Genomic DNA, 72,089 nt, shown 5'->3' with positions numbered 1-72,089 from the left:
TTTTGCACCATATTTAATCAACTTGTTAATTCTTGGCAAAGCATTCCAATTTAAATTGACACAAGCAGTAGGATGTACACCATCCACCAGAATGTTCCACAGTGTAACACTCATTTATGTCAACATTATCTGTTTGGACATTTGCCCAAGGCTATAATCCGGCATACCGGTATTTACATGTTAAAATATTATAAATATGCACTATTTCTCCCTTTTCCTTGAATACATAAAATAATTGAGACAGCTCGGTCTACTTTATTTGAAAAGAACAGCTTTAATATATCCAAATCCTCATTCAAACCCACACTGGTCCCAAAACAATAATAAGTCTTTTGAACCTTTAGGTTATCATGTCTTCAGATCATGATCCTGTCCCGTACCTACGACACAATATTGGACTCCAGTGAACCTTTCGCGGTCTCATTTGCATTCCCCGGCTGCTTGAAGGGCCCATTCCAAATGCATCTCGGCGCAAAGTGTCAGCGCGGGCCCCGGGATAACTCCCCAGTTCCTTTGGGCAAGCGTTCTCCCTCTTGTGTCCCTTTGCTGCCCAAACATTTTAGCTTCATCCTGACACAGAGCGAGCAGGAGCCCTTTGGAATACATTCGGTGGAAGTAACAAATGCGATTACTCTATTTATCCGGCGGGCCCTTTACCTGCGCTCTGGACCCAGCAGGGGTCCACAGCTGTCTTCTTTGTGACTTCCCATTTTCGAAGAATGTGTCCACGGTCGTTAGAATCAGCGCTGTTCAAAGTCGATGCGGGAATTGCTCTGAGAAGGAGAATTAGAGAATGATTGTGAGAGAGAACGGATGACAATAACGCACCTTCTAAATGTATTTTGTGAAGTTCCTGATCACGTATTCTGCTTTAAATGTAAGGAGTTATGTGTTGTCTCATTGGTACGTTACATCCATCAAGTCTGTCGCTCGCTCTGGACAAGAGTATAATGTCAAGGTTATTTGGTTGATCGATGAGCATGATTGGTCAGGTCACAGTTTAATGACAAGACATTTTAAAATGAATAACTGTGGCAATTTTAGAAGCTTAATTGGCTCATTTTGTAATTATAAATGTATCATCTTAACTAAACAGTGAGATTAGATTTCATAAAACTGGACTCATAGAGGAATGGGGATGTAGGCATGTGAACTTTATTCAGGTCACACAAAAATCATAAATACAGAAATGTCAAAAATAGTAATAGTGGCATTAAAAAAAAAAATGCATAGTTTAAACATTTGATAAATGTAAAATGCTTTTACTCTGGCTGTTTTTATCACATTGACATTGAATTGACATTGTTTAATTCAGAAAGTATGATATTTTTTAATTGATTTGATTTATATATATATAAGGGAAAAGGGGGACAATACATATTAATGAACATTTAAACAAATGTAATTATGCCAGATTATAGCCTTGGGCTCGTTTCCATCTGCAGAGCCCCTGGCAGGTTTACAGGAAGCTACACACACTATTTACACACATAATATGTACTGCTGGAACGAAACAGGCAAAAAGGATTGATCATGTCATTCATTACCTTCTCCAAAGCTCAAAATGCCCATCACCAAACCTGTTATCATTTCAAAATAAGACTAAATGTCCTTTGCACCATGAAGTGACGTAAAATCATTTGTAAAGAAAAAGACTGTATGATGATACCAATAACAAGGCATTTTACTGGAGGAGAACTATAACATAACGACTAGCGTGGGGCACTATTTAGTCCACATAAGAATGTTGTTGGACTCTTTGTTTCTGTGTAATGAAGCAATATTAGAGTGTTGTAGCTTTTCATCTGGATGATTATTCAAACATGCGTGAAACTACTTTCTGCTTGAGGATTTTGAATTGTCACTTGGTTTGCTTGTCTGTTACCCATTTTCTTGTCTCACAAATAATACATCTTTGGATAAAATTGAAAAACGAATGTCAGATTTTGATTCAAAAATGCTAAATGTGTGTAATAATTACCTGTCAATTCCAGTATATAATGTTATCTTAAACGCATTTGTTAATGTCCTACCAGTCTCTGTCATCAGTCACACGAGTCTGATATTCTGTTGATCCCATTTCCCACTCACTTTTAGAACTATGTACTTGGGCCGCAGAACTCTTGCCATGGACACAATACACGGATACACAGATACCTTTGGAATGTACGATAATGTTTAAGGCATGAAGAAATGGATGACACAAACCTCACCAAGGATCAATGACTGGACTGACATCGTGACAGACGGCAGACAAATGGGGGGGAAAATTACATTGAGACATTATTTGGAAATAGAAAAAATTGACCGACTTTGGACACATTCATTTTAATTTAAATGTGCCATGATTTTATTTATTTTGATGCTTAATTTATGTATATTTGTGTATTTTTTTGCTCCCTGTTCCATTCCCTGTTTATTCTTTTTTTTGTGATAAAATATATATGAAAATATATATATATATATATATATATATATATATATATAATTAATACATGCATTATGTTCCAGTTCACTTTTGTCGCCATTACGGAATTCAGAATATATTTGTCTACAAAAGTATTTTCTGTCTAGCTACAACAGGTCCTTCTCAGATGGCATCATACTTCCATTTATATATATACCGGTATGTTTATTTCTTTATTTAGCACTCGATAAAATTAAATAGTACAATTTATTCTAGCAAGTGTCAATCAAACAATAAACAACAACAACAACAACAACAACCGTATGCATATTTGCCAGTGAGGAACAGCACATTCCTTGCTCCACCACAAGCCTCCAAAGAGACATCCATTGAAATACATTCTGTGGAAGCAGCAAACGCGATTACTCCCATTTATCCGCTGGGCTCTTTACCTGCGTCCGGCCCCGGCAGGAGTCCACAGCTTCCTCCTTTTAGAGCAAAGTGTCCCGGCCCATCACCCTCACCGCAGCTCAAAGACGACCCAGACACGGGGATTAGCATTCAGCGGACGCTTCATGAATATATTCAACTTACGGCGAAAGGAGCGCGACCCAGCTGTTGGAGGAGACGCATCCATCCTCCCCGTGCCACGCAATAATTGTGCGTATGAAAGCTCGGCATTATTATATTTCATACCTTCTTTCAAGTCAGCGCCAGACAGCATCATAATGGCGTTTTGCCCGCGCGGAGGTAATGTCCCGAGCATTGTCGATATTCGTTCATGCACCGTCGCCGTAATGTACAATGAGTGAGGAGCAGGTGTGTCCGTCAATGGAAGACGGGCCACGTTGAGCGCAATTGCTTTTGAAGTCTCTGACACAGATGCATCGTAAAGTAGATTAACAGGAGTTCGGTGGGTTTTTTCTGACGCTAACCTTACCACTTATGTTATTTTTAATGGTATAAAGCAGAATAATATCTTATAAATGAGGTTTTGCTGCGGCGGAGTGAAGTATTCTGACATCTTTGTATCAGGTTGAGTACATTTAGCTACAAAAAAGCCTGAATTAAAAGGTACAGAATGTGACATATTGGAGTTGAAAAATCATCTGCATAATTCTGTGAAAGTTAAAACGGAACATTCTCCGTGAAGATAAGTTTATGCCGTATTGTGGAATATTTTAGCTTAACAAACAGCGGTTATATAGAAACAAGCAGGTTGAAGCTCTGGAAAAAAGTCAATTTTGTGGAGATGCAAAACGTTCTTATACATTTTTTAGTGCATTACAACCATCCAAAAAGAGAAGAAAAAAAAACATGCTTTGGCTTTAGTGTCTTTTTTTGGCTAAAAGGTTATGTGCCTGTAAAGGTCCATTGGTTAGTTCCATACAGGACAGCCTTCACTCCCCCGAATCCCCACAGAATAGAAACTAATAGCTGTTTTTGTGGTCCCAGGTTCCATTTCCAGGCCGTGTAGGGACTTGCCAGGTTCAGTCTGGGCACAATTTCCTCCGTGTATCGACCTAAAACTTGCAACATGGGCTAATGCTAAAAATTCAGGCGCTACATCTGAACATTGGTCATCGGGCATTGCACTTGACCCAGTGTTTGTTCGCAGTGCTTAATCTAATTGTATCCCACAACAATGAATAATCAGTTAAAGGTGCTGTACCTGATTGTTACTCTCTTAAAGTGTGAAAAACAGAACTAATTAATTTTGAAACAGCACTTCCTGTTTCTCAGAGAATAAACCGCTCTGTAATTAGACGTAGAGAAAACACTGTGGTCTCATTTTCACCTAAATAGATACTTTTACAATATATATGTACTGAGGCAAAACAGATTTGACTTTATTACAGGCTGGTTACCTGATTTGCCAACTTTTGATGGGCGATACCGCTGATGTTATATTCTATCCAATAGCAAGTGATAAAAAATCTACCCAATGACAAGTTTTGTACTAAATACATTGAAACTCTTTTACCTGGTTCATCCTTATTTTCTTTTAACCTCTGCTTATACTAGTGTAAAACGTGAATAAATATGTGCAAAAAACATAATGTACAAACAATTCATTACAAACATTTTAGTATCCAGTATCAATACCTCTGTCAGTATCAATACAGTATTTGCAACATGCAATTTTGTAAGTTCCCCCACTTGGAAATGTGGATGGGTCTGACATTTCCACTGTGGGAGACAGAATCTAAAAAAATATCCAGAACTCACATGATTTTTAAAGAATTAATATATGTTATTGCAGCGAATAAGTATTTCTCCTGTCTCTCAAAGACCTGTTAGTCTGCCTTTAAAAAGTCCACCTCTTCTACACTTATTCATGTAAATAATAGAACATGTTTGAGCTCACTAGCTGCATAAAGACACCAGAGACTAAATTGTAGACCTCCACAAGGCTGGAAAGGGCTACGGGGCAATTGGTAAGCAGCGTGGTGAAAAAAGATCAACTGTTGGAGAAACTGTTCGAACATGGAAAGGCTAAAGATGACTGTCAATCTCCCTCGGACTGGGGCTCCATGCGAGATCTCACCTTGTGGGTCTCAATGAAGATAATAAAGGTGAAGGATCAGCCCAGAACTAAGGGAGGAGCTGGTCAATGTCCCTAAGTGAGATGGTGATTTCCCTGTGAACAGTGCACTCTTTGACACGGTGTTTGAAAATAGCGTCTTGTATCTTTCCAACAGACGTCTTTTCAAACATGGGATTTGTGCTCTTCCATTGAGATGTATGAATTATATTCTCATTCTTCGTTCGATCCTTCTTGTTCCCTTTTTTCATTCCGATTTCAAACAACTTTATATGATATTATATATATATATATATATATATATAGTCAATACCTCAGTGTAAATAGCCTTCCAATGACTGCACTGCACCCTCAAAACCGTACATATATATTGTGGCAGCAAAACGGATGATTACTCCTCATGCTGTGAATAGAACAAGAGCGCACGTGGAGTGGAAGCGATTGAGTCATGGCAACTATCTCTCCTCCACAGTCATTACCTCCCCCAGGCCATGGAAAAACATGGTCATATTCAAGTAAACAAGTGACTTCAAAGCCACAAAGGTGTCGCATTGAATTCCAATTAATTAATTTCCTTATCTGTTAATTGCACTGTGCACCATTAAAGATGGTTGTAGTGAATAATTGCTGGTTCTGTCATTGTTCTCGGGTGCATTACGGGTGGCATTTTGATTCAATGGGGGGGGGAAAGGGCCACCAGGCTTGGATGGAGAAAAGGTCTGTGTTTTGTTGAGCATTGTCTGCATGCACTTTTTGTGTTTATGAGGTTGCCTGGATATTATTGTTTCTGTTATGAATACGAGGCTTCATTAGTGGTCGTGGGGTAAGGAATGGACCAACTAATATAGGTGGAAAAAGCAGTGTTTGTTCACCAACCCAACCTCCTCTTTGGGCAAGACACTTCATCCACCCGTCAAAAATGGCTTGCCACTACTATAGTACATGGAATTGTAAAGCAACTTTGATCTTCTGGTAAGAGCTATATATGTACTGTACAAATGTATAAAAATGTATTATTGTTTAAAATGTAAATGGAAAATATAGTTATAAAGGCATAGGTCAATTGATCATCATCAGACTCGTTCTGAGCATTTCTGTCAAATCACGTTCATTACAACTGCGCACTTATAGCTTGTCGGAGGGAAGCTATCTTTTGTTTATTTTCCAAAGGTAATTCCCTCAGCTGCTGCCAGTAAATGGGAGTACACAGACAAATTCTCACTTATATGCATTAAGTCCAAGATTAGGGCCTATTTTTCCTAAAACGACTGACTAAAACGAGCCCCATTCAACGCTGTTCTGAACCCTCTTTATAAAAATATCTATTAAAAATACTCATCCTGATTTAATCCCAGATTTTTTGACTTAACTGGAAATAAGAGTGTTACAGCTGCTTATTTTTATGTTTAACATGCCTGGCAGCTTAATAGTTTTATTCAGATATTGATACGCATTACAAGTGTCCTTTAAACTAATCCATCATTCATTTATTCATTCATTTTAAGTTTTTTATTGTTAATCAACTTTTTTTTATGCATTCTTCACATCACCTTTCCACAGATTTGACCTGTGACCCGTTTCCAAGGAGATAGTCATAGTTTAATACCAAACGCTGGAACATTTCAGGCGTATGAAATCCCCATCTCTCTGGGGAAGAAAATAAACAGATAGCCACTCTCCTCGGTTGCCCTGACTACGCACAGGTATCTAATATGACAATCAGGGAAAAAAGTGCTATTATTATTCCTGGTCGGTAACATCTTACAGACATATCATCTCTGCTGCCCCCCTTTCCCGACACCAACCCCCCCCCCCAACAGCTGCTTTAACACTACAGATACGCTCTTATCTCATATTATACGCCTCGACAACTTGTACAAGAGGTTATCACTGTTATTGTATGTATGCCTTCAACAATACCACAAATATTAGTACATATACCTCTTTACATGGTATTCAGATCAGCAGAGAGGCAGAGGCTGATTCTGGTGATGTTGACCTAATTTGATTTTCTTTTCAATTACTTTCAAGTAGAAAGTGACTATTAGGTGGAGGGGCCATGGAAGTATAAATCAGCAGAGCGTGGTTCAGCAGACAGGCTCCCCGCTGTGTGATGTAGAGGCCGGGACAAGCCGGACCCTGCCTGGGGCCGCTCCGCCCGATGTGTGATTAAAGATGAGCACAGTTAAGTTAAGGGAGGATTAAAAAGGTTTACATTAAAGGGGACAAATCATACCAAGTAGACTCTTTTTAGCTATAACTTTGTTCTGTCAAGAAAGACGTTCATTTTTGTACATTTTTATACAATCTAAACATTTATCGTGGACGTATGCCAAGTATTTCTGATGTGATTGAAGAAAGGAGCACAGAGTATGCTATCCTCAAACATGACACAAACATGAGAGGTCTTGATACAGGTCTGTGCGCCCCTGTGCATGTAGACCAGGGGCGCATTGACAAGCAAACTCTGGTGGCACTAACAGGGGGACCTGTTGGAAACTTACTATATTTTCTGTAGTATTTAAACTTTTACTAATTCAGATTTGAAATCATCTCAATTAAAATAACAACCCTAACAGTATTTTTTAAAGATTTAATAATATTAAAGTAAGAATAACCTTTTCCGTCAAATTACTGCTTTTGTTTTGAAACTGGATAAAAATCTCTCAGAACCATTTCCTCTCCCTACACAAAAGCTAAGTGCTGTCTGTGCCCGTCTGTGCCCTGCTGTGCCCGTCTTTGCTTGGATTTGCCTGTTGCAGTTTAAAGCAAAAATCATGTCCAAAGGACTTTAGGGAGGCATCAGCTCCATCACCGCGGACGCACAGTCCCATCTCAGCTGGATCACACTCACAGATCCTGCTTCTGCTCGGATAGACGCACACGTTTCACAGTTTGGCTGATAAGATCATCTTAGTATCAACTTGAACTCTAACACACAACTAGATCAATCTAGAACAATCGTATCATTTGCATATTTCATATTCAATTCAATTCCATTTCAATTCAATTTACTTTTGTAACGCCCAAAATCACAACAACAGTTGCCTCTGAGGACGACGTTAAAAAACAGATTAAACAATGTCCGTTGGGACGAGGGACGATGTTCCAGAGTCCTCTGTCCTTAGACCCTCCTTCTCGGCCAGGCAAAAATACAATATATAATAGATTAATATTCATATTTAGCTATTTAATTAAGTTTTCATTCATTTCAAGAAAAGGGGTCAATGTCACGGTTACGTTCTCTCAAACCTTCAGATTAAAAAAAATATTGATACAAAAATATTATAACAAGGCTGAGCAAAATAATACATGTGTTTGCTGTAACCCGACCGACCCGGTGTGAAACTAGCCGACGGATTTTTTTTTATCAGCATTTTGTTTGAAAAACGTCATTTTCTTTTATTTTTCAATTATTTCGCCGACTCACCGACCGGACTTCCCTAAACCACCGTGTCGAATATTTTTCTCACACTTGTTATCCTATCTATCATCCTCATAGCAAAGATAACGCACTGCGTAACACATGTGCGTCTGCATAATCAGTCCCCCACATGTGTCTGTGACAAAACAGACCGCGAGTTCATGACGACAGATTGCATTGAACAAGTTGCAGTGCCTCTGTCGGCGCCACTCAAGTGTCCATAGGACATGCCAGGCTCTGTCAGGGTGTTTTACGCAATGCATTCTGGGATTGACACACGCCCAGTAGCGTCATCACAGCCCAGCAGCGCCATCACAACAAACATGGCGGTGCCCGTGTCCCCCGCATGTTCCCCCCGCTCGCCTTCGCTACCAAAATAAAGGATAGCGGCGTACAAAAGGTCGATTGAAATGTCTTAAAATCGTGAGATTTAGTCTCCCGATCGGGTTGATAGAGACGTTTTCTGTCATTGGCTGTTGAAGCCTGACCCCTGGTGGTCACTCAGAGTCAAAAAATGACAAAATTTGGATCTTTTTTTTTGCCTTCAAAGTAAAAAAAATAAGAATTTGCCTACCGACCGAGCCAGATGAAAAATGTTGGGTCGGGTTACAGCAAACAGACAATTTATTTGGGGTAGCCTAATTTAGATCTTTTATTTGAGAATTGTAAATTGCATAAATAGGCTGGTGCCCATATAACTCTTAAAATATGATAAATAAACACTCACTCACTCTCATGCTGGGTGGCATGTTTGAAGTCATACTACAATAGCATTAAACACATTCATCTCCATGGAGACAAGCAGGAAAAATCTATGTTCCATGTTTTTTGTTATATATTGTTCTTTTTTCCATATAAAACACCATGTTTTATAAATGCAAGTCGTACAATTAATGACATCCTATAGAACATTCCAGGCACAGCAATAACATCCTCATGGAACTTAAATAAATGATGATTTGTAGTCAAATCAGAATGTTAACCCAATGGAAGGGTCTGTTTGAGCTTCTAGTTTTTATTGTGGTCACATTTTGTATGTTATTTTCTTATACTCAAAAAGGTCCTCAATAATGGAATCTCAACTATTTTTACAAAAACACTTGAGTTGAACTTGTAGCGTGACAGCATGTGTGATATTTGGTGTTGAGGGAGGCAGGAGGAAATGCCAATAGTCCTCTTCCTCAGACACCTCCCCCACTGAGCTCCACCCCCGAGGCACTTCATTTAGCATGTGCTCAGCCTTTAGCACGGCGCGGCGGGACCATCAAACGTCTCATCATTCCCTTTTCATGCACAGTGGCTAAAGCGCTCCTATCGATTAGTGGGTGTTTTGGAAGCTCCCCCATGTGTAAGTCAAAGCTCTCACCTCAGCAGGAGGGGCACCAGCCAATGGACCAAAGCAACTACACACAAAAAACACAAAAACACTACAACTATGCTGCAGATACAAACACCTTACAATCTACAAACACACAAGGTCTTCAAAAAGTCACATTTCAAGGAATAACTAACTTATTCTAACCTATCCTACCCAGGAAATCGGCCCTGGACTGTTTGTTGTATCGCGGCCCCCACCGTGACGGCAATCGCAGCTATCTGTGATTTAGTTCACAAAAAATAACAAAAAATACATTTTATATAAAAGATGTTTGTTTTAAACTACCAGTTCACATTATCATTGAGCCAAGCTAAACACATTATTTGAGTACATTATTTCAAATGTAACTGTGGGACTTTTAGTAGTAAAATGTTGCACAAATTATTGTTATACAGACCGTATTGCTTCAAAAGAGTAATTAATACATTAATTATAAGTTCAAAGAGACATCATACAGCTTCCCGAAGGTAAGGTGGGGGGGTTGCCATAGTAAAAGCCTCATGTCCAACATTCCTCTCACCATGGCAACTCTCGGAAGTCATCTGCAGGTAATTACAATAATAATGAATTTTTTCCTCATATTGATCGATCTTAATTTCATTCCGTAGTAAACATCGGTTTTGGTAATGATTTCATGACCATAAACTATACAGACTTTTAATCTATGCCATTTACAAATAATACAAAATTATCTTCCTCCAAAGTCTGACCTTTGCTCAAAACCACATGTTTTTACTGACAGAGGATAGACTGTGAACATCCAGATTTAAAAAAAAAACTCCCATATAATTGAATAGCTATTAGTATCTTTAAAATAATGGTTAGAGTAGAAATAAGTAACTTTAGCAATCAAGCTCCCCCTGCAGTTCCCTTGTGAGAATACACTGTCAGAGAACAGACCCAAACGTTTTTTTGTTTCTCCCCCCTGCATTTTTTAGAAAAGAGCCAGGGTTTCAGAGGGAGTTGTCTTTTGGTAACCGGGCCTTTCAGATGGCTGTTTCACAAACTATTGAGAATTCATCTTCCCTGTTTCCCCCTGTTAGATTTGAGCCCGGCTGCTGAGCGGCTGACCAATCACAGCGCAGCCTTGTCGTCAAAAGGATAAACCTAAATAAACATGGCGGTGCTGACAGACGTATTTTTATTTTATTTTTTAAACGTGAACATAGATGCGCTTTAAACTTTACTAAAAAAATAAAAGTGAAAAATGACCTACTAAAATTCCCCAGAATACAGGAAATCACTTTTTTTTCACAAGTTTCCTGGGGGAGATCAGTACTTTCAACGTGCACATTTCACTACACAGCTAACTATCTTATTAAAACTGTTTCACGCTTCAGTAGGCCTATGTTTTCCTCAAACATAAAGCCCCAGATACATTGAATATCTGAGGCATTTTCAGGTGTAAAACATAATCTATCAAATCATAAAACGAGGTGGCAGGGAAAGTGCAGCAAACTCTCTCAAGCTCCTAATGAGGTTGATCAACGTGTTCCTTTTTAATTAAACCCTATTTTTCTCTGACAACCTATAAATGAAGCTGTAGCGGGGGTAGCTTTGTGGAAATTGCTTGTCAAGTCCTTAAAACCCTTTTGTTTAGAAGGTTTCGCACCAGAAGGAGAAGAGCACTGAGCGTGTCATATATTATTGTGACGAGAGGCGACGCTTATTGAAGAGATAATGACCAAGAAAGCGTACGGCATTGTAAAATATACATTGTTAATCCTAGCATAGCAGTCTTGTTATTATTTACAATGCAACAAAATGGTGGTTTATCGACGGTGAAATTAACAATTTAATATTTGTTTACTGAAAAGAAATGGCAATAAGCTGTCTAACATCTGCTTCAGCTCAAGTACAACATTAACCGTGCCAGCAGGATGTTGTCTTGAGTTCACAAACTCCTGAGAATCCATCTTGTTAGGCTCCTGCTGATTCGTTTGCAGTGCACTCCTATGGTAAACAGGCCAATCACATGGCATTTAGGGCCCGCAGGCAGGGCTGGAACCAATCACAGCGCAGCATTGTGGTTTGGGCGGAAGTACAAACAACCGGATCGATACAAACATGGCGGCCCACACAGAAAAATGTGCTCTCAATGGAACTGCACTACATATGTAAATTCAACTGTAAATTTAAGATAAGATAAGATATTCCTTTATTGTCCAGACATGGGGAAATTTAATTGTTGCAACGCAGGAAGATACAGAGGAAAAGGACAGATAACTTATAGGATGTTTATTAGAATAACTCAAGAAGAAGAAGAAACAAAACACTTAAAAACAAAAACTCCTATAGACAAAACCTTTCATTTCCTAATAAGGAATGGAGGGGAAAAATAAATAAAGATAAAAAATAAATTAAATGAAAACAAGATAATACTAATAATAATGGTAAAATAAACACTATTTTCATCAGTTATATACACATGAATGTGACATTATTGCATGTGAGTACGACAGTAATTGCACATGACATTTGAGTACATAATATTAAGCCTATTTATTTCTATTTTTTTATTTCTTTTTTATAGCTTATGTTTGTTTGTTTTTAATCCCATAGCAGATTTAAATGTTTCTCTTTTGTTCATTGTTTTTATGTTGCACCGAATCACCAATACAAGTTGCTATGTTTGTGAATTCAGTTGATTGACCATGGCAATAAATCCGTTCTGATTCTGAGTCTGACTTTGTACATTTGTGGATGAAAAAGAAGACTGGATTCAACATAATTTAGATTTGTCTCCTTCTTCTGCTGTTGTGACGCTTTGACCAATGTGCGGGAAGTATTTTGTTAACAAATTCCCAGATTGAATCATGTGAAGAACTCAGAGTGAGATCAGTCTGGAGTGAGCAGGTTAATACAAACTGACACTGAATGTTGAATCCTGTGGTTCCAGGTTAACTCCTTGTTGATGTTTGGAAAATCAATAAAATATCTTAAACTGTAGATTTTGTCTCATACAAAATCTGGATGTGTATTCCTACTTTCTACTTTGACTTTACAGAAAAAGACTTTATCCTTAGTGCATGAGCGTAATTCGCGTGGCGTTAGCATGATGTTCTTTGCACCTCAAAAACATACACGGAGAAGTGTTTTGTTTTATTCACACATGTTTAAAGTGTTTATTTCAACATTTTGCTCGTTCTTATTGGACAGAAATGTTCTGTTTAAAACCAGGAAGTGATAAATACACTCTAACTTACTACACATAATGCTAAAATCTTTCCTTTGCTCACCATCTGTGTTGATAACATGTTGAGATTAGCCATGCTTCTAAACTCTTTTCAACAAGCAGCACTCCTCACTGTTACCAGCAGAGGACATCAAGCTATACATCAAGCTTTCTCCGCCAAAGAAAAGTCAACTAAAACGTGACATATTCAAAACCGTTGGACCCAAAACAACCAGACCAAAACTTGAACAAGCTTCTTCTGTGTTAAAAGTACCATTATGTGACCTGCATTTCCCATTAGTTTCCCAACTCATTAACATTATAGATCATTTTCATTTAGTTTCCACAGCTTTTTTGGGGGGAAAACGCCATTTCCTTCCACCTTTGATTTCCACACAGATGGAGAGTGAATAATTAAACTGCACGTTCTAATGTTTGGATCAATAACTTTTACACAAAGCCATGATAGGGATTTTCAGATTTTTTTTCATGTATGGCAAGTTAAGTTTTAGCACAATTCGTACACAAGGCAATTCAAAGTGAAAAAAATGCCTTAATGTACCGTATTTGAAATGGAAAAAAAGTTTTAGATTGAATGTTTGCAAAATGCCATTAGAGGACACAAGGACACGCTGCTTGTTGTACTAAAGAGTGATCCAGTTTTTAATCCGGAGAAGAATGTTAACGGAAAAGTTGGTGAGTTGTATTGAAATGATAAGAGCGAGTCTTGTAAGGTTGTATGGACTGGAAAAAATAGATAAAACTTGCAAAACAACTCAAGCACCACTCTAAAGTATATTTTTATCTGAAGAAAATGAAAAATAATGTAATGTATTGAGGGGAGACACTGCAAGTAAATAGGAATATAGATGTGTATATATACATACATACATACATACATATATATATATAAAAACAGAAACTGAACTTTTCTTTAGTTCACTTTTCATCGTGTAATGTTTTCACGTAAAAATAACGCATTTTAAAAGTTCTCCTAATTTTATACATGGAGGACATACAAATCTTGCATTATTTTGTTGACATATTAGATGGAGAAAAATGTACAGAAGCAATTTCGGAAGAATTATAATTTTATGTTTGAGTTTTCATATTTCATCTTACATAAAATTGGCACAAAAAATATTTTAAAACTTTAAATTAATTCAACAAAAATGATTTAGATCTGTCATACAGGAATATTGTCAAATCCAAGATTATACATTTTGGTGTGATTTGATGCTAGTTTAAGAACTGCCATTTATGTCTCTGTGGGAGAAAATGCACTTTGTAAAACCAACTATTAAAGTTACAATGTGGAGGCAAGTTGAATAAAACATGTTTAGAAGAAGAATGAACAATTGCTGTTTCCACATGTCACAAGCTTATACACTGAAAAACTCACCAAAAAAAACTATATTCCACTGTCTAAACTATTTGCACAAAAATGACTTAAACTCGTAGAATTTATTGGAGTGCTGAAGGGTAAAGTTAAGTTCATAAAAGGACAGGGCTCGAGGGAGGAGCGAGGAGGCATTGAGCAGTCTTTATTTGCATTAGCTGAATTGGACTTGAGCTTGTGTAAATATTTCTCTCATTACAGGAATAATCTTATTAGTTCAGTTTAGCCTGCCAGAGCTAAATGTCTAGCCATTGTCAAAACGCGAGGCTTGAAGGTAGTTCAGTTCACGTGTCTAAACTAACGCATATATGAACTGGGATCATGTGCAAAACAAGACTCTTATTGGGAAAATGTAAAGGAGAACGATGAACCTACTTGTCTCCATGGAGATGTTTCACTTAGCCTAAAAAATATGACCGTGCGCCTTTAAAGGTCCCATAACATGCAAAATCGACTTTTCAGAGCTTTTAACCTTCTTACATTGCTATTTGTGCTTCATATATGTACCCAGAGTGTTTTTTGATTGATTCCGGCAGTTTTTAGCTACATTACAGACTATCTCCTTTCCTCGGATCTGCAAACTGACGGGCGGTGGCTGCAAGACCGCGTCATAACCCCAGGCATCATCCCCCCTCCCCCCTCTCCATCCCTCTCCACCCCCCGCCACATATAGTACAAAAATATATCGTAAACCTGCATATTTTGTCTGTCTCTCTCATCAGAGTTCACATTTTTTTATCCAATCCGTATCTTATTCACACACTAATAATGACATTAATCCACTTAAAATATTTTCCTCTGCGATATCCGTGCTGCTGTCCTCTGACTCTGACTCCCCGCCGCAACGGGCACTTAAAATATTTAACATTGATTAAACGAATGAAAGGGAAATGAAACTCACATGAAAAGCTTTGAAGGGATCATTTGACTTGCTGGATCAGGACTTTTATCAGTATTTACATTTTATCTGGAGGAATAACCACAGAAATAAACAAAGTAATGATCACTACAGCCCTCTAATTTCTTTTTTTATTTGGGGATATAAATCAAAAATGTTATTAATGCATTAATAATCTGAGCTACCGGAAGATTTGACGGATGATGAATGGGAAGACCACCTGTTGCTCAGAAATATTTTGCGGAGCTGTTTTTGACATCGCCGTCCCATTTGATTTCAGAACTATGTACTTAGGCCTCAAAACTCCAACCATGGACTCATAAACCATAAAAGGATATCTTTGGAGCATACTTTTGGAAGGAAAGCCATTACAAGAAAATGTATGATTCAAACTGAACCAATAACTACGGACTGGACTGACATCATTAATGACATACATTAAATGGAAAATATGACATTAAGTTAAAAGAAAAAATACATATATTATTTTTGTCATAATTGTAATTACGATTATTCAAAAGTTTTTCGTTTTTTTCTAAATCAAACAACCAAGTGACACTATTGGCTGTAAAGTATGTGCGTTTGTTAAAAATAAATAAAGATTTCCTCTAACTTTCTGCTAATCTACAAATCTAAATGAGCATTTAATTTATTAATTTGGCCCATTTTGAGTTTGCCATTTCCATTACTGTAACTTAACCTGTTGACGTCTGGTTAAAGATATTTGATTTGTCTAGTTATCTGTGTTTTTTTGCGTGGACACAGTGTGGAGTTAGTTTTTACACCATTTTGCACTAAATCCACTTTTAAAATTAGTAACTTGTAACGTTTTTGCCTGACGAAGGCCTAGACGCCGAAACGTTGCCTCTTCACCATTAAACTTTTATTTTGCAAGTTTGACAGTGTGCGGGATTTCTTTCCCTTTACAGTTCAGCCCTTATCCTACGCACCTGGCACAGAACCTGATGTGCGGAGCATCGTCTTGATTTCCAAAATTAGTAACTTAAAGGCGGTATGGACGATTTTTCGGCGATTTGAGAACGCAGGCGGAAGTGCGCATGCGCACTCCTCCGTGCGGACTGATACAACACACACGTGCGTTTGTTTATTAGCGCAACGGAGCGCATCGCATCTCTCGTCTCCCGTAGATTTCTGTCCACTTCTGCGTCAGCTCGAACTGTCTTTCTCCGTCTTCATTTTGGCCCGTACACTGAGGGAACTATATTATGATAGATCCATGCACTTAGGCACGCGGAAACGTGGGGACAAACCGCACGTGGCTGCAGGTGAGCAATAGGTGCGTTTTATGATTGATACGTGGCAGGACAAATGATTTATCCACGCCACGAGGAAATATGATGAAAAATTTGCTGAAAAAAATCGTCCATTCCACCTTTAAAAGCACTCTGCAGAGAACTCCAAAAGGTTTTGAAAGAAGCTAAAGCAGTTATGGAGCTATTCTGATTCTGAGTCCTTAAGTAATATTATACCGTATTTTGCACACGAAAAAGCGCACCGGATTATTAAGCGCACCATCAGCTCTCTGTGTACCATGTGTACTGGTCCATACATAAAGCACACCGGACGATAAAGCGCATAAGATAAACAAAAGAGACGGATAAGTCAGAGTCAGTTGAGCTTTATGAAACGCGTTCAACTCATTCAGATCAACATTGTTCAACATCAGAACACACTCTGCTATCGCTAACAGACACGTTAGCATATCCAAATCAATTCTCAGTCAAGATCACTTGTAAACACGTAAAATACAAACACAGAACACACTCTGCTACCGCTAAAAGACACGTTAGCGTATTCACAACAACTCCCAATACACTCACTTTTTCAGTTCATTCCTCGTCATCAAATCCTTCTAATGCGCCGAAGTACATCCTGCACAGCTATGACCAGACATCCTGATTTACCTGGGACAGCCCCGATTGTTTACGTCCCGTGTTCCGGTTTAATGTCTGCTGAGGCTCATAATGGTAAAAGCAGCCAAAGCGCAGATAGTGCTCCGTGCTAAAATCTCTTGTGATCCCGCATGTCGGACCCACTCGGCAGTTCAGTGATGATTTCGGCCTTTTGATTCACACAGTTGACTGATAGTTTAGCCCGTAAGCGCATAATATAAGAGTTCCAATGGTCTCTAGGCAGCAGCCATCTGGGGCCATCACCGGTAGGCGTCTGTGTTGTGCCTGACTGAAAATGTTGTTTACGTTTTGACAAAGTATCGCGTGTGCTGCGTGCAGGTAGACTACTATTCCCAGAATGCTTTGCAGATATGTTGTTGGGACTTCCGGTTCCGGAGTACTGTAAATATAGTCGCGCATCGGCGTCTCGTGTCCCAAATCTTCTTTATACACCATGTACCACACAAAATATCTTCGCGGTCAGTAAGCACAACCAGAAATAAACCATATATTATGCACACCGGACTATTAAGCGCACGGACGGCTTTTGAGGACGTTAAAGACTTTTACGTGCGCTTTATAGTGCGGGAAATACGGTAAGTGCTTTTCCTGAAAACTAAAATGTGAACAGAATAAAGATAAAATCATTCTTTATTCATCGTCAGCTCTCAATTCCATATTTTTTGTAATCGTCGTGTATAATAATAATCTTAATCGAAATTTGATTAATAGCACAGCCCTAATTTAAACTCAATTTAAAAATATTGACTTATTTAACAGACTTTGGATACATGTTGGACAATTATATGCAGTGAGTTTTTTTCCCGTTACACCCGTTTAGTCTCACTCTCTGTGTCATGTTCTGTGTTCTATGTTTAATAGCTGAGTGCTAATCAATGTCGCGGATTGTAGCGGAAAAATATCGATACATGCGATAAACAGGTGAATCATTACACCATTAGTATTAACTATCTTCAGTTCTTCTCACATGGCTTTGGCATTTCCGGTCACGTTCGCGGTTTTATATCTGCTATTTCTTATACGGAAATGTGAAACAGGGACAGACCACGGAAACACAAACCAAGCACCTCACGATTTTTACTTCCAGGTTTGTGATAGATAAAACACTTAAGATGAAGACAGTGTGCAGCAGTTTGTTACAATAATAACGTTATATTACAGTTTTTTACATCTGTTTCCGTATCTAAACTTGCCCCTGTTGACAAAAGCAGTCTTAGCCCTTTGATGTTTTGCTAATGCGAGCTGGCGTTTGATGGAAAAACAAGCCGGTGTTGATTTGTCGCCGTGAGGAAACCAAGCAAAGTGCATTGTATCAATATTTAATAGGAACGACTCTGAATGTGTTTATCCTTCTGGAAGTCTCGGGGTCAGTGCTGTTGTGCCGTGGTTTACTGCGGAAAAATCCCAAACCAGACAAACACCCATTATCAGTCTATTCCAAACATATTTAATGCTATGAGATGTTAACCTTAAGCCTACACATTTTGACTCCAAACATTGTCAATTTCCATTAGTGTCCAATTTGAAATAATTGGAAAAGTGGATTCATTTGCGCTTGTTCAGCTGGTCTTTGAAAAATTTGAAATGAGCAAAAATATCAAATTCAAAATGCCCTTTAATTAAACTGAATCCCTCATTAATACAGGAGGTGTCCCTTTGGCTCTAAAGCACGTGCCTTTTTGATTCCCATTCAAGAGCATTTCAGACATTTTAGTTTGAATTTCACTAGATTTATTATTAGATATAATTAAATACTTCCAACACACTTATTATCTTTGGAAATATAATGTAAAGTCCCTGTACTCAACTTTTAACCATAGCTGCATCTGAATGTCCTCACTATTCCCTGTAGGGCACTATTTAGGGCTCATGACATTTTAGTGTTGTCCAAATATCCAGCAGCTGTAAAGTAGTGTCTAGCGCTGGTCACTAGACTGGTCAATATAGACTATAAAGGCCACAATGTTTTGCATGTCACTGGTACGGTGAGAACCCAAAAGCAGCACAGACAGACAGAATATCAGTCGGTAATGACCTTTATTTTTCACAGCAGACTTGAATAGTTTATACAGAGTCAGGGTGAAACGTCTTGGCTCACGGTGATCTTCTAACTGGCCACAGAGCAGTGGGTGGGAAGTCCTTGCCCCAAGTGGAGGAGTATCTCAGGGTCTTGTTCACGAGTGAGGGAAAGATGGAATGTGAGATTGACAGGTGGATGGCTGCATCGGACTGTTGTGGTAAAGAGGGAGCTGAGTCGAAAGACAAAGCTCTCGATTTACCGGTCAATCTACGTTCCTGCCCTCACCTATGGTCATGAGCTTTGGGTAGTGACCGAAAGGACAAGATCGCGGATACAAGCGGTCGAAATGAGTTTCCTCCGCCGGGTGGCTGGGCGCTCCCTTAGAGATAGGAGGAGGAGCTCAGTCACACGGGAGGAGCTTGGAGTAGAGTTGCTGCTCCTCCACGTCGAGAGGAGCCAGCTGAGGTGGCTTGGGCAGTTGCTAGCATTAGCCCCTTACCTAGCTTAAGCTGTTAGCAAAAAAGGGGAACATTTAAGAATAGCCTATTACATATTTAATGTGAGATCCATCTTGAGTAATAGTCTATAAATACATGTGAGTCAGACACAGTTTATCACAGAAATGAATTTATCAGAACTTTATCAGAACAGAGCTGATTTTGTTACCCTGACACGACCAGCAAGAGGAAAGACGTTACATTTGTTTGTTTTCTCACAAATATGAAGTGCAATAGCAAAATGTGGCTTCCTGAACTATGAAAAAGTAATCAGTTACACACTCCTTAGATTTGATTTCATTTTGCTTGAAATAAAACTAAAATATATCAAACCAGATCATTATGACAGATTTTTACAATGTTCCAATTTTTACTTAATTTAGTGTATTTATACCAGCTGAATATATAAATTATAGTTTTGTACCAATCGAGTAGACATTTGTGAAGAAAACGTTGCAAAATCTGTAGAAAATGACAGAAAGTGACGTCACACTATGGACACTTATTCTAATGTAAGCCTAATTTTACACAAAGAAACAACTTTTTTGACTCTCTAAACATGAATTCAACAAAATAAAGGTGCTCTCATGTAATATATTGGTAAAAAATAAAAAATAAAGTGCTGTTAGATGTGTGATGTCATCAATTATAAACCTAAAAAAAATTGCAATTCTGTGATAACATTTTAATAATCTTTCGCAAACGTCAAAATATATTCTAAATATATTCCCTTCAATCCAACCTGTCATAGACACTTTAAATACTGCAAATTAAGATAATAAAAAAAAAAAAGTCAATAATAAAATAAAGTCAACACTACTCAAATCAAGATAACAATTTCAATTTTGCACCATTAAAATGTAAATATATTTACAATGTAATCTTCCTATATGAGCTGGTGTTGCCATTCATCAGCCCTGGGATCGCTCTGGCAGGTACACAGTCGAAACCCTTGCGTCAACTCCTCTCCTTTCCTCGGCTCCCTCCTGAACAAATACCATCAGAGTCCAAATGAAAACCCGTTCTAACCCTGACGTCTTTATCTGCTCATCCTTATTTAATAACCGCCTCCTCACCGGCGCTCCTGGAGGGCCTTTTCCTCTGGGCGAGCTGCTTAGTTATGTACACGCCGTTGCCAAAGGGAGAACCATGCTTCATAGCTGTTAGCTTTACAGTCGCGCGCCGTCTACTGTTATGCCCCGGCCTCCATCATGTTTGTTTGAATAAGACCCCGGGGAAGAGCTTTAATGTGCGGGTGAGGGTCTGGGGGGAGTGAGGAGCTGCTTTTAGGATAGTTTAACAGCTTTGAATATCAATGGAGGTGCTCTGTGCAGCGTTGTGAGTTTGATTCCCGGTTCTGACTATTTTCTGCATGTCCTACCTTCTCTCTCATCCCCATTTCATGCCAACACTGTCTCTGATAAGGGACTGATATGCCAGATATTGAAGACGCATGTATATTTAGAAGAAAAAAGAGTGACTGACCAGGAAATAGTACATTTTGTCTCCCCTCTTTGCTTTGCTAAATTATTAGATATCACATTATTGGATGATTACTGACATCATAAGATAAGAAAAGAGAACCTTTAAAAACTAATCTGGGAAAAAAAAAAATCTACATTCAAACAATTTTACACATTTTGTACAACATTTCTTGGGAGGGGAACCCCAAACTCCCTTAAAAATGACCATTTTTGAGCTTACATGCTAGACATGACTGTTGCGTCATACATGTTATATTTAACTTGAATGTGTCAGTTTAAAATTTACATCATACAATTCATTTTTCATCCCAGACAAAAGACTTGCTCGGTCTGCATTTTCCACTGTTATAAGTGCAAGAAAATATGTGTAATTGTCATGTCTAAATATACAATGCAATCAAATCACGACGCATAGATAAATTATAATATATGAATATATATTATAATTCATCTCTGGTGACTTTAACCACGCTTCTCCCTCTTCTGTTCTACCAACATACACCCAGTATGTTACCTGCCCCACCAGAGAGAATAGAACATTGGACTTGTTTTTTGCCAACACCAAGGAGGCTTATTCTTCTTCCCCCCTCCCTCCCCTGGGCAGCTCGGACCACAACCTTGTACATCTGAGGCCTGTGTATGAACCCATCGTGCGCAGGCAGCCTGTGGTGTCCCGTGAGGTGAGGATGTGGTCTGCTGAGAGCGAGGAGGCTCTGAGGGACTGCTTCAGCACCACTGTCTGGACTGAGCTTTATGACCCACATGGGGAGGACATCAACACCATCACAGAGTGCATCACGGACTACATCAACTTCTGTTTTGAGAACATTGTTCCCTCCCGGACGGTGCGGTGTTTTCCAAACAACAAGCCATGGATTAACCGTGAACTGAAGGCTCTGCTGAAGGAGAAGAAGAGAGCCTTCAGGTCAGGGAACAAGGAGAAGCTGAGGACTCTGCAGAAGGAGCAGAGGAGGAAGATCAGGCAGGCTGAGGCCGGCTACAGGAGGAGGATGGAGGAGCAGCTGCAGCAAAAGAACATTCAGGGAGTGTGGAGGAGCCTGAAAACCATCTCAGGCTTCAAAATCCCCCCTGCCCAGACAGAGGGGGATCTACAGTGGGTGAATGATTTAAATGCTCACTTCTTGAGGTTTGATCGGTCACCCGCCCCTACCCCTGCACAACTGCATGCTCCCTCTTCCACAGCTGGACAATGCCCTGCATCTGTTCCTCTTCGCTTATCTGCCCCGGACCATCGGCTCCCCACTTCGCCTGGACTCACCCATCCCCCCAGCACACAGTCCCCCTGCCAACCACTGACTGTCACAGCAGCACAGGTGAGGAGTGAGCTGAAGAGGATTAAAGTGAGGAAGGCAGCAGGACCTGATGGCATCAGCCCCAGGCTCCTTAAGTCCTGCGCAGATGAACTGTGTGGAGTTATGGAGCATGTCTTCAACATGAGCCTGAAGCTGAGGGTGGTACCACAGGTCTGGAAGACCTCCTGTCTGGTACCTGTGCCTAAGACACCGCGCCCCAAAGACCTCAACAGCTTCAGGCCAGTGGCTCTCACGTCCCACCTGATGAAGACACTGGAGCGGCTAGTCCTGGACCACCTCCGCTCCACCGTGAGCTCAGCCATGGACCCGCTGCAGTTTGCATATCGGTCTGGCATCGGAGGACGCCGTCATCTCCCTGCTGCACCGCTCTCTCTCTCACCTGGAAAAGCCTGGCAGCTCTGTGAGGATTCTGTTCTTCGATCTTTCCAGCGCCTTCAACACCATCCAGCCGCTGCTCCTGAGGGACAAGCTGGAGACGGCTGGTGTGGAGTATGACCTGGCAGAGTGGATCCTGGACTACCTCACAGACCGACCCCAGTTTGTGAGAGCCCGGAACTGTGTGTCTGACACTCGGACCTGCAGTGTGGGGGCGCCCCAGGGCACTGTCCTCGCGCCCTTTCTCTTCACCCTTTACACTGCAGACTTCAGACATGACACGGACAGCTGTGTCCTGCAGAAGTTCTCTGACGACTCTGCCATCATCGGACTCATCACGGACGACGATGACGCGGAGTACAGAGGACTGGCGCGGGACTTTGTGGACTGGTGTCAGCGGAACCACCTCCTCATCAACGCGGGGAAGACCAAGGAGATGGTGGTGGATTTCCGCAGACGCCACCCCACTGCCCCCTCACCAGTGAACATCCAGGGACGGGACATTGAGAGAGTGGACTCATACAAGTACCTGGGTGTTCATCTGAACCACAAACTGGACTCATAACACAGACGCACTGTACAGGAAGAGCCAGAGTCGGCTCTACCTCCTGAGGAGACTCAGGTCTTTTGGAGTGACAGGGCCACTCCTGAAGACCTTCTATGACTCTGTGGTGGCATCAGCCCTCCTGTACGGTGTGGCCTGCTGGAGCAGCAGCATCACAGAGAGGGAGAGGAAGAGGCTGGACAGAGTCATCAAGAAGTCCAGCTCCGTCCTGGGCTGTGCTCTGGACTCGGTGCAGGAGGTGGGGGACAGGAGGGTCCTGGCTAGATTCACATCTATGCTGGACCATGAGTGTCACCCCCTGCAGGACACTCTGTCCGCTCTGGAGAGCAGCTTCAGTGAGAGACTGATCCACCCTCGATGTGCGAAGGAAAGGTTCCGTAGGTCTTTCCTTCCTGCTGCTGTCAGACTTTATAACAAAAACTGTTAGTACTGAACACTCGCAATACTGACCTAACCTAATACTGATGTGCAATTCTGTCATATGTGCAATTGCTGTTGGAATTCATGTGCAATTACTGTGCAATTACTGTGAAATTCATGTGCAATCTATGTGCTGTCGTGACACATATTCATGTGCAATTACTGTCGTGATCACATGCAATGGTATTTATGTATTTATTTATTTATTTGTCTAAGGGAGTTTTTATTTATTTATAGGAGATCTTCTACTGAAAGTGTTTTTCAGACTTCCTATAAGTGATCTGTTCTTCTGTATCTACCTCTGTATCTACCTGCGTTGCACCAATGAAATTTCCCCATGTGGGACAATAAAGGAATATCTTATCTTATCTTATCTTAATAAATATGTTAACCTGTGTAATTCAGTTGCATTCGTTGTGGGCTCCAGTTATAGATTTTTTTTGGAAAAATGGTAAAGAGTCGAGTCTTTGTAGACACCATAATTACGTCAATTAAAAAAATCCTGGAAAAGTCGTGTGAGATTATTTTAAGCAAACTGTGGGAACCTGTACATGGGATTCTTTTAGTGGTTCACATTTCAGTCTTCTGGGCACGTTTAAAATGTGAACTTTGAACAGAATGCTACGATCACAAATAGAATTGCAATGCTTGTCAGAAAAATGACAAATGTATATTTTTCCAAAATTGTTCAGCCCTGATGTAGTGTGGTTTGAATATTTGTCAGGCACCATGTGTATCACCAGAGTCCACAGAGCCCACAGTAATAGATAAAGCTACACTTTGTTTACATTTTCCCTCTGCATCCATCCCATCATTCAACATCGCTGGGGAAAGCTGTCAGGACAAGTGGGCGATTGCTGTGCACAACAGGGACCCATCTCCAGATCCTCAGCTCGGCTCAGGCAGAACTATATATGATATGTATAGTATGTATGATTTAGGTTGATGTGGGATACAAAGTGTGTCCGGAGGAAACCGCTCAGCCCAGGTTATAGTGTGGGCCGCTCAGCCCAGGTTATAGTGCGGGCCGCTCAGCCCAGGTTTTAGTGCGGGCCGCTCAGCCCAGGTTATAGTGCGGGCCGCTCAGCCCAGGTTTTAGTGCGGGCCGCTCAGCCCAGGTTATAGTGTGGGCCGCTCAGCCCAGGTTACAGTGTGGGCCGCTCAGTCCAGGTTTTAGTGCGGGCCGCTCAGCCCAGGTTATAGTGTGGGCCGCTCAGCCCAGGTTATAGTGTGGGCCGCCCAGCCCAGGTTACAGTGTGGGCCGCTCAGTCCAGGTTATAGTGCGGGCCGCTCAGCCCAGGTTACAGTGTTGGCCGCTCAGTCCAGGTTATAGTGCGGGCCGCTCAGCCCAGGTTATAGTGCGGGCCGCTAAGCCCAGGTTATAGTGTGGGCCGCCCAGCCCAGGTTACAGTGTGGGCCGCTCAGCCCAGGTTATAGTGCGGGCCGCTCAGCCCAGGTTATAGTGCAGGCCGCTCAGTACGGCGCTTCTCCTTAATCCAGTTCGTAGCTACAATTACCCCAGTGTTTCACATTGGCTGTGAGAGTGCACTGAATGCTGATTCTCCTTTTGTTTAAAATCTATAACTATATTGCATGTAATTGTGGTAATGACTTTGTTAACACCTTGATTAGAGGACTCTCAGTATTGACCTTTGAAGTGCCCGGAGAGTTCCACTCCACTGAGAGTCAGTTAGTGCGCACTACCTGTTCTGCACTTTACTATAGGAATCCAATGTGGCTCCAATGATGAATGAAGTTTTAGTTTTAGAGTACAGCAGTGGGGAGCTTGTGATGGAGAGAGGATTCACAATTAATGGTACAACAAGGGGATCAATTGCAATTAGGAGTCTGTAACAGAGTGGGGCTGATAAGCAACGCACCATCGATCAGAGGCGGGACGCTCTCAGGACCTGGGGCTCCGCGTGTCCTCGATCACCAAACCTAATTGACCCCACAGGGTCAGAGAACAAGCCCAGGATCTGTCATGGTCCTGCAGCACCGCCCAAGGGGCGGGAAGCACCGACATCAGCATTTAAGCACATGTTTTTATGCAAATGACTTATATTAGGCCTGTTTCCACTGGTTTGCTTTGGAGTGGATAGGTAGAGTCTAAAAGTGTCCTCACGTCTCACGTGAACCGTCCTGGCCTGTTTATGTGAACCAAAGTGGATCATTACTTTACAATAGTTGATTATCCCCTAAGGGTTAAGGTTAGTTTAAAAACCCTCGTGCCACCACAGGGTCTGGATACCCCGCCCCTTCACCTGACCCATCCTTTCCCTATTTTTCAATCCCTCTAAACCTCTCCTTCCTCCCCTACCACACTTTGGAGGGGGATGTGTGTTCTAGACCAGACCCTGAACCCTTAGTCCTTCTTTATACTCAACCTGCTCATCTTACAAACCTACTCTTCTCTCCTCTCAGACCTTTCCTTCTCCCTCCTCCCTACTTACTGGAAGTTGGGAGGAGGAGAAGTTTGGACCAGACCCCAGGCACCTCCCATTAGTCCTCCCTTCTCTAAAAAACTCTCACATCCTCTGTGTCGCTTTCTCTTACAACTCTTTATCTAATTTAAACTCTCTACTCACCCCTCCCCTCGTAGTACTATAGTATTATATTATAACATACATAAAGAGTATTATAATGGGCCCAGTTATTTTTCACAGTTTACCAATTAATTATATGTTATTTTAAATAGTCTGATGAGGCTTATTTAAAAAATGTAAATGTTTTATTGTCATTTTAAAAGTTGATCAGAATATAAAGCTGACATGAGATGTGCTGCAGAATTCAGAACATCACACACTGGACTTTCCTCTGCACATAACAATGCAGCGATGTGATTGGCTGATTGCCGTAACATGCTTGCCTGACCAGCCATTCCCAACACGTTTTGACAGACTACTTTACAAAACCTGAGGGTCTGGGATCCAACCCAGTCGCGCCAAAGGGAGTGATTGACAGGCGGATTAACCAATCAGACAAAAGCATTGTCCGTTCGTGTCTAAACAAACATGGTGGATTACGAGGAAAGAATAAAAATAACACAGACTGAGAAACGTTGCCGACTTCTGCTGAGTCAACAAGCGACGCACTAAACTCTGTAAATCTATTTTGTTCTGAACGTTCCGAAAATATTTGAGAGACGTCTTCCGCATTTGAGAGACACGTGACACAAATTAGCGGCGGTGGTTGGACCGGTAAAAGTTTTTTTTGACGCCCCCCAATGGTCCGATTCCAGACCGAGAAACAATCGAACAGAATGTGGGCGGGGCTGGCGGGTCAGGCAAGTAACACCTTTACATTCCTCTCATTGCTCTAAAGAGCATAAAAGTGAAGTGTTGCAAAGCCAACTCTTTCATCAGTCAGCGCTGATCAGACTGAACTCCCGCGATGTAAAAGCTTTCTCACGCCGCGCTGCGATCTGACATGCTGTAGTGCGCGGGCAGCGGGCTTGAGCGGGCAGCGGGGCTCGAGCAGGCAGCGGGGCTCGTGCGGGCAGCGGGCTTGAGCGGGCAGGGGGGCTCGTGCGGGCAGCGGGCTTGAGCGGGGCTCGTGCAGGCAGCTGGGCTCGAGCCGGCAGCGGGGCTCGAGCGGGCAGCTGGGCACCTGCAGGCAGCGGGGCTCGTGCGGGCAGCGGGGCTCGTGCGGGCAGCGGGGCTCAAGCGGGCAGCTGGGCACCTGCAGGCAGCGGGGCTCGTGCGGGCAGCGGGGCTCGAGCGGGCAGCTGGGCTCGTGCGGGCAGCTGGGCTCGAGCGGGCAGCTGGGCTCGTGCGGGCAGCGGGGCTTGTGCGGGCAGCGGGGCTCGAGCGGGCAGCTGGGCTCGTGCGGGCAGCGGGGCTCGAGCGGGCAGCTGGGCTCGTGCGGGCAGCGGGGCTCGAGCGGGCAGCGGGGTTCGAGCGGGCAGCGGGCTCGAGCGGGCAGCTGGGCTCGAGGGGTGCCAGTCGGGCCCCTGTATGTTTGGAGAAAGAGAGAGAAGAAAAGACATCCCCTCCCAGTTCATTTGAAATAACGCGCATCTCTAACACACGGGGAGGCTGCACTGCTCGTTTTCCATGAATGATGCTTATGCTGTTCACTCCGATGCTTCGTGTCAGAGGTTCTGGGAAGGACGGAACTGTGCTTGGGTTCAACTATTAGTGACCTAGGTCCTATACTTTAACCTCCCCTTTTCTATCCTAACTTTAACCCTTAGATTTACCTCCCACTCCCTTCCTTCACTCCCTTACCGAAACCCTGACCCCTCACCACCTCCTAGACCCTCATACCCTTATCCCAACCCTTTACCCTAAAATACCGTATTTATTTCACTTGTAGTCTGTTCATTACTGTTCACATCTTTTTCTCCTTCTTCCACTTTGAGTAGTGGTCCTGTTTCAAGCACATGCAAACCTGTGGATCCGAATCCTCAAGAGCCTGAGGAAACAGTCTCTACTCCAGATGAACCCCCGAAGAACTGGTTCTCCTCCTGAGTGGTTCCAGCTCCACTGTTCATCTGCAAATTGAAGTGCGTCCACCAGCCAGGAGTTGAATCCCTCCTTCACTGTGGAACTCCTCGAGGTTTCTAATGTTTCCCAAAGAGGTGGGTCTACGGACAGGGAACATTGGGACATTGGTCGATGGACATGGGACATTTTGGTTTAGTAGATTTTCTCTTTACCATTTTTATTTTTCTTTCTCGCTAGGACCTTGCTTGCATTTGACACTCTTGAAGTACTCAAAAGATGATTGCCTGGGCGATTCTCTTTCCCTCCATAAGTACATTCCGTTTTCCATGCCACAGCTCATTCTACATCATCATTTTCCTCCTAATAATTGCCAACCTGTCACTGCCCTCCGGTAAAGGCGCACCGTTAAAGCAATATCAAATTTGTTCAAACATAATCATAGTTTTTATAATTTAATTAGGAGGATGGCTTGAAATGGCGTCCATTGGAAGGTCGTTGTCAGAAGCACATCAGAATGTGTCTGGAGGGATGTTGAACTTGTTATGGGATCGTTTCGAGAGCCAAGGCGGGCGGAGTAGAAGATTACGAGGAGTGAAACGAGCATTCAGCCTTTGTCCAAACAGTCGAGGCTAAGTCGCAACACAGATTAGACACAAAAGTATTACAAAAAAAAACTGATAACGTAGAAATAACTCTTAGACACTCTTATTTACAGCTGATATATGGACAGAAAATATTGCACCAGGGATGATTGACATTATTTCACAGTATTGCACACGATTATTACAGTATTGCGCATGGATTATAAAGGTATAGGTGAAGGTTATAGAGTCATAGGTGGGAAGATGGGTTTCTAGGGTTACACATGGTTGGATAAGAATTTAGAAAGTTGTACTTTAGTATAGTTTTAAAAAATCGATTCAAAATGTTCTAGTTCTGTGACATCAAAGTCCATAAATCATCGCCACTTTTCTTCTGAGCATTTCTGTTGGCAAATCCCGTTCAGTACAAATGCGTGTCTGCTTTAGCATGTCAGGGGGAAGCGAGGGTTGTTTACATCCTCTTTATAATTCTAACTCAATTCCTGGTGTGGTGCGCTTTTGATTGAACTTTTTTTTCATGGGATGCCAAACTAAAGCTACTCAAGAGCATGTTGAAGGCCAATAACAATACAAGGAAAACATCATATTTGTCCTTTTATGATCCCATATTTCCCGTTTCATAGCCTACCCAAAGGACATTTGTGATAATATTTTGCGCTTTGTAACATGCAGTACACAATCTGTAACAAATACCACTTATTTCTTGTGCCAAACGCTCTTATCCGTAAATGAAAAAGCTTTTGGCTCCTTTCCTCCCGCTCTGTGAGCAGCCCGACAAGAAGCGGCTGTGGTGAGCAATATTATTATTTATTAAATATTTTATCTATATATATTATAGACAGAGACAGGAACACTTCCTAGAGGAGGTGGAGATCTCTGTGCTGTCTTATATTCGTCAGAGTTGTGGGTGCTGTCTCCGAAAACGACTCCCCCCATTTTAAATGATTAAATCTACAAAATGCATGGATTAATGTTGTCGCTTTTAACAAATAAAATGTACTTACTCAAGAAAAAAATACTTTCAGCTTTTATCCTTCTATCAGTATTAATTTTACCTCAAAACACCCAAACAAGTCATTAAGTGCATAAGATGGGACTTTGAAAGGCTCTGCTTTGTCGCACTTTTGAAGTGTAAGTAACTGCAGCGTTGAACGTTCTGACTGACAAAGATGCTGTTTAACTCACTGGTACTGAAAAGTTCACTCTGAAACAAACAACAAAATACAGACTTGAATCTTCTGCAAGTGGCAGATTCTCCAAGAAAGAAGTGACATAAGTAGTACAGTGGCCTCATAATAATCCAAATGTTTTCAAAAATCATAAAAAAAAAAAAAAAGACTACAACCGGCTATTTCTTGCTCAATAATCAATTGCTTTACAAATTTGGTTAAAATGTCTATTCCAGCTGCCATGTTTGATCTGTGCAACTGGTGCACATTAAAACTCATTTGATGTATTTCATTAGCGGGGATATTGTCATTTGCATTTGTTCACTGACAATGACAAATACACTGCAGTCACTAAAAGAATCGTATTTCCATGTTTTCTCCTGTAACAAAGCTCCTAATAGCCCAATAATGCAATGCGACATGTACTGTAGGTAAATCATCTAAATCATCACTCAACAACAGTCTGTACGTTAAGTTAAAGGGGCTATCTTTTGTTGCATATCATCATTAAAAAGGTAAGCTGTATTCTCTGGAACTAAGTTTACAAGGGCCACCTCTAAGGAATTTCCAAAACATCGGCTGTTCAGCTTACAAAAAAATCACCAATTCCGTGTTTTTCTATCTATTTATTTTTATTTTATTTATTTTTGATACCATGTATTATTATTTATTATTAGGCCCGAGCGCCACAAGCTGGCGAGAGGCCCATTAATCTCGTAAGGCCGTGCGAAGCACGGCTGCGAAAGTGCGCACGTAGTGCGAAGCGCTCGCCCACTTCCAAACACTCACTAACGCACTCCTTCACTCATGCACGCCCCGTGCATACTAATTAGTAGTAGGAAAATGGAACATTACCGTTGTAAACGGGCGAAGCCCGTGCAAAAGTGCGCACTAAACGAGCATTTTACATTGAGATGACGACCGCTTCGCGGTCGTCATCCCCATATAAAGCACTCATTTGCGCCAAGTACCTCACGAATACGTTCCCCATCTCTTGCATGTTCCGTGCATATAAGCATGTAATGCAAAAATTGAACATTATTACTGTATAGAGGGCCAAAAACACAAAGTGGGCGGAGCCCACTCAAAATTAACGAAAGTACCCGTCAGTGACCAGGGACCCACACCATGAGGTAGGAAAGCGCGAGCGCTTTCCGAAAATGTATAGTTTATGATATTTGAAAAATGGGAAACATTGTTTTCGCATCGGAATATTATTTTTTTCTTTCTTTCTTTCTTCTCGGGACCAACCCCCCTATTTTTCACCCAGTGAACATTGACGAAAAGTCACAAAAATTTGCACACCTCTAAAAATCGTGCCTCTCTACATTCTGGCTATTTCCCTTTTCTAAAATTAAAAAAATTGGCGCGTCAGCGCCCCCAAATGTACCAAAAATGCATTGAGAGATGGGAAATGACCCAAAAAAAAATCTGATCGTAGAATCATGAAATTTGGCGCAGAGGTAGATGGTGACAAGAGAAGTAAAAAATATTATTACGGCAACGCCGTCCGCCCAACCAAATGTCGGCCATATTGCTTCAAAAATGGCTAAACATGACTTCGGAGTTTTTCCAAACGTCGTACTTTTACGAACTCCTCCCAGGGCGTTGGCCCTAAAAAGCTGAAATTTGGTGAAAATGCTACTGAGGAGTGGGACATCAAAAGTTATCCAAATTACATTGATACCTGTCACGGTCTCTGTGCGGCGAAGCCGCAAACTGTAGCAAGAATTTCAGAAATCTCCCAAATTTAACATTTCTGCCGTTTGCGCAGATAAAGTCAGAATTGTGTCAAATTAGAATCAGTTGTTAAACTCTTTGCCCTAAACCTACTTGAAGTGAAATAAATTAATTTGGAGCCACAGCGCCCCCTACAGATTTTATATGGAGGTTAAATATTTAGTTTTGCAAAATTATATGAAATTTGACACACAACTCAATTTTGGCATCCCCATCAAAAAAGTCAATGAGACCCATGTCATAATTGTTATGGCTTTGCCGTAACGATGACCGAAACCTTCCATGTTATTCCAATGGGGAAATCGCCAGAACATGTTTACACTTTAGACTTTCACAAACTCCTCTTAGGGCGTCAGCCCTATTAACCTGAAATTTGGTGAGACTCATCTTCAGGGGTGGACCATCAAAAGTTATCCACATTTTTATTCAAAGAGTCACGGTGTCTGTGCGGCAAAGCCGCACATTTTGCCAAGAATTCAAAATAAAATTGCTTTTTGATGGTAAAACAAAGGGGAGAAGATGTGACAGCGTCACAGATTCAGCAGTAGGCGTAATAAAAGGACAATTGGGGCGCCTCTTGCGGCGTGGCGGCGGCGTGGCGGCGGCGTGGCGAGGGCCGATCATTGCCGCTTGCGGCTATATTTGTTATTTATTTTCTAAATCAATTATTTAGAAATTACATTTTTACAAAGAAAGAAATATATATAGTACGGAAGCTCATTTTATTCAGGAAAAAAAATATATATATATATCTCGATAACGAGATAATTATCTCGAAATAACGAGATAAGTTTCGTAATTATGAGATTTTTTTTTCTTTTCGTTATTATGAGATTATTATTTTTTGACTACCCACAAATGCCTCATCAAGGCCCAACAGCTCAACAGGATCGCACATTTTTGCCTTGCCTTGGCATTATTGCCAATGCCATAAAAAGTTTGGCTTAGGGTTTAAATACACCTTTATCAGTGATGTTGCATTGTTTATGCATCTGTTTTATGATGTATTAAATAGTTCCCTTTGAAAAAAAAAATGTTTTATTTGAATGACTGTATACTAAAGGTTAATATCTATAGATTTAGCTGGAGAATGAACTTTGTCTTTTCATTCCATTGACATTTATCAAATTAGTATAAAATTGAGTGGCTCATACAGCACAGTCTAAAATTATACAAAAATATTATGTATTTAATTGGCTAAACCCAGTAGTATGCCCAACGATGAGTAAAAGTAAAACCAGCCCACTCAGTTCCTTACAGTGGTAGTTTTATTATGTGACTCAGTATTAAAGGATTGTTGGATGTTTTGTCATCTGCAGTTTCAAACAAAAGCTGTCACAGGTAAAGTTTGTTGTCCTGTTTGCGTTCACACAATGTACACAATGTACATGGATATAATCTCTAAGAAAAAGATAGAGTTCAATAGCCTCTTCTGCAGATGTTGGTGGATGGAGATCATTTTCAGCCATTGCTAAACAGCTCATGTCAAATACAGTCTCATCACATGGATAGGGGCCTCTTGGGAGGCACTCATCTCTGCAAAGTTCAATTTGTTCATTAGTTACTGTTTTTAGGTGGTCTGTCCATCCTTTTGGACTGATGGTATTTTGACTGGAACATAGTGTGTTCCAGAGATGAGCAACTTCCTGTAGTTCCTTCTGAAAAACAACAACAATTACAGGCAGTTAGTACTGAAATGTTGTTATGGTCCTAAATTAATAGTCTAATCTACTCTGACACCAATAGTATTTGATTAATGCATTTCCGATGTATGACGATATGGCTTCAGCTAACTTTAAAAACTACCGGTACGTTACATTTTCTGAGAGGAGTACAAAATGAACTATAAATACAAAATGTATTTCTTATTTCCAATTTTATTAGCTCCATTGTATCAACCATAGACCTGTTATAAAAATGACCCTAAATTATATTTATGACCTGTCACATGACTAAAATGCCACGGCTACACAAACTGCTCATACATACGACAAGGTGGTTATAATAAAGATGAAACATCATATAGGCTTAGCTTTACCTGTATCATTTCCAGGCATGCAAATTGAAGGAGATTCTTGTCAAGAAAGTCCCCGGAGAACTGATCACGGTCCTTCAAATCTTGGAAAACGTTCATCCAGTATTGTGCGTGATGCTTTCGCAAGAATCCCCACCACTGTTCAATTCTTTGGTTATGGTTACTGGATCCAGTCATGTAGTAGGCATCTGAAAAGTTGTCTTCATGGCTGCTTCTCAAAAACTTCTGTAGTTCGCCCATTACGCAGTTCTCTGTGCCCATGTCCGATCTTATTCTTGCGGGCGTTCCTTGCCTGTCATTCACTTCATTAAGGAAATATCCGGCAACAACCTTTGGATTGCTATTTGTTGAGAAAGCATTTAACCAAATTACCATGCGAGAAAATCCATCCACTGCGCCATTGATACATATTCCATATGGTTTTAGCTTGTCGTAAGAGTCTACATGCCATAAGAAATTTGGCCCTGGGTTTACATACATGCGTCTCCTGAGACAACGACTTAACCTCGACACCTTCTGGATCAAAATCCCAAGAAGGTGTCTCACATTCTTCTGTGACACCACCAACCCAGCTTGAATACATTTCAAGTGCATGAACCTGTATCCATGAAGCATCTCATGATTTTCAAGTTGTTCTTGTACAAATATAGCGACATGGAGGAGGTCCGTGTGGGCAGTGCGCCTAAACAATCCCAAATCACTCAGGCGTCTTCGCAGAGTTGATAAACTCATATTATATCCATCTTCTCGAAGAATAGCTTGAATATCCATGTGCTTTAGTCCAATAAGATGGTAATAGTGCAGCAAATCATTTCCCCAAATTTGTGATTTTCATTTTTTTGCAGAATGTGCTAGTTGAAGTTATGAATAAGCCCCTGTGTGCTTCAGATAACACTATTGGTTGTCTTAAACGTATACATTAAGCTGTTAAAAATGTGGAGTTTTCGGGTCTTTTTCCTGCTCTCCTGGGGGGCGTCACCTTTTTCTAGCCAACGTATTGTTTACATTTTCCACCAATCAGCTGTGATCCGCATGGCAGCTGCTGCTCCGTGTTTTCCTCTCATTACTCCAGACCGTCTGCAGAGCACAGTCTTCAGAGCTTACATTTCCTGGACTACATTGCAACGGAACTGTTTACTCAGGTACACTTTTACTTTACTACTAAATTATTGCTTTAACGCTGTGTTTTAAGGCAGTCTCGTGATCACTTTAGAATCTTACTTGTCTGCTCCGGTGGAGCTAATGCTAAGCTAACATGTTGCTTCAGTGCACTCTGCAATACGGGCTTAATGTGATTACTTGCTGTTATCACCATGTTATCGGGTTATTTTTCGGCGTGGGTTGGCCCGTGGGTTGTGTGGGTTGTGCTTTGTGTCTGTTTTATGGTGCTAAACCGGCTGTTAGCCCCACAGCCCGGAGCTAAACGCAGCTATTCGGAGCTAAGTTGTAAGCTAAACTTTGCTATGTTATCGGGTTATTTTTCGGCGAGGGAAGAGAAAAAAACTACAACTCCCGATACCACTTCTGGTCACGTGGCTTACGTACGTTGCACGTCACGCACGCACTGCGTCACTCGAACCAATCACGCGCTTGCCTGGCCATTATCAGCTTCCTGTGTGTCTCTCTGTGCACGGTGTTGGGAGAGACAACAGGACGGCTGAACCAGGTAAGCTTTGCGACCAAAACACCCGTTTTTAATCACTTTAATGTGCGCCGGTTTTAAACTCGAGTGTATGTTTATGTTTTGGTGTGCTGTTCTGCAAGTGTTTTGCTTTTACGAGCCGTTTTATCTCAAGTGAGCTAGCTAGCATCGCTAGCCGAGGGCAGATGTCCCAATAGCTCCGCGTTTTGCATCTTAAATACACCGTTAACGTCACAATGTGAACTGTTATCTGTGAAGCGTGTTATTCCCATATTACTGTTAACCCTAATCCTTTTTTTCCCCTTTTCAGAATTGGCAAAGACACCCTGACTGACATGACCTGTCTTTACGTGAAGTCTGCTAAGGAGCGTGGTAAGTGTAAAACATTATTTTGGTGATTTTCATGTTTTAATGATTAGAGTATAATTAACCATAAGCAACATCTGTTTTTCAGGTGAGCCTGCAGTTTGTACATCAAGCTTCATATCACTGTGGAAACAGCTCCTCCCACACATCAGAAGCTGCAGGCCACGCACAGATCTCTACAACAGAATCTAAAGTGCTGTCTTTGGACCCTCACCGCCAGCAAGCAAAGACATCAGGATGCATTACAGCTTTGCACAGCAGGTACTAATAATAGTGCAAATGCAGAATAGCAATTATAGAAACATATACGTCTTAATCAAATGTAATATGTATTAATCTAATCTCCTTTCTCTCTCTCTCTCTGTCTACTACAGATACACTTTCCGTCCAACCCTCTGCAGCTGGGTCCAAGCTTCACTACACAATGGACATCCACTTCCTCATTGCTGGCCACACCAAATTCTCCCCTGATTGCGGCTTTGGACTTATCACGCGAGCATACATGAAGACCAGGGTTGCCACTTTGGAAGACATCGCTGAGGTTAGTTTATATTATTTGACTACTGTAATGTGTAAACATTAGCCTGGCAAAACTTCAGTGCTGCTCTCTGCTTAAGATATGTTTCTTCTGTTCTAATTTTTTTACATAGTCGCCCTTGTCATCAGGTAGTGGAAAACAGCTCTCCTGAGTCTCACCTCAGTATCCCACAGCTTGTTGGAACGGCGGATAGCAAAGTGTTTGTCAAGAACTTCAACTGGCAGAAGCATCTGAGTCCCTTCTTCAGACGGCTTCTAAAGATCAAGAGTTATCAGCACTTTAGGTATTTATATTGAAACTCTCACATTGTGTTAAAAAAAATAGTTAATGAGTGTTTTATGTGAAATAGTTAGCCATTTCTTAACTGTCCTGTTATTTGTTTACAGCTTTGATGCCAAGAGCCGAGAGTCACAGCACAGAAGAGTGCACAGACGAAGAAGAGGATGAGGATGTGATCTCTGATGTAATTAGACTCTGGTGGTGTACATATTATATCTATTATCTCATATCTCATATATTCAAAGCCATGGACCCGTTGCAGTTCGTATACCTGGCCCTGGCATCTGTTTATAAGAGTTATTCTATTAAGAGTGTTTTTTAAACTTCCTATAAGTTACTGTCCTTTCCCCCTGTATCTACTGCGTTGTAACATTAAAGGCTATTTTATCTTATCTTTTTGTTGTTTGTGTTGAATCATTCAGTGCACCATTGTTGGTGCACTGAATCACCTGTGAATTATGTTTATCGACAAATGCAATGAACCCTATTCTCATTCTGATTGATTCTATTCAGGGCCTTTTGTAATCCAAGTATTTCCATTTTAATATAGTAACTTCTAATTCTGATTCAAGTCCAGTTACCATCAATAACAACACTCCTCTTGAGTCTTGAGTGACAGCTGTAGGTGGAAGGTGGTGTCAGTGTGACAGGGGGGAGGGCTTATCTCAATGAGATGCAAATGAGCCCCGCCCCCTGTGACTCTGGGCTCACTCCGGTGAAAAACTTTGAGCACCGTTTTCTCAGTGAAAGGTTTTGAGAGTTGTATACATTCAAATGACCATAACTTACTCAAATATTATCAGATCTACATGAGTGAGACATCATTGGAAAGCTTTGAATTCACACTTTCAGAATCTGTGAATAACTCAAAATGTCTCCGGGTAGACATGTAACTGGTTTAGCCACGGTCAGACACATATATTAAAAATAAAAATAAAAATCTTGAAATAACGAGATAATTATCTCGAAATAACGAGATAATATATCAAAATAACAAGATGATTATCTCGAAATAACGATATAATTATCTCAAAATAACGAGATGGATGTTTTTTTATCTCGTTATTTCGAGATAATTATCTCGTTATTTCGATATATATATTATATATATATATATATATATATATATATATATATATATATATTTTTTTTTTTTTTTTTTTCTGAATACAATGAGCTTCCGTACTATGGCCTACTAAAATGCATTAAAATACTGGTGTTGTTTTCGGTTTATTTTATTTTAATGTATCAATGTTACTTAATTCGTTTGTTTGTTTTTTAATTTATTGTTTTTGTTGTTGTTGTCATTTTGTGTGTTTTATTTTTTGGAGTTTTTGCTGTATTGTTATGTGAATTGTTTTGTTCTTGTTGTTGTTTTAAAAATAAAATTTAAAACAACTTTTTTTTTTTAATTCTGTGTTTTTCTTGCATCGCTCCAGTAGCATGCAGTGACTTTTATGATGCTTAATAAATACATTTTTATACTAATTACATTCAACTTTTTGAACACATATACATACTAACTAAACCTTTTTGGATTGAAACAAGCCTAGACCAACATAGTTCATCATTTGTTCGTATAAAGGCTTGTATTTGACGCACTGCAGGTACAAATCTCTCTTCAGTAAGCAACTATTGTCCTTTATTTGATCATTTACGCGCCAGAAACCATTTGATTGAGTGACAGATGACAACTCTACTACAGGTGTGTACTGTTCTTACACTAAACACACATTTTATACACAGACACTCACGACAACAGATGGTCGGACAGATGCACTTGTACTAAAGCTTCGTGTGCCACAAACATCCCATTGGAAACAGCCCTGCGTTAAACCAACCACGGTGTAAAAATTACCTGTCACGCCCAGATAATCCAACTGAAGAAACATCCGCCTTTCTGCATTTCCCTGAAACGGAGATGGTCCGAAACAGCCACAGAATCACTCACTCTTCTGTAAAACTCTTGTTATTCCTTTATCGTTGTTGTAGCTTCGTAAAACCTCCGGGCACAGACAAACGCTCCTGTGCTAATGTCACTGGTCTTCATTGTTTTGTTTGGCTCCATTGCACACAAACTAGATCTCTGTACGTTTAAATGACTTCCTGTGAACAGAGCTATAAACAATCACTTTTCCCGCTGTTGCTGTCGTCCTGCTGCACATGCACAGTTAGCGTGCACAGTTAGCGCGCACAGGGCAAACGCTGTCGTCGTTTCTTGTTCCTTGTGGTTTTCCCATAGTTGAGATACTCTGTCTCCTGCTTATTCCCTGTTTGACAATCGAGTAAAAGTTTGTATCTAAACTTTGGGTTAAATTATGTACCGTATTTTCCGCACTATAAGGCGCACTGGAATATAAGGCGCATTAGTGAAACAAAACGTGTACCACACAAAATCGCTTTGAGGTCAGTAAACACAACCAGAATTCATCCATATATAAGGCGCACTGGATTTTAAGGGATTATATGAGAAAATCAAGGCTTTTAAGTGCGCCTTTTAGTGCTGAAAATACGGTAAAGATTAAATATTATGTCCAGGAGTTATTAAACTGAGCATGTTATAACTTAAATAGGCCTAGATTTTGCACATGGGCCTATAACACCTTGTTCTAAGCCCCCCAACCAAACTATGTTCCCACAGCTATGCTTCCAATTCCATTAACTTCACATTTCAAATCAGATGTTTCGTGTTGTCAGATTCTCATTCAATTACTCTAAACACTAGTTTCCCCAATTTTTTTAAATATATTATTAAAACTCATATTTCAAAGTACCAATACTCCTACCCGAGTACATTTTTTGGCTTCTTTACCCACCTCTGGTTACGGCAACAAAAAAAGCAGCAGCTGGAGCCAAATGGCCCCAGGGGAGCCTGATATGAAGAGGCTGATTGAGTTGTGGAGCCGTGTCCCTCGGCCCTCAGACAGTGGAGGTGATGAGATATAGAGCTGGAGGCGGGCCGAGCTTTGGGTGTGAGGACAACTTATTGGACTTGATTGGGAAAGGGCCAAAGTTCACACAGGAGGTAATGGGAAAATAGCAGTGCAGTGACTAAGTCTGACGAGCACTTCTTACAAGAGACAGAGATGGTGAGACTGAGAAGAAAGTAGTTTTTTGTTAATGCCCTACATAAAAACGATGAATATGACTCACCAGTTGGACGTGCAGTATCTGGGAGAGCATCGTTGGAATATATTGAGATAATACATGTTTATATAACCAAAACTGTTGATTATAGCGTTTTATTTTGTATTTATTTCATATTGGTACTCTATAATAATAATAATAATAATAACTTTTATTTATATAGCGCTTTTCAGTGACCCAAAGACGCTGAACATAATAAAAAGGGGGGGGGGGTATTTACAGACAGGGGGGACAACACGTACAATACACATTAATATACAGATAAAATGAACAAGACAGAAGAAGTAGAGAGAAAAAGATGGGGATGTAACAGGGGGTAGAAGAGTAGGCAATGGGGTAGAGGAGGCTAGGGGTAGGGGAGGTCATAGGCTTGGGTGAAGAGGTATGTTTTTAGGCGGGATTTGAATGTTGTGAGTGAGGGAGAGTGGCGGACAGGTTGGGGGAGGGAGTTCCAGAGTCGGGGTGCTGTTCGGGAGAATGCTCTGTCGCCAAAAGTTTTGAGTCGGGATGTTGGTGCAGTCAGGGTGAGAGAGGAGGAGGATCGGAGAGCTCGGGTGGGGCGGTGGGGGATGAGGAGGTCAGACAGGTAGGGGGGGGCAAGGTGGTGAAGAGCTTTGAAGGTGAGGAGGAGTATTTTAAAGTTTATGCGCTGCTTGATGGGGAGCCAATGGAGAGAGCGGAGAACGGGAGTGATGTGATCACGGGACCGGGTGTGGGTGAGGAGGCGGGCAGCGGAGTTTTGGACCATAATTAATTAATTAACCTATAATTGCCCTTTGGTGGGGGATGTGCCAACTGCTTGTTTCTACGCAGATGCTTTTTTCCCCAGAAGGTTCCATTGTGTGGCATTAAAATGATCTATCTAGCATTTATTTGATTACAGGTGCTTTCATTGCTTATAAATACCTTTACCTCCGCCTCTGCCAGTGCCCCCGCCCCTGATCCTCTCAATTAAGTCATGTTCAATATAAGTAGTAGAATAAATCTCCCCCGTGGCATTTATTTTTGAGAAATATGCATGTTCTATGTCCGTACCCGCGGTACATTCACTGCTCCAGCTGCAGCGCCGTCATTCTCACGTCTCGGCTTTTGAAAGGGCTTGAACACTTCCTGATGCGGATTAACATGTGTTTTACCTGTTTATCGCCGCCAAAATAAGAGACAAATTACTCAAGGCTGAGTGAAGAGAGGAGAGGCAACGGGTTTGAGCAGGTTGGCAAAGAGGAGATGTTGTCTCCCTGTCTCCTCTGTCTTCTCTGTCTCCTCTGTCTCTCTGTCCCCTCTGTCTCTCTGCCTCCTCTGTCTCTCTGTCTCCTCTGTCTCTCTGTCTCCTCTGTCTCTCTGTCCCCTCTGTCTCTCTGCCTCCTCTGTCTCTCTGTCTCCTCTGTCTCTCTGTCCCCTCTGTCTCTCTGCCTCCTCTGTCTCTCTGCCTTCTCTGTCTCTCTGCCTTCTCTGTCTCTCTGTCCCCTCTGTCTCTCTGCCTCCTCTGTCTCTCTGCCTTCTCTGTCTCTCTGCCTTCTCTGTCTCTCTGCCTCCTCTGTCTCTCTGTTTCCTCTGTCTCTTCTGCCTCCTCTGTCTCTCTGCCTCCTCCGTCTCCTCTGTCTCTTCTGCCTCCTCTGTCTCTCTGCCTCATCTGTCTCTCTGCCTCCTCTGTCTCTCTGCCTCCTCTGTCTCTCTGCCTCATCTGTCTCTCTGCCTCCTCTGTCTCTCTGCCTCATCTGTCTCTGTTTCCTCTGTCTCTTCTGCCTCCTCTGTCTCTCTGCCTCCTCCGTCTCCTCTGTCTCTTCTGCCTCCTCTGTCTCTCTGCCTCCTCCGTCTCCTCTGTCTCTTCTGCCTCCTCTGTCTCTCTGCCTCCTCTGTCTCTCTGTTTCCTCTGTCTCTCTGTCCCCTCTGTCTCTCTGCCTCCTCTGTCTCTCTGCCTTCTCTGTCTCTCTGCCTTCTCTGTCTCTCTGTCCCCTCTGTCTCTCTGCCTCCTCTGTCTCTCTGCCTTCTCTGTCTCTCTGCCTTCTCTGTCTCTCTGCCTCCTCTGTCTCTCTGTTTCCTCTGTCTCTTCTGCCTCCTCTGTCTCTTCTGCCTCCTCTGTCTCTCTGCCTCCTCCGTCTCCTCTGTCTCTTCTGCCTCCTCTGTCTCTCTGCCTCATCTGTCTCTCTGCCTCCTCTGTCTCTCTGCCTCCTCTGTCTCTCTGCCTCATCTGTCTCTCTGCCTCCTCTGTCTCTCTGCCTCATCTGTCTCTGTTTCCTCTGTCTCTTCTGCCTCCTCTGTCTCTCTGCCTCCTCCGTCTCCTCTGTCTCTTCTGCCTCCTCTGTCTCTCTGCCTCCTCTGTCTCTCTGTTTCCTCTGTCTCTTCTGCCTCCTCTGTCTCTCTGCCTCCTCCGTCTCCTCTGTCTCTTCTGCCTCCTCTGTCTCTCTGCCTCCTCTGTCTCTCTGTTTCCTCTGTCTCTCTGCCCCCTCTGTCTCTCTGCCTTGTCTGTCTCTCTGCCTCGTCTGTCTCTCTGCCTCCTCTGTCTCTTCTGCCTCCTCTGTCTCTCTGCCTCCTCTGTCTCTCTGTTTCCTCTGTCTCTCTGCCCCCTCTGTCTCTCTGCCTTGTCTGTCTCTCTGCCTCGTCTGTCTCTCTGCCTCCTCTGTCTCTTCTGCCTCCTCTGTCTCTGCCTTCTCCATCTCTCTGTCTCTCTGTCTCTCTGCCTCATATTTGTGTCTCTCCTCTAAAGTGTACAGTGAGTGATTGTTTGGTTGTGGAATAGTCGGAATAGTCGGAATAGTGGCGCTGGTTTGCTCCTTTCAGCCGCCTCAGTGAGCGGAGGAGTTTGTGTGAGCGGAGGAGTTTGTGTGAGCAGGGAAATGCACCCTGCTGTGGTTCAAAACTTTGAACAAAACTCATACAGTGAATGTGTTACAGGGAATAAAAGACCAATGAACAAACTGCAGGCCTGGACTGCAATACATTCATAACTCTTGACTCAAGTGACTAATATTAATCCTGGGTGATGGGTCAAGCTGCACGTTTCGTTGTTGTTCTGTTGTTGCTTTGGTGGCACAATGCCAGCTTGATGGCTACAGCAGGGGGAGATACTGAGCGCTTCCCCTCGGCCCACAACAGTTCATTTCCTTTATGAATGACTCAGAATTGTCAGAAGTTCAATGATAGAAAGGTAGACAGTTCAACTTCCGTGGTTCAAGTTTGTGTGATCCCAAAGTCTGTATCGGTGACTAATGTGAGTGTAGCCTGCAGCGTTCTTGTTCATCTGCTTTTCTATAGTTTACTTGATATAATATGTTTGGATGGCAGGAACAAACCAAATACAAAGTACAGTTGTCCCACAGTTAAGTTTAACACATGCACTTTTCCAACTAGAAATACTAGATCATTGAGTTGTAGCCTGAATGTATCGAGGTGATCTAGACGTCACTTTTTTTTGGAATTCGCATACCACATTCTTGAGTTGTCAGCTCTGACGTCTCTGCATTACTAAAACTGTACAACTGAAAGAACTATTCATCGGGAGAAAAGAATGAGAAGCTTTTTGGACACACTCAACTGGCCGATGAATGGGGCAGTATAAAAAGTTTGGTAATGCTGTTAGCACGTCCTCTATAATGTGTTGGTTGTCCAAGACATTTTTAATATGCTTGGTTATTTTTTGTTAGGTTGTTGCGGTTTAGATGTGGTGGATAAAAGTAATTTGTGTTAACTTCACATTTTAGACATGTTAGATCCATGTCTTTGGTCAAACACTCTCCAGCAGCAGCAGATTGGACTGATCCATCTATATCAGGTGTTCACTTTGTCCTTTAGAGCCTCTTTGAAGCCTTTTTATGCATACATTTATAGAAACGCCTTCAAACATAAGCTTAGACCAGTATCGAGCATCTTTATTGTATCGAAAAAAAAGTACTTGGTATCATATCGAAACCAAACATTGTGGTATTGCCAATCTATACTTTTTTTTTGAGAGATTAAACAACTTTGAAGTGATGAACATTTGCTCTTACAAGATCCGTATCGCACGTAAACATTGTTTTTTTTTGTATTTCCACAGTTTGACTTCCTGTGTGAAACGTAACCAGGAGGAAGGCGGGTTTGTTAGCTGCAGTCACACGCTGTTCTGCTGCGGTCAGACCAGGTTACGAGCACTAAACGACATGAAAGCTCCGAGTCGGTCGGGAGGAGAGTGTAGGCGGCCAGCCTTTATGTCTGCTGCTAAATGTGTGTTAAGCAGAGAAACTTTTGAAATCTAGACAGTTGAAGACAAAAAAGCAATGATCTCTTTCTTAAAGGAGATCTTTTACCTTCATAAACATCTGCAGTTTCTGTCTTTTTCTTATTCTATTTTTTTATTATTTTTTTTTTGTTTTACATTTTTTAAAGAACAATGAATGAATAAATAAATACATGGCTACGGTTTAAGGTTAGGGTTAGGGTTAAGGTTAGAGTTAAGGTTAGGGATAGAGTTAAGGTCAGGGTTAGGGTTAAGGTTAAGGTTAAGGTTAGGGTTAGAGTTAAGGTTAGGGATAGAGTTAAGGTTAGGGATAGAGTTAAGGTTAGGGTTAGGGTTAAGGTTAAGGTTAGGGTTAGAGTTAAGGTTAGGGATAGAGTTAAGGTTAGGGTTAAGGTTAAGGTTAGGGTTAGAGTTAAGGTTAGGGATAGAGTTAAGGTTAGGGTTAGGGTTAAGGTTAAGGTTAAGGTTAGGGTTAGAGTTAAGGTTAAGGTTAGGGTTAGGGTTAGGGTTAAGGTTAAGGTTAAGGTTAGGGTTAGGGTTAGGGTTAGAGTTAAGGTTAAGGTTAGGGTTAGGGTTAGAGTTAAGGTTAGTGTTAGGGTTAGGGTTAGGGTTAGGGTTAGGGTTAGAGTTAAGGTTAGTGTTAGGGTTAGGGTTAGAGTTAAGGTTAGTGTTAGGGTTAGCCATGAGGCTATAACGGGCTGAACGGTCCCTGAAACTGCGCGGCCATTTGACCGCGCCGCGGCTCTCCAGCCACGGCCATTTTCAAAAGGGAGCTGCAGGGGGAGTTACTTAGTTCTGCTTTAACGTTTGTTCTTTGTTCTAGAAAAAATAAAGAAAAATCTAAATAAATTAACCGCGACAAAACGAAATCATCACAAATGAATTAGAGAAAAAAATATTAAATTATTGACAAAACCCAACAAATATCTCCATCAAAATCTCCGCAAAATTTTGCAACACGATAAAAACACAATCAAAATCTGCAGCAAGATAAAAAAATAAAAAATAAAAACACAACCAAAAGTCCACAAAAAATTACAATTAACTCAAAACGCAACAAAAAATAGGTGATCACATTTTGATTTCGTTGCTGCTGTGTCTGTGTGGGCCACCGTAATCTCACCTTAGTTAATCAAAATATTCTGTAGTCTTGACCATTTTCAGGATTACGACTGCATGTTTTCCGTTAATGGGGAGAACAACTGACACAAGACACAGACAGAACATGCACCACGTAAATCTAATCGGACCTTCTACTGCTCAAACTCTTGTCAATGTGGAGCCATCTAACCGGCCTGTTTGGTTTGTTTTTCATACTGTCTTGGTTCTAACTAGTCCAACCTCCCCATCCTAACTCTCCTTTACCCAGTTCTGTCACACACACTAGGCAGGGTCTTGTAGGGCATCCTTAATAAAGTTTTAAACAACGTAAAACATTTAAGATGCCTGATTTGCATATTCAAATGTCACACAGACGGTCGGGTTGAGCACATTTATTGTAATGTTTTATTGATGGCGCCTGGTGTAACTATTGCATCATACATTACAAAGAATAGAAGTGCGCTCACATCACTATCATCAGAATACGTTGAATAATTGCCATAGTTGCACTGTCTCCGGTTATTTGGTGATGACAGCAGACAGAAGCAAGCGTCGTGTCCAACTTCCGCGATTCGAGACATTAGATGAGACGAAGGCTTAACAAATGCAGGCAGTGTATTCGGAACACATCTTTTATATGTTAATTAGCGGCGCCTCACATGGACGTCATGACAAGTAGCATTAATAACCATCCAAGAGAGTCTTCATTCTTTGAACGCTCTGGATGCATCGCCGGACTAATTTCTTCAAAATAAAAAGCTTAATTTAGATTTGGAGAATTGAGAAAAAAGAATATTGCAAAACTTATCCATCTTGATACTTTCCCAGTTATAGTGGAAGGTGTTTGGATGCTTCCTTAACGTTGTCAAGGTAGATTGCGTTATTATTTGTTCCATAATTTATATTTCATTTGACAAGTCTTTGAAGCAATGCACAGATGCAACTATGTGCAATACATTTTTCATAGTTTGGCCGACGTGCTTATATTCCGGAGTGATTTATATGTGATATTGTTAGCTTGTTATTTTCACACTGGCAACCGCAAGAGGGCGCTCTAGGCTCTAAGCAGAAGAAGAATGAGCACTTCCTCTTCTTCCGTTATTTAGAAGTGACACAGAGGAAGAAGAATTCAATGGATTTAGTGATTTGGGGTAAAACTGATGCTTTGGTAAACTTGTTAGCATGTTCTTTATGCTATAGTTATCTGAATAACTGTCAATATGTTACGTTAACATACAGACACTTACTACAGTTCTGTCTGTGCCTCATGTAGCTGAAGGTGTTAGCGTTAGCATACGTACACCTATTCACCATGTTCTCTAATCTGTTATTATTTTAAATTGCATTTCAAGATGAAATGTCTGCTTTTGTTTTTAGATTGGATCAAATAAATTTCTCCCAAAAAATGCAGCTTATACTCCAGTGCGACTTATAGTCCAGAAAATACGGTAAGCGTTAGCAAAGCCACAATAACAATTACAGCGATATTTTCAGTCACAAGTCAGTGTACAAACAGGTTGTGTGGACTGTACAACTGCTATCATATGTTATAAATGGACATTTACAAAAAATACTCTACTATCAATCATTTCTAGGGATGTAGGCCTTAAGTCGATTAGTTGGTAAATTGATTGATGGTGTATAAGTTGACCTAAATATTCTGTTGTTGTATTTGATTGCACAATAAAGATTTCTATGGCCCAGACCAGAAAAGAGAAGTTATGAGTTGATGAGATTTGAGTGTAAAATGTGAGTTTAATCCGCCGTTTTACAGATAAATACACTATAAGTCGTTTGTCTGTAAGAATGTTGTTGTGATTTTGTTATCTCCTGCTATCTTGTGGTCTGGTCAGTTTGCTTTGGAACAAACACCTGGGCCATTGAGATAGAGTTTGAGCTCTTTTACCAGCGTTTAGTCGACTAATGGATGCAGAGGGCATATCTTTGGTCAAACAATGATTTCCGCAGAGATAACTCATTTTGATGCAATTTATAATAAAGAAAATGTTGCGAGGTGAGTCTTTTGCTTCATTTTCTTAACTTGTAATGACAAAAGTGGGAGAACCTGTCATGGTAGAAAAAACTAATTGCAACTAAGTACTATAAGTCACAACTGCAACTGAATAACCGGAGGAGCCGTTGACAACCCATCTACAGATCTTGCTGGAAGAGTACCTCGCTGGACAATCTATTTGAGTTGATAGAGACCACCTGAGTACTGGTCACTGGTCAAGATAAAAACTCCACAAATGACAGATTTTACAGGTTTCTTTTTGGATGGAAAATCAGGCAAAACGTGAAAAAAAAAAACACTGCACAACTGTTGGTTTCTTCTCTGCTCACGTGCTTGGAAGTGGGTGCCCATCTCCTCAAGTGCAGTCTTTGATGAGCAGTGACACTACTGTTCCTGGAAGTGAAAACCATAACCCAGTAGTGATTGTAGTGAGCAGATTGCAAGTTCTTGAGAATAAGAGCTTTCAAAACCAATTTACCTTTTTTTTGTTTTTTGGAATAAAAAAGTAGTGTGATGTGGCTGAAAACAAGAGCTGCTATCTTCAAAGTTGATATTGGTGTGGGCAAAGTGGAAGCTGCAATAACTAAAACTGATCAGTTAAAGGCATATGGACTTAAGGTGGAAAATTACATGTATAATATAGTAATATTGAGGGAGTTTGATGCATATTTAAGTTCAAACACATAAAACCATAAAGAATGTAGCCGTCTGTGTAGTCCCTATCATCCAGATATGTTTCAATGCAAAATACTACTTTGATTAGTGTCCAAATGACCAGTTGACAAAATGAAATGTTCTTTTGCTATAGATGGCAGATTAAATTCATTGAATGTTCTTTGACGCCCCGACCTAGGGCTGGGCTTTATGGCACACATTTTTCATTTGCTCCGTTAAACAAATGAAAAATGACCTTAAATATTAGAGTTCGGGAACATATGCGAACAAGAAAGACAAGTCAGTGCCATTTCAAACTAAAAAATGTCAAACTTTAGCTCCAAATCACATGCGCTCATTGACCGAGAATTAACTGTAGACCTCTTGATTTAAAAGCTCGCAGATGAACGTTTATTATTTCAAATGATTGGATCTCAACTGAATAAAATTTGATTAATTGCACTGCCCTACTCACACCTGACCCTTCCTGCAGCGCTCTGGTCTCTCTTTATTTTACCAAGACATAATGAACCACGCAAAACTTTTCTGTGTCTTCACCGTCCTCTCCAAAAGCCAGGATTGCATTGCTGTGGAAAAAAAACGTATCGAACCAAACCGCAGGACACGGTGCTGGCAAATGTTGTTTTCCTCTCTAATGGAGATTCTGCTGCTACCGACACTGCGCCCTCCTCCACAGTCTCCCCACAGTCTCCCCCCACTCGCCTGCCTCTGTTCTTATCAGCGGGGGAGAGATTGAAAGTTTCAATTGGGTTTATCGTATCAATTGTCCAGACTGACATCCACTGTTAGGCCTGGCAGCATTGTCATGGTTGAGGAAAATCTCTGGGGACAAAGTAGCAGAGGAGATATGACGCAAGAGTGATGGATGGACAGTGAATCGGGGATGATAAAACTTGGTAGAAGTGTAGAGAATGCAAATATACCGTCAATATGTGTTCTTGTTGTAAATTTGCCATGCGCTAGGTGAGTAAAGTTTTTCTGATCTCAAGGTCCGCTCAGTCTCTGTTCTCCAGGGGTGATGTTATTGGCCTTTATACACTTGAGTATCTTTGCTTTGGCATCTTAGAACTTCAAATAATGTCTGTCTATAGAAATTATACATACACAGCTTGCCCCAATACCCACCCACTTGCAAAACAGGTAATTATTGTTTAAATAAATCAAACAGAAGCAAAGGTTAGTAATCTTTCTTGACCCAGAAGGTCTATGGATCTTCACTTTTGACTTCAGTAACCTGGGAAATGTGAATTAGAGAGTTTTTGTGAGGCTCAGAGAAGGAGCATGACCTTGTGAATGGGATTAATTAACCAAATGTGAATAAAACGCAATAGGTACAATCTACAATGTCATATAAGGACGCTTCTTGGTGAGCATAAATTAAATTCAAGTTACTGCCAAGTCTCAATAGAGGTTGTGTCAGAAAAGTAAATATATTGTTCCGTAGATGTTCAAATACAGCAGATGGCGCTAGCATCACTGTAGCATTTAGCTCAAAGCTGCTGTTAACGTTATACAAGTTCTGTTAGTGGGAGTTCTCTCATATGAAGACAGTATGTATTCAATTCCAGGTATATTTCTATCTACAATAGAATTTAGGTATCAATTAATGTAGAAAAAGGTTCAGTTGTAGTCATCTGGACTAAGTTTTAGAAAAAACTGACAATGACTCTTGGATGAGAGTCGAAACGTTTAGTTTTTTCTAAAACTGAGTCCAGATGACTACAACTGAACCTTTTTCTACAATGGAACTCTCCTGGGCAAATGAGGGATTACACCGGCATGTATTAATGAATGGTTAATCAATGGATGATATATGGATTAATTACCCCAGGTGCAAATTCAATGCACTAATAATGGCACAAAGGTTTAGTTATGAGAACATTTCATTTCTTAGAAGTGTCGCGACCCCAGGAGGTGCCGTGGTTCTTTAGTGGTGGCAGAGAGAGCTCGGTGCTGGGTGCCTTTAAAGCTCATGCTCGCAGTGGGGTCTCAGCTCGTCGCACGCCAGCCCCCTGTGTTCACCGTCCCTTTGTTTCCTTTTCTTTTCTTTTGCCGTCCACTACACATCTTCATACGATACTCCCGCATACCTTGATCATGCATTTACACAAACACCCTGCCTTCGCCCAACGTCCTTTCCATCCCAACGCCTACCGAACTGGTTAGTCGTGTTGTTCTATACTTATCCTGTTATTGTCGTGAACTCCTTTTAAAGTAATTGTTTCCTTTCACATCCTTCTTAGCTTGCCAAGTGTGTTTAATAGCTTTATTGTATCAGGTGAAGCATTAAAAACATATCTTTGCCAGTCGTTTGGTCTTATTATGACAGTAATAAGATGAACATTTTGTAATTAGATGATTGGAAGTCTTGGGCTGTAAATGCAAAGAGCATGCCCGGAGCTACGTATTTAGCAATTATCAGAAACTTGCTAGAGGCACTCCACATTTGTTCGCGCTAATAAACCCAAATTAGTTTTTTGCTATCTTTAAGCCCGTCTAATCCCGGAGGCTTAACATGCCCATCCCGTCTCATGAATCAGAATTGTTTTTCCAAATATGGAAGAATGTGTTGTTTTTTTGTACAGTTTTCTTCTATTCAATCTTATGACAAAAGTGCAGTTTGTTTTCTCACGCTTGGCACCTGCAAATATTGTTAGTTTCCAACATGTTCACAGTTGTAAGGCAATTCTCCCTGTTAGTCATTGCTTGCTTCTCATTTCTGCTGTAGTTAATGTGTATGGGAAAGGAAAAAAATAAAGTAAAACGCTAACAAGAGCTGCCTTCTCCCCTGACTTGTTAGCTGATGTCAAGGTGTCCTTTTTACAGGCACAACACTCCAAGTGCCCAGGCAGCCTGTGATTGGATCAGGTTAACTGGTCTGTTACTCCGGTCAACTGGTGAAGCCGAAGCACAAATAACCCGAAATAACAAAAAGGTCACTGGAAGTATTGGTTAGCCTTAATTACATATGACATATTATAATAAATTGGCTACTTCTGAGTTGGGTGGAATGCTGTTTACACAGTGAAAACATATTTTATCTCACGTGAAAGCAATAAAACACAATTAGCACACAAACGCACGCAATTTTAATGAGTGCCATATTGTTAATAGTTGCGCTGCTCATTTCTCATAGCAAAATACTTCACTTCTAACTGTTGCCAGCAGAAGGGACACCTAATCCAAGCATTGAAATAGAAAGAGAATGCGTGCATAATTCTAACTCCCAGAGGGTATTTAACATTTAAGTGAGAAATCATCTACTGAATAAGTTCAATAGTTAATACAAACTGCCTTCACAGACATTTGGGTTTTAAGAGTGAACATCTTTTGCCACTCATCCAAGTTATGTGCAATTACTATGAAATTCATGTGCAATCTATGTGCTGTCGTGACACATATTCATGTGCAATTACTGTCGGGATCACGTGCAATGGTATTTATTTATTTGTCTATGGGAGTTTTTATTTATTTATAGGAGATCTTCTACTGAAAGTGTTTTTCAAACTTCCTATAAGTGATCTGTTCTTCTGTGTCTACCTCTGTATCTACCTGCGTTGCACCAATGAAATTTCCCCATGTGGGACAATAAAGGAATATCTTATCTTATCTTATCTTAGTTCTGCCCAGGTCTGCTAAGGGACTGGAATAAATATTTGTCTGAAGGAAGGACAACTACACTGAGCAAGTTTTTCACAGGTTACATGTTGTTAATTAAGCCTACAGCACTACTTAATGTGTAGTACTTCATGTCCCTACAGCACTACTTAATGTGTAGTACTTCATGTCCCTACAGCACTACTTAATGTGTAGTACTTCATGTCCCTACAGCACTACTTAATGTGTAGTACTTCATGTCCCTACAGCACTACTTAATGTGTAGTACTTCATGTCCCTACAGCACTACTTAATGTGTAGTACTTCATGTCCCTACAGCACTACTTAATGTGTAGTACTTCATGTCCCTACAGCACTACTTAATGTGTAGTACTTCATGTCCCTACAGCACTACTTAATGTGTAGTACTTCATGTCCCTACAGCACTACTTAATGTGTAGTACTTCATGTCCCTACAGCACTACTTAATGTGTAGTACTTCATGTCCCTACAGCACTACTTAATGTGTAGTACTTCATGTCCCTACAGCACTACTTAATGTGTAGTACTTCATGTCCCTACAGCACTACTTAATGTGTAGTACTTCATGTCCCTACAGCACTACTTAATGTGTAGTACTTCATGTCCCTACAGCACTACTTAATGTGTAGTACTTCATGTCCCTACAGCACTACTTAATGTGTAGTACTTCATGTCCCTACAGCACTACTTAATGTGTAGTACTTCATGTCCCTACAGCACTACTTAATGTGTAGTACTTCATGTCCCTACAGCACTACTTAATGTGTAGTACTTCATGTCCCTACAGCACTACTTAATGTGTAGTACTTCATGTCCCTACAGCACTACTTAATGTGTAGTACTTCATGTCCCTACAGCACTACTTAATGTGTAGTACTTCATGTCCCTACAGCACTACTTAATGTGTAGTACTTCATGTCCCTACAGCACTACTTAATGTGTAGTACTTCATGTCCCTACAGCACTACTTAATGTGTAGTACTTCATGTCCCTACAGCACTACTTAATGTGTAGTACTTCATGTCCCTACAGCACTACTTAATGTGTAGTACTTCATGTCCCTACAGCACTACTTAATGTGTAGTACTTCATGTCCCTACAGCACTACTTAATGTGTAGTACTTCATGTCCCTACAGCACTACTTAATGTGTAGTACTTCATGTCCCTACAGCACTACTTAATGTGTAGTACTTCATGTCCCTACAGCACTACTTAATGTGTAGTGCTTCATGTCCGTAACAAATCTTTCATTCTCTGACTAGCCCTATTTTCTTTGTTTAGGTTTCGGCCGGAGGATGGCGTTGTAAATGGATGACAGATTGTAGATTGTAGATTTCTGCCTCGTTGACTCCTTTCTCAAACCATTTCTTCTCCTTTGCCAGGATCAGAACTTTGCCGCCATCAAAGAAGTGGGTACTGACTTTGAGATGGAGATGCACAGCAGACTGGGTCCTGAGTAGGTCTTGCAATGTTCTTGGTACATTCTCTGTTACCTCGGGAAGGCTGATCCAGACCTTTGCCACATAATTCCATAGCTGGAACACAGATCCCTCGTGTCTGGTCTTGACTCTGGCACCAGCAGGAGGCCGGTCCATGTTTAGTCCTGACTCTGGCACCAGCAGGAGGCCGGTCCATGTTTAGTCCTGACTCTGGCACCAGCAGGAGGCCGGTCCATGTTTAGTCCTGACTCTGGCACCAGCAGGAGGCCGGTCCATGTTTAGTCCTGACTCTGGCACCAGCAGGAGGCCGGTCCATGTTTAGTCCTGACTCTGGCACCAGCAGGAGGCCGGTCCATGTTTAGTCCTGACTCTGGGCACCAGCAGGAGGTCGGTCCATGTTTAGTCCTGACTCTGGCACCAGCAGGAGGCCGGTCCATGTTTAGTCCTGACTCTGGGCACCAGCAGGAGGCTGGTCCATGTTTAGTCCTGACTCTGGCACCAGCAGGAGGTCGGTCCATGTTTAGTCCTGACTCTGGCACCAGCAGGAGGCCGGTCCATGTTTAGTCCTGACTCTGGCACCAGCAGGAGGTCGGTCCATGTTTAGTCCTGACTCTGGCACCAGCAGGAGGCTGGTCCATGTTTAGTCCTGACTCTGGGCACCAGCAGGAGGCCGGTCCATGTTTAGTCCTGACTCTGGGCACCAGCAGGAGGTCGGTCCATGTTTAGTCCTGACTCTGGCACCAGCAGGAGGCCGGTCCATGTTTAGTCCTGACTCTGGCACCAGCAGGAGGTCGGTCCATGTTTAGTCCTGACTCTGGCACCAGCAGGAGGCCGGTCCATGTTTAGTCCTGACTCTGGCACCAGCAGGAGGTCGGTCCATGTTTAGTCCTGACTCTGGCACCAGCAGGAGGCCGGTCCATGTTTAGTCCTGACTCTGGCACCAGCAGGAGGCCGGTCCATGTTTAGTCCTGACTCTGGCACCAGCAGGAGGCCGGTCCATGTTTAGTCCTGACTCTGGCACCAGCAGGAGGCCGGTCCATGTTTAGTCCTGACTCTGGCACCAGCAGGAGGCCGGTCCATGTTTAGTCCTGACTCTGGCACCAGCAGGAGGCCGGTCCATGTTTAGTCCTGACTCTGGGCACCAGCAGGAGGTCGGTCCATGTTTAGTCCTGACTCTGGCACCAGCAGGAGGCCGGTCCATGTTTAGTCCTGACTCTGGCACCAGCAGGAGGCCGGTCCATGTTTAGTCCTGACTCTGGCACCAGCAGGAGGCCGGTCCATGTTTAGTCCTGACTCTGGCACCAGCAGGAGGCCGGTCCATGTTTAGTCCTGACTCTGGCACCAGCAGGAGGCCGGTCCATGTTTAGTCCTGACTCTGGGCACCAGCAGGAGGTCGGTCCATGTATAGTCCTGACTCTGGCACCAGCAGGAGGCCGGTCCATGTTTAGTCCTGACTCTGGCACCAGCAGGAGGCCGGTCCATGTTTAGTCCTGACTCTGGCACCAGCAGGAGGCCGGTCCATGTTTAGTCCTGACTCTGGCACCAGCAGGAGGCCGGTCCATGTTTAGTCCTGACTCTGGCACCAGCAGGAGGCCGGTCCATGTTTAGTCCTGACTCTGGGCACCAGCAGGAGGTCGGTCCATGTTTAGTCCTGACTCTGGCACCAGCAGGAGGCCGGTCCATGTTTAGTCCTGACTCTGGCACCAGCAGGAGGCTGGTCCATGTTTAGTCCTGACTCTGGGCACCAGCAGGAGGCTGGTCCATGTTTAGTCCTGACTCTGGGCACCAGCAGGAGGTCGGTCCATGTTTAGTCCTGACTCTGGCACCAGCAGGAGGCCGGTCCATGTTTAGTCCTGACTCTGGCACCAGCAGGAGGCCGGTCCATGTTTAGTCCTGACTCTGGCACCAGCAGGAGGCCGGTCCATGTTTATTCCTGACTCTGGCACCAGCAGGAGGCCGGTCCATGTTTAGTCCTGACTCTGGCACCAGCAGGAGGCCAGTCCATGTTTAGTCCTGACTCTGGGCACCAGCAGGAGGTCGGTCCACGTTTAGTCCTGACTCTGGCACCAGCAGGAGGCCGGTCCATGTTTAGTCCTGACTCTGGCACCAGCAGGAGGCCGGTCCCTGAGGTCCTCAGAGTCCGAGATGGTTCATATGGCACTAACATGTCTTAGATGTACTTTGGTGCTAGGCCATGGAGAGACTTGTACACAAGCAGAGCTGCTTTAAAGTCTCTTCTCTGAGCCACAGGAGCCAGTGCAGAGACCTGAGAACAGGACTAATGTGATGGTACTTCCTGGTTCTAGTCAGGACCCGAGCAGCAGTGTTCTGGATGTACTGCAGCTGTTTTACAGCTCGTTTGGAGAGGCCAGTGAGCAGGTCGTTACCATAGTCTAATCTACTGGAGACAAACGCGTGGATAAGTCTCTCCAAGTCTGGTTTGATTTATTCACTATGTTTTTCCGATTGAAAAAAGCTACTGATGTTATTGATTTGATGTAGCTGTTGAAATTCAGGTCTGAGTACATTATTACTCCTAATTTCTCACTTTGTTTACAGATTTTAGAGAGAGAGAATGGAGGTGATTGCTAACACTTTCTCTTTTTTCTCTACGGGCCAAAGACGATGTATGGAGTAAACCATTGGGTGGTGGTCAAACGTATTCAATCGTATCAATCTCAAAACTTTTGTCCAGTTGACAGAATTCAATTTTCTTTAGCTATGGAACATAACTGGACAACTAAGGTAATACACAGACATCAGACTGTTGTGGTAAAGAATAGCTTCTCTTTTATACATTGTTTAATTGTAGCAGTAGCATTAGTATTACCAATAGTATGCCTTATAATGACATTTCCCTGAGCAGCCAGGTTTATATTGTAAAAAGTGTATAGATTAAACAACTATTGGATTGAATTTCTCTGTGGCTCCTCACACACACACGGAATATTGTAAAACCTGACATTCTGCTCATGATTCAATTTGATTCACCTCTATTCGATAGGTTTTATTTCAGGTTTTCCAAAGTATAGGCTGCGTCTGAAATGTAAAAGCAACAGGTGCCCAGGGGAACAGAGGCTACTGATGGAAATTGATTAGTAGCTCTTCAAGACCCTGAATCACACAATGGGCTGCTAATGACAAAACTTAGAGTGGGCAAATGTGTGGGCGAAATGTCACAATGTGCATATTTCTCACATCGTACAAGCCTGGACAATGTACGATAAAACACATATCAGTGCGCTAGATTTTTTTCCCCCGTAATGAAGATTAATTAAAATATATCTAATTTGGTTGACTTGACTTGATTTTTTTTTTTTTTTTTTATGAACGCTAACGCAACAGCATTGAAAAAAAAAAACATTGTCAAAAGTTTAATATGGTAAACAGAAAAGAACGTTTAACAATGGTACAATTGTCTAAAAAACATATTGTGAGTTGTACTTTCTTTCATTCACTCGTATTTGATTGCATATTTAGCATATACAGTATGGTGGTGTCGCTCATAATTGCATTCAAATGCTTTGTACAACTGGATGATTTCAGGAAGTTGAAATCCAGTGTTAAGCGCTGGGTTTATACCAAATGCAGGTCGGTTTGGAAGGCACGGGTCCTGCAAAATTGTGATTAAAATAAAGGGCTGTCAAGAAGTTTATTTTTCTGTGACATTTCAGCGTTCTGGAGCGGGTTTCAGGTACAGACAGCGGCAGCTGGTCCATTAAGGGCGCTGGGGCCACGCCCCCCCTGTCAATCAGCCAAGTATGTGTTTGTTTTGCTCTGTACAATCTGATATTTGTATAATAATTTGTAAAATGTAATTTTATGTCCAATGTATTTTCTCACATATGGAATGCGCCTCTGAGTCATTGTATAATTATTACCAAAAGTTGAAATAAAGTGTGTTTAATTGATTAATTCCAGTGATGGGCTGCCAGGGCCAGCAAGGCCTTCTCTGCTAGCCTAAACATAATCAGAATATATATATTTTCCCACAAATATGTATTAAATTATTCCCCAGAGTAAGACTTATACTCTTCACTTCATGGCTTCCCTCTTGGTTGCACTGCTTCTGCCCCAGGTTGAGATTTGGAGGCTGGTCTTTATGTTAGATCTTTTATCCAATCATATTCAGCCATCATGTGTTGCCAGGGTTCTAAAATCTGCCCTCAGGCCTTCAGACTCAACCGTGCTGGTGCTTGTAGCTTAAAGTGAATGGAAATTAAAATTTTGTATCAACCAATCAGCTTTAGAGTTGGCTCTTGTACATTTGCTGGCTGTTACACAGGAGCCAGCTACAAGGTGTGGCACGTGCATGTCTTTTGATTGGATCACCAATATTGAGAGGCAGGTCCTATGGGCAGGTCTATGCAGAACCTCAGAACGAGGAAACTGAATTTGATAAACAAATTAATTTGCGAGCAACTAAGCTTTTTTTTCAACCCACAATGGCAGAAGGAGGAAAATATATTGATTTGGTCGAGGATATAATTCTAACGCCTTTCTCAAGATGCTACAAGACAGGCAATGTAGTGTCTGGGCTCCAGAATGGTGATGAGGGCCTGTCTCTAACCGCAAGTGCGCGACGGCACCGTAACGGAGCGAGCCACGGCGCACGCAGGGCAATGAAGCTGCACAATGAAAAGGTAAGGAAAAACAGGGGCATATTGAACTTAGTTGAACTGTACTGTATTGTACTCTTCCCCTGCAATTCAAGATGACGCAACGCCCGGTTAAACTGCGTTTCTGTCTAAATGTACAGTGTCTAGAGCTATGGCATCATAATGATGGTAAAAAGAGGTGGATTAATTCGGGTGGGACTGTGAAGGACCTCACTGAAGGCCCCAGACCCTCGGCCCGCCACTGATTACTATTATGTGTATTTAAAATATGTATTATACAGCCATTGTAAAACATTCAATTTTGGACATTTAAAAAAATAAATAAAACACAGTCATGTCAAATAGCCCCCCCTATATTTGCATCACCAGCCGCCACTGGGTATTGATGTGTCTTGACTCATGTGCTGCGTTGGTCTCAAATATGCACAGCAGGACAAGGTAGTTGTATACTGTCATTATGGTCATATTAATGTTCATATTTTCACTAGAATAATAACTCTCTTCAACATAAGCAGCGAGCATAGTCTTCTGAAGCTTATTTTCCATGCATACCCGGTATTCATTATTTTAACTTAAAGATAGCATAACTGACTTTTGAGTGATTAGTTTGTGTTTTGCCCCAAAGAGTTTATTGCAAATTAAAGCAGGACTATATGACAGTTGAAGAGTCCTAAATCTCCAACTGTGGTTGGTAAACAAGCTACTCTGCACATTTGCAGCAACAACAGAGAAACTACTTTCATGTTACATTTTGCCCTGTAAAGTTAATTTGAGCAAAACACAGATAAGAATTGGGCAGAGAAACGCAAAGAAACACATTTGATCAGTTGTGTTCCTATTCATGGGTCCGAAGTGAGGTCGCGCGCTCATTGCTACTGCCATCTTGAGGACAAAAGCTGCATGTTGTGCTGTGGGTAAAGAGTCTCAAAACAAAGGATTCCTCTTCTGTAACATCTCCAAAGACCCCGTTTGTCACCTGAAACGTATAACTGTGGTCAGGAGGGCCCAGACATACAGAAATCACTCCAGACTGAGGCTGAGCTGTTTGTTTCAGGTAGTTAGCAGCTGGCTAATGCTAGTTAACATATCATTGCATGCCTACTTGCAGACAGTTTTAACAATCCTAATTTCCAACTGTCCAGGTGTTATATTTTAGGATCAGACACAAAGTCCGCGCCAAAGCATTTTCAGTTTTTGCTCTGTATTTCATGGCTATCCAAAAGCAACAGGATGTGGTGACGTCTTCAACTTGGAGGTGACAAAAAATAAGTCGCATGACCAAAACCCATGAATATGGAGGCATGTTACATAGTGCACCTTTAAGACACAAAAATGTAACGCAGATTATAAGGCCTGTATTTAAATAGCATTGTTTACTTCTGCTGCCAACTCTCTCCTGAACCTGTGGCGGTGCAGTTCCCTCCCTTTGCACATGCCTGGCAAACCCTCTCAGAATCGTTAGCTAATCTCCCCAGCATTCAGAACGACATGGATGGGGATTTGAACAGGTGCAATACTGCGGCAGTACCCTGGGGCTTGGGATTAGTCCTATTCTTTACCTCAGGATGGAAAAAATAGCGCCACAAGCTCCGTAAAGCTCTTACCCTCCACTGTGTCTACTTGCAATCCAAATGTCAATATTAATCCTCTACTGTATATATTTTCGTGGACTGACATCTCAACCGCCTGCAGTTATTTTGCAGCTTTAAAATTGTCAGAATTTGTAGTAATTTGTAAACTCATCAATTATTTATCACAAGCTCCGGATGATATGCTTCCTCTCGGTACTGAATACATCAACTTCAGCCTGTGCGGTTTATGCTAATATTGTTGATTAAATATATAGAAGGCAATAAAACGCGGTGTCTCTCCACGCTGAGTGCAGTGTACGAGAGGTTGCCAGAGTCGACGGAATGTCACGTACTCTGAATCAAATATTAAGTGTAAAAAAAAAGGGAAAGAAATGGAAAATAAAAATAGGTGGAAAAAGCTAACGAGACGTGCGGTTCTCAACACTTGTCAAGATGCCCTTTGGCACGCCGTTTAGCTCCAGCGTCTTCACATGAGATGTACGGGCCTGTAATGAGGATCCTCTCTGCTCTCAGACATGGGCTTTTCTATATTTGAATTAAATGGAGATGGATATTTAAATAAAAAAAGCAAGTGAGCATTTTAGATTTGGAAGCTAATGGTACCTAAAATATGTGTTGGAAAAGGTGCAGCACTTAGTAAGAGCCATTTTCTTTTAAAAGTCTTCAGGTGTGTTGAAGTAGCTTTTACACACATTGGAATTTGTATTTATAGAAACTAACATAAGATATATATATAAAACAAATAATAGTTGTTGATACTGGATAAAAAAAATACTAAGCTTGGAGGATCTGCCCATTTGGCTCAAATAGTCCGTGCCCAGGAAGAGAAGGGTCGCCTGTGATCCGACCTGCTCGTCCCAGAGTCCTGGAAACGTACAGGTCCTGCAGAGATGGAAGTCCGCAGCTGATCACCTTCTCAGCAAAGCGCACAATGCGCTGTAGTCTCTGTTTGTCCCTGGCTGTGGCTCCAGTGTACAACACGGTGATGGAGGAGGTGAGGATGGCCATGTAAAACACCATCATCTGCACGGGCAGCTTGGCTTTCCTCAGCTGCTGCAGGAAGTACATCCTCTGCTGGGCCTTCTTGATAAGGGACCTGATGTTGGGCTCCCACGTGAGGTCCTGGGTGATGGTGATGCCGAGGAAGCGGTGGGGAATGGGGGAATCTTTCAGGGTGAGGGGGGGTTGTTACTTTCCTGAAGTCCACGATCATCACCACTGTCTTCCCGGTGTTGAGCTCCAGGATTTGACCACTGCACCAGGACACCAGCCCGTCCAATTATTGGTAATTTGGTCATTTGGTGGTGTCAAAGCGTTTTTCATCGAGGGCCGTATTTTTAAACATACACAGAGCTGAGGGGCACAGACTACATGATAATGAAGTGAATAATTCAAAATATTACTTTCGACATAGGTTTGATGAGCCTCCACATCTTGAATTGGGCTTGGAACAATAACGTTAGATCTGTATCACATCAATATGTTTGATACCAATACATTTGGGCCAATACAGCAGGACCACCAGGGCCATAATTGTGGACATTCCTAGTCTAAATATGTGCAGGATTACTTGCAAATTGAACGAACAAAAAGAAATACAACCCCATTATGCTTCTGATGCAAATACTTTCTAATAATAATGAGAAAATACTACAAACAATACTACTATCAGATTTATTACTATAAATATAGCGGATTGGGCTTATTAAGAGATTTCATTGTATCCTCTACAACTGAACACCACATAGAAGTTCCCTACATATTTTCACACTGCTATGAGTTGTTTTAGCCAGTTCTCCTTAAAAAGATATCATTTGATGCCCACGACGTCAGTAACAGCCCTATACAGATGCACAACCCGTTGACAGCCCTTTTGACACTACACAACATGATAAACTAATCACAATTCTATTCACATTCTAACAACCTTAATCACATTCTAGGCCGTACTTTCAGTTCTAACAGCCCAGCACATTGTACATAATTAATGCCACCACACTTTACGCATTACTTTGCCCAAAACAATAAACTGTGAAATTGGCCAAAATAACAAGTCAATGGAACTAAGGGAATGGGGGACCTTCACCCAATGACTCTTGCAATACCGAACATCTGTCTGCCAGCGGAGACCTGCTCAAATCGCTCATTAATCACCTGTTTGTCTTAACTAATGGCATGCAGAAAGTGCCAGAAAAGTGCTAGCTATTGTATGCTTTCATTAGCGGCTAACGGTCATGATTAGCATAAGGGCATACGAAGGTGATTTTCAAGTTTCAAGAAGAAAGGAGTGAGCGACAAAAAGAAGGGATCATAATGGAACTGGGATGTTTTTAAATATGACACTGATGTAACGGATAAAGCAGGAAAGTCAGACGATACGGGAAAGTCAGACGATATGAGAAAGTCAGACGATACGGGAAAGTCAGACGATACGGGAAAGTCAAACGATACGGGAAAGTCAGACGATACGAGAAAGTCAGACGATACGGGAAAGTCAGACGATACGGGAAAGTCAAACGATACGGGAAAGTCAGACGATACGGGAAAGTCAGACGATATGGGAAAGTCAGACAATACGGGAAAGTCAGACGATACGAGAAAGTCAGACGATACGGGAAAGTCAAACAAAACGGGAAAGTCAGACGATACGGGAAAGTCAAACGATACGGGAAAGTCAGACGATACGAGAAAGTCAGACGATACGGGAAAGTCAAACGATATGGGAAAGTCAGACGATACGGGAAAGTCAAACGATACGGGAAAGTCAGACGATACGGGAAAGTCAGACGATACGGGAAAGTCAGACGATACGGGAAAGTCAGACGATACGGGAAAGTCAAACGATACGGGAAAGTCAGACGATACGAGAAAGTCAGACGATACGGGAAAGTCAGACGATACGGGAACGTCAGACGATACGGGAAAGTCAAACGATACGGGAAAGTCAGACGATACGGGAAAGTCAGACGATACGGGAAAGTCAGACGATACGGGAAAGTCAAACGATACGGGAAAGTCAGACGATACGGGAAAGTCAGACGACACGAGAAAGTCAGACGATACGAGAAAGTCAGACGATACGGGAAAGTCAGACGATACGAGAAAGTCAGACGATACGGGAAAGTCAGACGATACGGGAACGTCAGACGATACGGGAAAGTCAAACGATACGGGAACGTCAGACGATACGGGAAAGTCAGACGATACGGGAAAGTCAGACGATACGGGAAAGTCAGACGATACGGGAAAGTCAAACGATACGGGAAAGTCAGACGATACGGGAAAGTCAAACGATACGGGAAAGTCAGACGATACGGGAAAGTCAAACGATACGGGAAAGTCAGACGATACGGGAAAGTCAGACGATACGGGAAAGTCAGACGATACGGGAAAGTCAGACGATACGAGAAAGTCAGACGATACGGGAAAGTCAGACGATACGGGAACGTCAGACGATACGGGAAAGTCAAACGATACGGGAGAAAGTCAGACGATACGGGAAAGTCAAACGATACGGGAAAGTCAGACGATACGGGAAAGTCAAACGATACGGGAAAGTCAGACGATACGGGAAAGTCAGACGATACGGGAAAGTCAGACGATACGGGAAAGTCAAACGATACGGGAAAGTCAGACGATACGGGAAAGTCAGACGATATGGGAAAGTCAGACGATACGGGAAAGTCATATATTGATATAGTGTGATACTAAATCTGGTGACACAGTATCTATATTGTGGGCTACTGTATTGAATTATTTTTAGTATAATTTAACGAATTTGGTGTATTTCATTTTTGTGCAGTTCGTGATATAACAAAGAATTTTTTGTCAAAATGTATTTAAAAATAGTGATATATTGTAGAATATCATGAGCAATATATCGATAATCGCATGCATCGCAAAATCGTGATGTTATGTGTAACCCAGGTGATTTTCTGCTCCTGGACCGTTTCTGCCTCCGTTTTGCCTGCCTGGTCCCTTTGCTTCATTTTTGCCTGCCTGGTCCGTCTCTGCCGAACTATCGCGAGACTTCGCTCACGAATTGCGAGATTTGCGGCGCTAAGCTCTTTAAAACATGGCCGCGCGCAGTTGTTCGGGAGGAGTGTGGGCCTCGAGGTTGTTAAGCGGCTGCAGATGCCTCTGCCTGTGATCTTGTGTTTTGTTTGACTGATATACTTAAAGTGGACCTGGCCAGGTTCCAGAACTGGATGGCGAGCTAAAGAAACCAGAACGAACCGAGAGAGTGCAAACATCTGCCGGTGCGGTAGGAGGCGCTGAAGCCGCTCCCCACACATACATTATATCCTCCACAATATCCCCTGATAGTGGATACACTGATTCATACTCTGAAACCCTTGGAAGTTACCCGTGGATTCTATTTTTGTGGACTGAGCTATGCAGCACTGCACTTGGAACTTTGTTAACGCGTTGAACTGATTAAGTTCAGAAATATGGACCATTATTCTAATTGTGCACAACTGTAAATATTGTATATATTTGTCAATCACTGTAAATAACACCACTCAGCGCTACAAGCATTTTGTCAGTTGTCTCATTGAATACACCTCATTTTCCTCCGAGCCGAACCTTAAACTCCAATTTTAATGCACTGCAGCATTATATATGCTACATAAATGTGGCGAGCTAGCCAGGAGGAATTGGGTTGTGTTTAATGTGCATTGTTCATTTTCATTTTTGTTCATTTGAAAAATATTGTCAAAAATGGATGTATTTTTGAGATGTGGCATAAAAATTCCAAATGCTGTTCTGGTTGAGGGCATAACAGAGAAAGTAGAAGATGAAATTATTGACTTTCTAAAACAGTATGGCTCTATTCATAATAATGTAATCATTTCTGAACCGGAGTTTGAGTTTGATGGTGCGTTAGTGGTTGAATTTGCGAGCGGTTCTGCGTTGGAAGCATTGCGTCCCATATTACCCTACACTTTTGTTACTGCTAAAAAGACGGATACTTTTTGTATTTCTGAGCTTTCCACTGTTTATACCGAACACTTTGCTAAAACTAAAACAAAGTCGTACCTTTCTGATTTGCATAACATTGCTAAACTCACCGGGGTTGATTTTACTGAAGTTTTAAAAACTATGATGACTCAGATTGGACTGTCTATCACTGATCCCCAGCTGACTGCTCGTGGTGAAGAAGAACTGTCCTCTACACGTCCTTCACCCACCACCGGACCACAACCAGAGATGAAACGCACAATCCCCAGCGTGGACGTCCATCCGCCTGAGATCCAGAGATATGTGGTTGAACACATTGTGAAGAATGAGGAGGGTGCTATACACCATCAGCGGCTCAGGGCATTCTCTGGACGGCTGCCCCGACCTGCACATGAGGCGGATTATGAAACTTGGAGGTCGGGAGTTGACCTGCTGTTAAGGGATCCATCTGTGTCTGATCTCCAGCGCTCCCGGAGGATAGTCGACAGTCTCCTGCCTCCAGCGGCTGAGGTGGTGAAGCACCTGCGTTCCGATACAATGCCCGCAGTATATTTGGATACTCTTGACTCTGCTTATGGAACTGTTCAAGATGGAGATGAATTGTTTGCTAAATTCATGGACACCTTTCAGGACACTGGTGAGAGACCATCTGCTTATCTTCAGCGGCTCCAGGCTGCCTTGAACTCTGCTTTAAAGAGGGGAGGAGTTATTGAGTCTGATGTCAACCGGCACCTGTTGAATCAGTTTTGTCGAGGGTGCTGGGATAATACACTAATAGCTGAGCTTCAGCTGAAGCAGAAAAAGACTCGACCACCCACGTTTGCAGAACTGTTACTACTCTTGCGCACAGAAGAGGACCGGGAAGCCGCTAAAGCTATGAGGATGAAGCAACACCTCGGGTCTACGCGCCAGAAAGTCACTGCCCATGCACAGTTCACGCATCCTGATCTTGAAGGAGGGGCAGTTGCTGCTTTGACAAACATCACGGAGCAGCTCGCAGAACAACTAGCTGATGTCCAGCGGCAGCTTGCTATGCTAACGGTTGGCAATCAGAGGACTTCTGCCAAGCCACACTTTAATGAAAAAACTATACCACAACAGTCACGTCGACCAACATTTCCTCAGTCCAAGCCCGGTTACTGTTTCCGATGCGGGGAAGATGGCCACATTCGTCCACAATGTGAAAATGAGCCAAATCCTGCACTGGTGGATAGAAAAAAGAAACTGTTTTCCAGAAGACAGCAGAACACTTCCTCCAGACATTTAAACTAAGTCCGGTTCCTGTTGTGGGACAGATGGGAGCCAAGGGGGACCAAACCCATCCCAAGAAAGAGAAGAAGAATGTTAAATGTGCTGAAATGTTACAATCAAAGAACAATATGCCAATCCAACTTCCAAAGGGGCTGGTGGGCTCGAAGTGTTCCTCCATTGTTAAAGTTTCTGGACTGAGCCACTACTGTCTCTTGGATACTGGGTCACAGGTGACTACAGTTCCAGTCTCATTTTATAATGAGACCCTCAGTGAGCAACCCGTGAATCCACTCTACAATTTACTACAAGTGGAGGGAGCAGCTGGTCAGTCAGTTCCTTACCTCGGCTATGTGGAAATAACTATTACCTTTCCAAAAGATTTCTTGGGAGTTGACTTTGAAGTTCCAACACTTGCCTTGGTTGTGCCGGATGCCCATCCCGATTCCAATTCACCTGTTTTAATTGGTATGAATACTCTGGAGCAATTATATGAGCAGTACCTCGGCAGTGATGTCTCAAACTTCCAACCATCCGCCAAAGGTTATTGTGCAGTCCTGAAGCTCCTGCAATTGAAATATCAACAGAGCCGAGAGGGCAGTGCCGGAACTGTAAGGTTGCTGAGTCAGACGACAGCTTTAGTTCCAGCGGGGCAGACTGTTGTCTTGGAGGGCTCTGCCAGAGTGAATGACCCCTCTACAGTCCAATGGGCCACAATTGAACACCCCACATCACCACTTCCTGGTGGTCTGTGTGTTCAGAGTTGCCTCATCACGCTCCCGACCCGTGCTCCATACAAAGTTCCTGTTGTCATCCGAAACGAATCTGAACATAATGTGCTTATTCCTGCAGCAGCTGTCATCGCAAACATTGCAGCTTCTCCAACCATCCTTGCCCAACAAACTGTTAACTACACTCAGACTTCATCTAAATCCCAGCAAGACACTTTGGAGTACACTTTTGGAGATTCTCCAATTCCAGCTGACTGGAAAGAGCGAATAACATCTAGGCTTAACCAAATGACTGAAGTGTTTTCTTGCAACGATCTGGATTTTGGTTGTACGGATAAAGTTAAGCATAACATCAAGCTCCATGATGAAACACCGTTCAAGCAACGAGCCAGGCCAATCCATCCCCACGACATTGAAGCTGTTCGCAGCCATTTGCGAGACCTGCTTGAAGCTGGCATCATCCGGGAGTCAGATTCACCCTTTGCTTCCCCAATCGTGGTGGTCCGTAAACGGAATGGCGATGTGAGGCTCTGCATCGACTATCGGAAGCTGAATTTACAGACTATAAAAGATGCCTATGCCCTGCCAAACCTTGAGGAGTCGTTCTCCGCTCTTACTGGATCTAAATGGTTCACAGTTTTGGATCTTAAATCTGGGTATTATCAGATACAAATGGATGAAGCTGACAAGTTTAAAACTGCTTTTGTTACGCCACTAGGTTTCTGGGAATGGAATAGAATGCCGCAGGGGTAACAAATGCTCCTAGTACCTTCCAGAGACTCATGGAGAAATGTATGGGGGATTTAAACCTAAAGGAAGTTCTTGTGTTCCTCGATGATATTATAATATTTTCTGACACTTTAGAAGAACATGAGAAGCGGCTATTGAAAGTTCTCCACCGTCTCAAGGAGTTTGGTTTAAAGTTGTCTCCTGATAAATGCAAGTTTTTCCAGTCTAGTGTGCGTTACCTTGGACATGTGGTGTCTGAGAGGGGTGTTGAAACGGACTCTGAGAAGACATCCTCACTCAAATCCTGGCCAGTTCCCCGAAACCTCAAGGAGCTTCGGTCCTTCCTCGGTTTCGCAGGATATTATCGGAGGTTTATCAGAGACTATGCCACAATTGTGAAATCCCTCAACACCCTTACCCGTGGCTATGCACCCGTCCATCGGTCTACTAAAGACAAAAGTCCTACTGTGAAGTACCATGACCCGAAGCAGTCTTTTGGAGACAGATGGACTCCAGAATGTCAAGCTGCTTTCAACAGCATTATCGAGAAGCTAACATCTGCTCCTGTGCTTGGTTTCGCCAATCCAAAATTGCCTTATATCCTGCACACGGACGCTAGTACTATCGGTTTGGGAGCTGTTCTTTATCAAGAACAAGATGGTCAGCTCCGAGTCATCGCCTATGCAAGCAGAGGCTTGTCTCAAAGTGAGTCTCGATATGCAGCACATAAACTTGAATTTCTCGCTTTAAAATGGAGTGTTACTGAAAAGTTTCACGATTATTTATATGGTGCAAACTTCACAGTAGTTACAGACAACAATCCTCTCACTTACGTACTCACATCTGCAAAACTTGATGCCACAAGCCACAGGTGGTTAGCTGCATTGTCCACATACTCTTTCAAAATGCAATATCGTGCTGGTAAACATAATTTTGATGCTGATGCTCTTTCTAGACTTTGCCATGCAGAAGTTCCAGACGACGTTCACGCAAGGAAAGAATGGAACCTCATTCACCAGCTAGCATCTGGGCCAGTCGAGACTGCAGAGCTATCACCTGACATCGTCGACGCCATCTGTCAGAGCAGCCTTGTTCGGACGTTTCATCGATCCCGGTTCAGTCACTCTGACGTTACACTGGTCGAGTCCCTTACAGTTTCTGCAGAAGTCATCCCTGCTGGCTTTGCTGAAGAAGAGTTGCACGGTTTACCTGTCATTCCCTCTTTTTCACACACAGATTTGAGGGATGAACAGTGTGCCAATCCTGCAGTTCGAGAAGTCATCCACCAGCTGAATACTGGAGAAAAGATTCCTCCTGGCGTTCGAAAGGAACTTCCTGAGCTCCCCCTGCTGTTACGGGAGTGGAATCGGTTGGAGTTGGAGGATGGAGTCCTTTATAGACGAAAGCGGGAGGAGGATAAAGTTGTTCTTCAACTCATTTTGCCACCAGCCTTGCGTTCTACAGTTCTGAAAAGTCTCCACAATGACATGGGGCATATGGGCATAGAGCGGACGCTGGATTTAGTGCGACAACGGTTCTTCTGGCCAAAGATGGCAGCCGATGTGGAGCACTTTATCAAGACTTGTGACCGGTGCGTGCGACGCAAAACACCACCTGAAAGAGCAGCTCCATTGGTGAATATTCAAACTACTCGCCCTCTGGAACTATTGTGCATGGACTTTTTATCAATTGAACCGGATAGTAGCAATACAAAAGACATTCTGGTGTTAATTGATCACTTTACAAAATTTGCTGTCGCAATTCCAACTGCAAATCAGAAAGCTAAAACTGTTGCCAGATGTTTATGGAATGACTTTATGGTCTATTATGGAATTCCCGAACGCTTACATTCAGATCAAGGACCAGACTTTGAGTCACGGCTGATTAAAGAACTTTGTGATGTGGCTGGGATCAAGAAGACTCGAACTACTCCATACCACCCGAGGGGTAATCCGGTCGAGCGCTTTAATCGAACTCTCTTGGGCATGCTTGGAACGCTCGAGAGCAAGCAGAAGTCAAAGTGGAAGGACTATGTTAAGCCACTCGTTCATGCATATAACTGCACTCGTAATGATGTGACTGGCTTCACGCCTTATGAACTTCTGTTTGGGCGATTGCCACGGCTCCCGGTTGACTTGGCTTTTGGCTTACCATTGCGTGAATCGCTTTCATCTTCGCACTCCCAATATGTGAAGAGTCTGAAAGCACGTCTTGAAGAAAGTTACAAGCTTGCATCCCAGAATGCCCAAAAGTCCGGTCAAAGGAATAAAAGCCGATTTGATCAGCGTGTAAAACCTGCAAGTTTAGAAATTGGTGATCGTGTTCTTGTACGAAATGTCAGAATCCGTGGAAAACACAAGCTCGCGGATAAGTGGGAGCAAGAGGTTTATGTGGTTGTTCAACGTGCCGGTGATCTCCCAGTCTACATTGTGAAACCAGAGACCAGGGATGGGGCTACTCGCACGCTCCACCGCGACCTTCTTCTGCCCTGTGGGTTTCTACCAGACTGTGTCTCTGAGGACTCCCAAGAATCTGCTCCTGCTCGAAGACCACCCACTTGTAGCCAGAGTCAACAAGCTGATCCTGCGCCGGAGAGTGAGGATGAATGGGAGACTGAGTCTGTCATCCTTGAGTATTCTCCTCAGCTTCCGGTGAGATTTGGTGTGGAAGGAGCCTGTGAACTGGAGCAAATGCCAGAAACTAATATCACTGACTCGGCGCTTCCACTGCTACAACCTTCTGCTGGAAACCTGTCAACTGCAACACCATCTGAAAACCATGTACCTGCAGGAGAATCCAGACCAGCTGAGGCAGAAGTTCCAGCAACACTCAGCAGCAATGAGTCAGAAGATGAAATTGCCTCACCTGAATCCATCGATCTACCTGAGGGAGGAGAATTACCCAATAATGTGCCTGAAGACTCTTTGTCCGGGGCTGAAATACCTCTGGAAGCTGGGGATCTTGGGCCGGTTCAATCTGAGTCATCAGAGGGTGACATAGGGGCTAGACGTTCGCGTCGTAATCGCCAACCACCTCAGCGTCTTGGCTATTCCACACTGGGTAACCCACTAATATCAGTTGTTCAAAACTTAATTCACAGCCTGTCTAATGTTTATGCTGAGGTCCTTAGTTTCACTCCTGCAGCAGACTCCGTCTCTAAATTATAATACTCGTATAGATCCCATACAACGGGACGTGCATGATCTAAAGGGGGGAGGGTGTAACCCAGGTGATTTTCTGCTCCTGGACCGTTTCTGCCTCCGTTTTGCCTGCCTGGTCCCTTTGCTTCATTTTTGCCTGCCTGGTCCGTCTCTGCCGAACAATCGCGAGACTTCGCTCACGTATTGCGAGATTTGCGGCGCTAAGCTCTTTAAAACATGGCCGCGCGCAGTTGTTCGGGAGGAGTGTGGGCCTCGAGGTTGTTAAGCGGCTGCAGATGCCTCTGCCTGTGATCTTGTGTTTTGTTTGACTGATATACTTAAAGTGGACCTGGCCAGGTTCCAGAACTGGATGGCGAGCTAAAGAAACCAGAACGAACCGAGAGAGTGCAAACATCTGCCGGTGCGGTAGGAGGCGCTGAAGCCGCTCCCCACACATACATTATATCCTCCACAATATCCCCTGCTAGTGGATACACTGATTCATACTCTGAAACCCTTGGAAGTTACCCGTGGATTCTATTTTTGTGGACTGAGCTATGCAGCACTGCACTTGGAACTTTGTTAACACGTTGAACTGATTAAGTTCAGAAATATAGACCATTATTCTAATTGTGCACAACTGTAAATATTGTATATATTTGTCAATCACTGTAAATAACACCACTCAGCGCTACAAGCATTTTGTCAGTTGTCTCATTGAATACACCTCATTTTCCTCCGAGCCGAACCTTAAACTTCTGGTACTAGTCCAACTCCAATTTTAATGCACTGCAGCATTATATATGCTACATATTGTATCGTGAATCGTGTATCGCATCGAATCATCCTTAGTTAAGTGAGTAAATACAAATCCAAAATAAGTAGAAGGCGGCTCAAATTAGGAAACTACCAAAATAAGGAGAACCAACCAATTTATGTTTTCGTTTTCATGGCCGATACATGGACGCATTTATTAGGAGAAAGATTTAACCATCATCTCATAACAATTCCAAATCTTTATTAAGATTGAATTGGCGATTGTATTAATCGTTGATCTGTTAATTAAGCAAGAGAGAGACGTTTGAAGAGAAGAATAGGTTTGCACTATTTTACCAAGATCACATCATCTTAATTGTCAATATCAGTAAATGTAATATGTGCAGGGTTTTATAATAAAGTGTATCCCTCACAAACATATCCAGAGACACTGGTGATATTCCAAGGTGGAAGGTTTTGCCAATTTAGGGTGCAATCCAAACTGTTTAATCTGATTCGTTTTTAAGATATATTTGTTAAAGATAAACTCCAAAAACTACATTTCAGGCCAGTTGCCGCTCATTACCGCAGTTTCTTGTGGGTGCAGGAGCTCTATAAATTCTATCGATATTGTCGGAGCAATTTGTAGGGCCCAGTTTCCTCGAAACGATGTGATTTGAATGACTACTAACTTAATATTGTCGATTGGAGCTGAAAAAATACAACACATTTTGTAATCAAATAATGGTTATCTGTACCATACACAGACTTCAAAACATGACTCCGAAAAGAGGTTTTTATGACCCAGACTGAGCCGTAATTGCATCCAAAGGACAAAGGACACATCTGTCACAAACACATTTATATTCTCCCGAATTTGTCCCGAAACGACGTCTCATTAGCTTCAACTGGTCAAATTGAGCAAAAATCTCATATTTCAAATAATTTTAAATAAAGCTGTATCTTGCCTTTAAGCAATTGGTCAGCTCAAACGATATTGGACAATGCTGGAGAGTGTACCGAGTGTCTCTCCTAGATCTCTCCCCTCATTTATTTCTGTTTTCTCCACACTAAAAATACTAATGCTATTAACACCAATTTCCATGAAGATGCTTTTGCTTTGCCTGTAATTATGCCATTAAATGTATCTAGCCTTTATTCAATTAGTGGTGTTTTATGGCTCTGTAAAAGCTTGAAAAACATGCATATTTACAGTGAATAGGTCGCCTCACCGCTGATCAGACCTGTAACTTCTGCTTGTCTCCATGGAAATAAGATTGGTTTAATGCCATACATGGAACGCTCCAGCTAAAGCAATATCATTCTCCTATAGACTATAGCAGACCCATCACCAGAAAAGTTACACAATGCACCTTTAATAATACAGCTCTTTTCATTCCAAGAAC

This window comes from Eucyclogobius newberryi, unplaced genomic scaffold (assembly GCF_026437365.1).
Source record: "Eucyclogobius newberryi isolate DKJ021-1_F unplaced genomic scaffold, fEucNew1.0.hap1 SCAF_18, whole genome shotgun sequence".
Taxonomy (NCBI): domain Eukaryota; kingdom Metazoa; phylum Chordata; class Actinopteri; order Gobiiformes; family Gobiidae; genus Eucyclogobius; species Eucyclogobius newberryi.
Note: the sequence above shows the minus strand (reverse complement) of the source record.